Source organism: Atractosteus spatula, chromosome 10 (assembly GCF_055471065.1).
Source record: "Atractosteus spatula isolate fAtrSpa1 chromosome 10, fAtrSpa1.hap1, whole genome shotgun sequence".
NCBI classification, from domain to species: domain Eukaryota; kingdom Metazoa; phylum Chordata; class Actinopteri; order Semionotiformes; family Lepisosteidae; genus Atractosteus; species Atractosteus spatula.
Window position 1 is genome coordinate 26,346,661 of NC_142715.1, and position 72,089 is coordinate 26,418,749.

The 72,089-nt window shown below is 44.2% G+C and overlaps 5 non-coding genes and 3 pseudogenes across 5 annotated transcripts; 4 read left to right on the top strand and 4 right to left on the bottom strand.

The window, feature by feature from the left end:
• Positions 1-20,422: 20,422 nt before the first annotated feature.
• LOC148826751 (U7 small nuclear RNA) lies at positions 20,423-20,480 on the bottom strand. The gene has a single exon (XR_016093282.1). It is a non-coding gene; the product is annotated as a U7 small nuclear RNA (small nuclear RNA).
• A 7,583-nt stretch (positions 20,481-28,063) lies between these two features.
• Positions 28,064-28,227, top strand: LOC148826752 (U1 spliceosomal RNA). Its single transcript, XR_016092296.1, has one exon. It is a non-coding gene; the product is annotated as a U1 spliceosomal RNA (small nuclear RNA).
• Positions 28,228-30,299: 2,072 nt separating this feature from the next.
• Positions 30,300-30,418, top strand: LOC148826753 (5S ribosomal RNA; annotated as a pseudogene).
• A 622-nt stretch (positions 30,419-31,040) lies between these two features.
• LOC148826754 (U1 spliceosomal RNA) lies at positions 31,041-31,204 on the bottom strand. Its single transcript, XR_016093327.1, has one exon. It is a non-coding gene; the product is annotated as a U1 spliceosomal RNA (small nuclear RNA).
• Positions 31,205-33,078: 1,874 nt separating this feature from the next.
• On the bottom strand, positions 33,079-33,247 carry LOC148826755 (U1 spliceosomal RNA). The gene has a single exon (XR_016092793.1). It is a non-coding gene; the product is annotated as a U1 spliceosomal RNA (small nuclear RNA).
• A 6,973-nt stretch (positions 33,248-40,220) lies between these two features.
• LOC148826756 (5S ribosomal RNA) lies at positions 40,221-40,339 on the top strand (annotated as a pseudogene).
• Positions 40,340-40,961: 622 nt separating this feature from the next.
• On the bottom strand, positions 40,962-41,125 carry LOC148826757 (U1 spliceosomal RNA). Its single transcript, XR_016093547.1, has one exon. It is a non-coding gene; the product is annotated as a U1 spliceosomal RNA (small nuclear RNA).
• A 25,132-nt stretch (positions 41,126-66,257) lies between these two features.
• Positions 66,258-66,376, top strand: LOC148826758 (5S ribosomal RNA; annotated as a pseudogene).
• Positions 66,377-72,089: the final 5,713 nt, after the last annotated feature.

Below are 72,089 nucleotides of genomic sequence, written 5' to 3' on the forward strand. Positions count from 1 at the left end.
ACTGTTGCACGTTTTAGACCGTACCGTACGCTCTGTAATTTCCGGCAATTCCTGTCATCAGTTTTATTTTTGGGATTTTAACAGAGATTTTCTACTGTTTACATTTATATAATCTAATTTGATTAAAAGAACAAAATGACTGCGATGAAAATGTTGTTAAATTTAAAAGGGTGAGTAAAAAAGGTCACACTACACAGGTATTTCCCGTGTATCATTGCCTAGTTAAATTTAGAACAATAACATTATTTCAGAAATCACACGGAAAGGAGTATAACACGTGATTATTTTTTTCCATAAAAACATATCGTTATTCCTTAAAGTTGTCTTGCTGGGGCAATTCTAATTTCTAAGAATATCCATATATTTTTAGGAGAATCAGAGAAAATTATCATCACATACTTTACAAATCCATGGGGTACTATAAAATTAAGGGTTGTTTAGCATTGACGTTGTTAATGGTACATGTTACATACTTATTTTCAATGACCCGTTGATCGTGCTGTTTTTTCACATGCTCATAAAAGAGATTGATTTAGGAACATAAACATATTACCATATGCAAACTGTACTGTATACAGTATGTATATGTATATTTAATGTCTTAACTGTGCCCGTTTAAGTATTGAATATTTATATGGAATTTTACCACTGAAGGGAAATCTTAGTGCCTGAGCATAAAAAGAATAGGAGCATACTGCAACGCGTGTGAAGGCCATAAACTATATTAATTTTGGAACATAAACATACAGTATATGGCTGGTCTCGGTACTTTAAAGAAAACATACACGAAACATGGTTTCATTATGACCAGAATCGGTCTTGAGATATTTTTAACTTGATTTACAGTATTTGAGAGGTATGTCTTGACACCGATACTACGTAAATACTGCTCACGTACTGTATATGTTTCTAGGTTTATATTATGCATTTCATACAGTCAAATTACTTTTGAGCAACTGATAAGAAGCGCGAATCGGTATGCCCAGGGCGTTCTAGTTTTCGTTTTGTTTTAATGCAGTGCAGTGGATTGATTAGAGATATCAAGTACGTACAAGTCATTTTTTAAATGTTGTAGTTCGTCTTGTAAAAATGTTACGAGTACATCATCTGTCAACAATTACACAGGTTCTGTTTCCATATTGCGGATTTTGGTTATGTAATATTATTTTCTAATTTCACGTTGTGAATATATGATTTGGGCAAACAGAGCCGCAAAGAAGTACATTATGGGTTGTTGTTTTTTTTTGCAGTTTTATCTAGAACAAGCGATGCTTAAACCTTTGTCTGATTCTTGTGAAACTATCCACACAACAGTTTCAGTACCTAGGAGTTGACTTCAGTGATGTCACTGATTGGATGTTTCTAAAAATCCATCCTCTGTGAAACGTCTTCTCTAGTTGTCCTGCATATGTATTCGCTAATGAAGCTGTGTGTTCTGAGCCTGGTTCTCTACATTTCTGTATGAACCAGCTTTGAGGGCTAAAGACAGCTTGTGTTTAAATTGAGTGTAAGGTAGTTTATGCTTCTAAAGTCATGGTCAGAATTTATTATTGTACTGTGCTGTAAACTTGTTCTGTGCCTAATTACATTATTTTATAGCTTTATCAAATCTGTACATTGTCTGTCGATAATGTTTCTGTAGTGCTTTTTCAGCCCTCAGCATGTGACCACGCTGGTGGTGCTGTGGGTTAGTTTCCTGGCTCCTATGTCACATGGTCTGTGATTGAATCCCATGGAACTATGACTTTATTTTTTAACAAACATTTCTTTGAAAAAATGAAACATTTCCCTTGGTCAGAGATTAAATAAAACCTCACTCGCACCAAACAAATTTATATTTCTAAATATCACAACATGATCGAATTTAAGTTTTTTTAATAACAATGAATAGTCACCTATGCGTTACAAAATAAACATTTATATTGATTTGAATCACGTTTTGATTTAAATCGTAAACGCGTGTTTAAATATGTGTTTAAAGGCGATATACTGTATAAAAGCGCTGATTCTTATGGAATGTGTTCCGCCGGGGATTCAAAAAATTTGAAACAGTGGCATGTTACATTATAATTTGGGTGTCTCCTCTTGCCAGAAAGCTCTAAATTGCATTTTGAGTGCGGTTTTTGACTTTTTCTAAATTGCAACCCATAAATAAAGCTGATACAGTTTAGACTTACTGTATTCTAAACTGTATTACAACAGCACATTGGACAATGCAACGTAAATTGCAAAAATGCACTTGGAATCTGTCCAAGTCCTACTACGAAAATTATTTAAACTGCGACACTTATCATTCATCTTTAAATAAACTTTATTTTATATAGCGTTTTAAGCGAATAGGTAATTAGATTGCTCATAAACCTAATCGCTTTTTCTACATAAACACAGCGTGATTGCTCTCTGAAAATGCTTTTCCTTTATATTTAGGCTCAGATTTCAACTATAGATCATATTATTATAAACTTTCTTGGAAAAATGTCTTTTATGTAAACCATGTTTGCTATTAATTCATTTAGGGCTAAAATACGTTCATTGTCTTCCAATTGAGTCGAGTTGACATTGGAAGCTTGCCACGCCCGGACTGTTACACCAACGCATTAGCATGTTAAAGCGATTTCAATGAGGAGCCTAGCTACTAGTTAACACTGTACTTCCTACTTTGAAAATACCTGTGAAACCGGTTTAATTCGTCACAGCCAGCACTCCGGCAGAGAGGGGGGTTGTACTCGTTAATGTCCGATGACATACAAGTGGAAAGATTACAGATTTTAATCGTCTTTTTTCTGAACCAGGGGAAATCTGATCATGTTTCTCTATAACAATAATAAAAAACTTTATTTTACATTATTTTACATATCCCGCTTACACATGGCACGACTTTAATAAATCTATTCTTTATTAATACTAAATAAATAATACTAAAGATACTACAGCAAAGAGGTCACTTGATTTTTGGAATAATTCCAAATAGCACAATGATTCACTGGCATCCCTGAAGTCTGTTTAGTCCATAATCTTCCAAATACAATCAAAAAGCAATTATAAGAATTATACCATCCTATTTCTTTGTGATGTCCTGTAAAAACTAAACCTATTTTTATAAGGCTTTTACTCAAAAGATTTCCAACACACAAAGCATTTGTGAAGTACTATAGTATTACTAAAGGTTACTGGTACAACATCAATCATTAAAGCTTAACAATAAAGTTTAGATTGCCGACTATGGACTAACTACATTAACTAACTGCAATGCAACAGTAGACATTTTACAAGTAAGAATATTTGGTTGAATTCTTGCATTTGTAGCCAATTTAATGTGAGAGATTTTAAGTTTTAACAGAAGAAAACTACGAATATGAAAACAGCCATAGCAACAAAAAATACTGTGCAAATATCAAAAGGCTACTTCAGTAATGAAATAATGATCACAGTAGATACCAGACACTGTTACATATTGTTAAGAAAGACTCAAGACAGAAATGTTCATGTACAGCTGGAAAAAACAACTTCTTAAACAACAGTGAAAGCTGCAACATTACGCCCATGCTTTTCCACACTTGTAAGGATAACCTTAAAACTTAGGCTATTGAGTCCAATCAATTAAAGCTGGAGTTCTGCAGGTTGTACAGGCTTAAAAGGTAGATCGGTAGTTTATCTGCAATATAGTCCAGTACTTTAGGTGTTTCTTGGTTTAATTTTCCTGCTTATTAATGCTTACTTTCCTACATTTCCAATGCAGTTCACTATCATTATACACAAAAGCCAAACCATAAACTTTGAAGCTAGCAGACTTCAAGAAAACACCTGTTGGTGTTAAATGGTGAGGTTTTATTATAATCTAAGGTATGAAAACAAACTAGCTACATTTTTAACACACTTTATAATACACCACTTTTTTGTTGTATCCCAAGTGATTTGAAGCATTTCTGTTTTAATTGAACTTCTAGAGTTATTTCTCCAATGTTTAGGAGGATATCGCCATAATAAGGGCATGCTTGTCATATGCTAAAAGAATAGCTTATAACAGGAAAGGCAAAGTCTGTTTTTTTTACAAAGCTCCTTTAAAGCCTGTGCTCCAGAAGGTCCATTTATGTTGAGCTGTGAAAGTGCTTTACAGTAAAAACCTTGTGTAAATGGTTAAAAGCAATGATCCAGGGACCAAAGGTGATTCAGGAGCCTAGAACCAATATTTGTGTGCTCGGTGCAGTCGGATGTTGAAATTTGTTCCCCGTTTTTGAAAAAGTCCCACTGTATGCTGTTCCTTTTATTTACAATAAGAATCTAGGAACCTCTAGGAGACATCAACTGCAAAGTGACATGACTGAGAGCCTCTTGAGTCCTGCAGATACAGGGTACCTCATAATTTTAATGAAATCAAATGTGTACTGTACGTGTAAAACTGAAGCTGACCTAACAACCATCCCCTTTTCTGCAGAGCGTGTTTAATTGTACTGTTTCAGCACATCAGTTTTTTTTAAAAATTTTTAAATAAACCCTTTAGACAATTAGGAGGTACTGGTATTCACAAGGTAAAAGGTGGTGTTTTCAGAGGCCTAAAGGGAAACTGTTATACCCAATGATTAAATACTTGATGAGACATTTTTTACTGCATTGTTTATGTATGATCTGTGTATCTCAGCTGAAAAGCTGAGATAAAATAAGATGTATGCATCTAAATAACTGGACCTCAAATAGCAGACCTTATGAGCAATACTGTGTGTATTTATTTAAAATATTTATAGCTCCTCTGGAAAGTTGTTGGGGGAAAAAACCTCACTCGCACCAAACAAATTTATATTTCTAAATATTACAACATGTTCTAATTTAAGTCATTTTAATAACAATGAATAGTCACCTAGGCGTAACAGTATAAACATTTATATTGATTTAAATCGCGTTTAAATCGCCTTTATTTAAAACCCATAAACAAAGCTGATACTGTTTAGACTTTTAATTATTTAAAACTGTATTACAGCAGCACAATGCACAATGCAACGTAAATCGCTTTCTTTGTCTTCTGTGTAATAATGTTCACCTCTCTGTCCAGCAAATTAACCATAGTAATAATAATGAACTTTATCGTATATGGCGCCTTTAAAGGTGGCTCCTCAAAGCACTTTACAGGTTAAAAACAATAACAACAATACTGTTAGGCTGGGCAAATGATTTTTTTTTTAAGAAATACAAAATGAGATATAATTATGTGTTCCGGCTTAGACATTAAGGAAGAGCATAACACGTGGGCGGCGTAGAGGTCGGCTCTGGCTTTCCCATCTACTGTATACACTGCAAGTACAACCCCCCTCTCTGCAGGAGTGCTGGCTGTGACGAATTAAACTGGTTTCACAGCGAAAGACACCTCCCCCCCCTCAAAAACCCAGTAAGTACAGTACTAGTTAAGAAAGGCTAGGCTCCTCAATGAAATCGCTTTAACATGCTAATACGTTGGTGTAACAGTCCGGGCGTGGCAAGCTTCTGATTTCAACCTGACCACGGCGAAAGGAACCCTTCTTTCATTTGAAGACAATGAACATATTTTAGCCATGAATGAATTAATAGCAAACATGGTTTACATAAAAGACATTTTTCCAAGAAAGTTTAGCCTTTGTCACTAATGAAACTACTAAATTAAGACATAAATATAAAAATCTTAAGATTTTTAAAATACATGACTTTGCTAAAATTTATTTGAAAATAAAAACGATCACAACCGCCAGGGAGGGAGAGAACAGGGGAGGGATGTTGGTTTTGCATAAGGGGCGGGGCTATGGAAATGAGGTCTGTTTGGGAATGTGGAGTTACATGTTCTGGCTGTTTGTGAATTATCGTTGTTGAGTATGGAGTGTTGAGGTATTAATTTTGTGTAATGCTTTATGTTGAAAATTGAGGTGGATTTTGTTTATCATAAAGAGGATAAACTGGGATGGGGGGAGGGTTTGGTTTTGCATAAGGGGCGGGATTATGGTAATTGGAGGAATTTGCGAGAGTATAATGGTTTGATATATTTGATTTTGTATTGTGGTTTTTTATCTATGTTTTTGGTTGGTATTATGTTTATATGGTTGTTTTTGTTGGTTGGCTGTTATTATGGTTATTAATAATACGATCTATAGTTGAAATCTGAGCCTAAATAAAAAGAAAAAGCAAGTGATTAGGTTTATGAGCAATCTAATTACTTATTCGTTTAAAACGCTATATAAAATAAAGTTTATTATTAATTTGCTGGACAGAGCGGTGAACATTATTATGCATAAGACAAAGATAACGATCCTGATCAGTTTAGAAATCTGTGTACGCTGTAAGGTTTTTACTTCTTAAACTTTTAAAATACACGTTTCGAATAGAAAGAAATCCTCTTCCTGGTACAGTCGCATGAAGAGAGAGGCGAAACAGCCCTACACAGCCCTGTCGCAGTACACAAATATAATCATATCGTTATTAAATTCTTTAGATACGCGATTCCATATTATATTAGCAGAAAAGCTTAAACTACCACTTTTTCACACGCTATCTCACGTTAGTTAAATTAAATTTATTTATATATTATATATTTATATCTCTGACCAAGGGAAACGTCTAATTTTTTCAAAGAAATGTTTGTTCACAACGGCGACTGTCAGAAGATAGGACACAGCGGCTCAGGCACCCACTGAATGGAAAAGGGGCACTTTAATGTTCTGTATGGCTAAAACTAAATCCAATACTAATATTCAATACTTTAATATCCTTTTCTGTATGTTTAACAATAGTGGGTACTGGCCTAATTCGTCCCTGCTCCCGTTGTTAGGTGTTAATGTGTTGTTAAGTGTGAATTTGTACCTGTTTCCCTGAGGTCTGGCTTTTTTTCTGGAAAACCATAACTCTGGTCTTGTCCAGCTCCAGCAGTGCCAGGTTCTGGCACAGCCTCTGTTCTGTGGGCGACAGTGGGACCAGGTTGTCTGCACAGAGCAGGAACTCGATTTCCATAATTAATGCAGATCAGTAAGGTCCAGCACAAGCTGGATTTGAACACACAACCTGTGCGTTGTTAGTCACGCATGTAGACCAGTAGGCTACAAGACAACTCGCATGAACAGGGAGGCGAAACAGCCCTACACAGCTCTGTCGCAGTACACGAATATAATCATACCGTTATTAAATTCTTTAGATATGTGATTCCATATTATATTCCCTATTAATCAAATTATAAAAGTATGCTTGTTAACTCCGGTATCACGTTAGTTAAAGACTTCAATGCTTAAAATGTTTAGGGAGAAATGGAATACTGGTGTGTATTTTTTCTTTAAAGTACCAAGACCAGCCATATACTGTATGTTTATGTTCCAAAATTAATATCGTTTATGGCCTTCACACGCGTTACAGTATGCTCCTATTCTTTTTATGCTCAGCTACTAAGATTTCCCTTCAGTGGTAAAATTCAATATCTACAACGGGCACAGCAAAGACGTTTACTGTAAGTCTTTCTACGACAGACCAACGGACCACGAGTGCCCATGTCGATCAACCAATCACGTACCGTGGTACCGCGCGTCATCTTGCGTCACAATGCGCGACGCTGTAGCCAATTACCTCCGGTACGTGTCTGTAACGCGCACTTTGAATGGCTGCATCTGTATATTTGACGAATCACTGCCCACTGGGAATGTTCAATTATGCGGCTGTTTACGCCAATTTAAAACATGTCATAAATGTTAATCGACCGTCTAAAATAAAAATGAAATCGAACCATTTCGACGTCTGTGTGGTTATTATTTAAAAAGAACACAAAACATGAATTAAAATCAACACAATATTTTTATTATACATTCGCTGTTATAGCGCTCAAGCTTTTTATAATACATGTTACATTCAAGCCATTTTATTACAAACATTTTTAACTACATTGCTCACGCTTTTTAATATACATTTCAAGTCATTTATCACAAACACACATACCCACAGAAAAAATGTTACAAAGTCAACCATGTGGGTCTAGGTATTAATGATCATCTCCTTTCTGCGGTTATCTTAGAGACCGGGTCGGCCGTCGACATCTCTACCAGTTGTTTTAAAGTTTTGACCGATGCTGCACAACCCAACTGGGTAGCCTTGAGTTTTCAAGTAGCTCTCGGTTACCAGCGTTGGCTAGCAAGGTGCCCGGCATGTTGATTTCTGCCATAGCCTCCATGAACACATCCCAACCTTTTGGCTTCTTACCGACCACAACTGCTTGCTGCTGCGTGACAGCCCTGACAAGACCAATCATGTGAGAGCCCTCAACGGGTGCCCCCTTGTACACAAATTCCCCCTTTTCATTCCAGGCTATTAATGGTTCATTGCGGGCCATAGTCTTTAACAATATCTCGGCATTTCTCCGGAACCGCTGAGACACGCTGTCCAAAATATACCCAAAGTCAGCGTCGCTCGATGACGGCGGTTGTGCTAACTTGCGTGATAGCTCGGCGGGTGCATTTTCCGGTAGTACAACAGTTAAAGTCCCCTTTTTGGAAGTCCCCTGGCGTACTAATGTCAAATACGGTTGTAACACCTCACTGTACAATTTCACTTTTTCATATTCGGCCAGATGTGAGTTCTGAAGAATGTCTCTCATTTCATCATCCAACTGACGGGTTGTTCTTTTTCTTACATCGCCCTCAAGCCCAGACTGCTCTCGGAGTCGATCGAGCTGTTTCTGAGGTACCAGGTACATTTTTCAGCGTGCTCCATTATTGACGTTGTACAAGCCCCGTAATCAATGGTACTGCAAAACTCAACAGGGTCCCGATAAAACCACCAGACTGGTTCACCAAGAGTCTCTTCCTTTTAAGAGAAAGACCCTTTTGACTCAAAGTCTTTATAAGCTTACGCTTTCTCTTCAGGGTCCCAAACTGCTTAGCAGATAACGGTATGTTCCCTTTCAATTCAAGGCAATTTCAGCTATGGCCTGTACAAGATCATTTGTAGCCCCGCAGAGAATAGCTTTCCGCTGACTGGGGCTGGCTTTCACCAGAAAATGTAAGAGTCAGGTTTCTCCGAACAACATGACAATGCCCTGAACGTGTTTTTTCGACTGAGTCTGTGGTTGCAAGATCACCGACTTTTAGATTTTTTAAATACATAAGCCGTGGGTACATCTGGGGGGAAAAGACCTCTTCGCAAGCGATAGTCATCTGGGGTGTCGGCATTTAAATCCACCAACAAGTAACCGAAAGGTTTTTTTAGTAGCGTCATCGAACGCTTCAAAAAAAAATGTGGCTTAACCGGGGTACATCTGCCGGGACAGGGTTGTAATCTGTAGTTTATCTCTAGGGTTTTTAAACAGCACCATGTACTTTGTATCTAACGCAATGGTTCTACTTTTCCAGCCTTGACAAAACACATTTTGGACGATATACATGATGCTGAGGTTTCGGTGGTGTACGTATTTGGTAAAAGCTTTTTCTATCTCATTATTTTCACACGCAGACTCCATCAAATCATCAACTATTATCAAATTTACTCTACCCGGCGGCAGTAGCTGGTCGCCGGAAAACGACGTCGGTAGTCCTTCTATAAACTGAATGTATGGAAATTTCACAAGCAACTCAGCGTATAGAGGTTGCCAGCAGCTGTAACACCAGACTATGTTTTCGGGTTTACGAGTCATAACGGTATCACCGTTCTCCAAGAGCTGTTTTATAAAATAACTTTTACCGCAATTCGAGGGTCCGGACAAAATGCATGAAAAAGGGTGTTTTAACCTGACATCCATCGTGTTAATATCCGTAGATATTAACAACAATGTCAAATTTTCTTGCAGCACCCGCTTGTCGTACACCACCTTCTGGGTTTTCTTTAAGGTCCAGGTCTCAATGCGCCAATCCTTTTTAACACGCACGATCATCGGCTGTTGAATAGAAATGTGTTTAAATTCCGGCACTCTGCATAAGGGTTAACGCCATAGTCAAAAACCAAGTCCCGCAGACTCTCAATGTTAACTTTTTCACAGATGTTCACATTGAGCGTAATGCCTTTTACCTTTAAACAGGCTTTCCCTCCAGACAGTTTGTACCTGTACGACTTGGGTCCTGTTGATACAAACTCGGTGATGTGTTGTCCAGCAGCGATTTCGCTGGTCAGCTCACCCAAGTAGTCACCCAGCCCCGGATTCCACTCACCCTCCCGGCTCACAAAGATAACGGAATCTGTGTCGTGGTACAGACAGCAGCCTTGCAAAGCATTTAGCAGATTGTATAACTCCAAGCGGGCATAGGCGGTTTTAAAGCTAGCGATGAAAATGTTAGTGTTTGAATGGCCTGTATAGTGGTGTTTAGTGTGTTTCCACGTAACACAGGCTGTGTTTTCATCGATAAACTCACAGGCTGACACCTCATGATATGGCGTAAATAAGTACCTGAATAATTCATCGGGCTTTCTCACAATGGTGGTCTGTGGTAAATTGTCTCTTTGCCCATACTTGCCCCACAAACTGTTCAAGGCAATTTTTGAAAGCTGTCTTTTGGCCGGATTCTTTTTAATGTTGCCGGGGTCCAGCCAGACACCCTCTTTTTCATAATATTCGCTGATATATCTTTGTTGTTTCCCGACATCTGTACACCACTCTGAAAACCCCGAAGCTTCCTGTTTCCCTTTCAGATGCAGTTTGTTGTAGTTGGAAAAAAGATCGTGGGAGGCCTTTTCGAAATGTCAAATTTAGTAAATTTTACACGCTCTATACCCCAGATCTAAGGCCATCTGTAATTCCGGGGTGCACCAGACACCAGTCAAGACGCGATCTTCATCACTGTGCTCGCAGGGGGTGGTCTGTTTTGTTTCAGCACACGTACGACACAGTGTGAAAAACAGTTTTTTGTCAATTTTGGTTGGAAGAACTGGAAAGTACAAACGTCTGGGTGGGTAAACTTTCACCTTCGCTAAACCGAAATACCGTTTTAAATCTCCAACCCTGAGTAGGGTTGAACCACCAGCTCTCTGTTTAATAGCTGCACAGGGACACATTTTCTCCATTCATATGTTTGTAGTTAAAGAAAATAAAATACTGGCATTTTCCTGCCAGCCGGCAGTATTTCTTCTGCACTGACGAAGATTAATAAAGAACTTTATTTCATCTTTCGCAGGCTGTAATTTCCAGAAAAGGAAGTGAATACTTGTATTAAGCTAAATCAAGCCGACGGAGATGCACTGCCATTGTTTTTCTTCACTTTTAAGTGGAGAAAGTGGATAAGCAAGATTTGTATTTTATCTTTCGGAAGTTGTATGAATTTCTTGAAGTTCAGAAATAGCTTGTTCCAGAAAGGAAATGAACACTTGCTTCAAAGTAAATCAAGATGTACTGTATGTCTCTCTCGCTCTGTCTGCTCTTATCTGTTCACCTCTCTCCTCTTCTCTCTGGCAGTCTGTGTAGAGTATCTGAAGGGAATGTAACACCACTTGGCAAAGAAGAAAAATTCTCAGAGGCAGAATAAAAAATCAATATTCTCCTGGTTCTCCTCTGTGAACTGGGCTCAGGGCTCACTGATCTGGCAGCTGTGGGCTCTGTTCCAGGTCAGAAGCAAGAAGTTTCTATTAACCCTTTCCAGGACCTCCATCCCTTCAGTATTACTGTCTTTACTGTATGTCAGCCTCCAAACATGTTTTATAAATATTTTATAACACAAGTGAGTGTGGAATTATCTTAGTATTTATGTAATAAACACCAGCAGTGACACTGTGATCAGTATATTGATTATCAGTAGCCAATGGTCTAAAGGTCATGTCTACAATAGTGACCAGTTGACCAGTCTGTAGCTCTGAGCAGTGGGACTCAGATCACACAGAAGACCTGTCTGTGTGTGATTCCACACCAGCCCTGGGATTCAGCTGCTCTCAGAAGTGTCTCACAGACAGTCTTATAAATTTACAATTAGATTAAGGCTTGTAACAGTTATACAGTTAATTTAAATCATCAGACCACCTATAGAAGTGAGAGCTGGGTGGAAATAAAACCAGTATACACATTTTAACCTCCAGAATCAGGAGTCTGATCTTCCTGGCTCTTATACTCTGAAGATTCGTGTAAAACCCTTAAAAGCGCTCATTTCAGGGACTCGTGCTTGTTCTCTGCTGCTCCACACGGGAACGCTTTGTAACGCATTAATCTGCGAGGTAAATTATTTTTTTCCTTTTTAATGAATTTCATTCCTTGTTTTGTCGCTCTCCTCCTTCTCCAACTGTTATGATTCGCTTCTCTTCACAGCCCGGTGTGTTTTCATTTAGAGATGTTATATCTGTAAGAAAAGCCACCCCAGGCCCCAGACAGGAGTCTCCTCCAGCGGAGACGCGCTCTGCTCTGTCAGAAAGAGCGCTGTGACGTCACAGACACCAGCCAGAGCGCCGGTATCAGAGAGCGAGACCGCGGGAGGTGCGCTGAGCGCACAGAGGAGTGTTATTGATCACTTATCTATCGACAACCAATTAATTCAACTGAAGAACCGTAGAATGATTAACTTCACCGATTGGTGAGTACTGATTCTTTTCCGGTTCTTGACCCTGTTTTAAATATCTAGAAAACAGTCAATAAAGACTGTATCGATCAATTACCATAGTGCGTTTAATGTTAATAATGTTCAATCTGAAATTAAACAATGATTATTCATATTATTATTTAGGTAACTGTATCCTAGAGCTTAGAAAATTATATTCCAAGTTGATAAATGTATGTAAGTAACAGTTTAAATGCATTTTTTCTAGTGTTTATAAATCATAAGTATGGTAACCACGGCGATAGGCGCCACGTCACTGTGCGCGTCTAGGTGTCTCGCCTTCGTCACAAAGAGCGATGTGACGTCATGGGTAGCAACTAATTCTAATACTAGTGTATTCATGTTAATATTAGAGAGTACAACTGGTAGTTTTCATGTTAGTGTTCATGTGAGTATTAATGATGATAGCGATACTGATAGTTTTAGTTTTAATGTTCATATTCATGTTAATATTAATTATAATTATAGTGTTACTGTTAGAGTATTAACAGTAGTAGTAGTGTTTGTTTTAATGATAGCTTAACTGTTATTATAAGTAGTTTGTGTCAATGTTATTGATATTGTTATATGTATGTCTTAGTGATAGTGTTACTGTTGTAATATGAGGAGTTATTTGTGTTAATGTTAGTTATCGTGTATCTGTAGATACCTGTGTATGTGGTGTCTGTGCATGTGTGTCTGTAAGTGTGTGGTGTTTGTTAGTGTGTAAGCATGTGGGGTCTCTGAGTGTGTGGTGTCTATAAGTGTGTCTGTGAGTATTTGTAGCGTTTCTTTATTTCTTTGAATGCATGTCTGTGAACGTGTTTGTATGGTGTTTGTCTGTGAGTGTGTGGTGTCTGTCAGTGTGTAGTTGTATATTTGTAAGTGTATGTGTGGGTATGTAATAATAAGAAATTATTAAGAAAGTCTTTGTCTTTTAACTTAAGCGTTCAGGATCCAAGCCCGTGTGCGGACGGTTGTGTTTCTTGAATCTCTTGTAATCATCAAAAGTCGTTGTTTAGTCCTTCAGTTTTTTCTCGAGTTGTCCAATGGATATTTTATACAATCCATACTTTTCATGCTCTTTTGAATTTTCCTTCACTTATGGAAAAAGTTCAAGGTGTTCTTGTCGCTGTGCTCCACATCTAGACGAGAGCACTTGCAACAGTACAGGACACGCAGTGAGGAGTTCGTGCAGCTTTCAGCTCAGTGTGGAGTGCAGAAGGAGGACTCGCTCGCTGAATGATCTCTCAAGAAATCCCTGGTGAGATTCAACAGGTGGCTTCTTCTACAGCCACGACAAGTCTGAAGACTTTCTCTGAATTTCCTGAATATAACGTTAAATTAGTTCAAATAATTTGGTAGTTAACACAACTAAATGCTTTGGAGGTATATTTAAAACAGCAGAGCAAGGCTTCAGGCACTTCGAGTAGGCATGAAATTAATTGTGTAAACCTGGATCTGTATAATCAAGAGTTCTCTTGTTCATAATATCTTTTTATACTTGTTAATTGAATATATCAATTGAGTATATCTGTTATATTTTTGAATGGGATGGGACTGTACACTGGTGGTTCCCAGGGGAAAAAGTGGGTATTGAGCCATTGGACATTCAGAGATTATATGTTGTGTGGGCGAATGTAACCGTGTGCGAAAGTAAAAAAATCCTCTTAGATGATCAAAGAATAAGTTGGGTGGGTGAATGTAACTGTGCTCTAACAATCCTCTTAGATGAAGTGCTACAGATGCAGCCGCAGAAAGTGTATTCGACTTACCTGTATAGTACTGCTGACACAAATGCTGCACGCTTGGGTTCGTAACACAAGAACCAACATAAATTCAACAGGGAGCTTCTGTAGCTGAAAACACAGATGAAACTGCTTGGTAGAACATCAGACTTTTAATCTGAGGGTCCAGCGTTCAAGTCCCTGTTCGGGCGGTTGTGCTTTCCTTAAATCTATTGTGAATGTCATTATAAATCGTCTTGTATCTTTCACTCTTCTAGCTGTACTGTGGTTATTTTAAATGTTCATCACTTGCATTTTCTTTAGTGTTTCCTTTCACAAACCGAAAATGTTCAAGACGATCTTGTCACTGCACTCCACGGAGATAATCTAAATGAAATCACAGTAGAGTACAAGACACGCAGTGAGGAGCTCACGCAGTGAATACTCTTGAATACGACAAGAGGAAAGGCACACTACACATCTACAGAACATCACGTCCGAGTTTATATTGACATCAGAGATTGGACGCAAAGCAGTTTTTTTTTTAACAAAGGTTCATGGGAACCTGAATATCTTTGCTAGAAGTATTTCAGAATCACAATCAAATCGAGTACGACTTGCACAGATCTACAGTCTGCAATTAAAATACGGTTTGTGCCTTTTAAAAAATACGCTATTCAAAATGTTTCTAAAACTGGAGAGATATGTTTCGGAATGCGTCTTCCTGTAAAAATAAAATATCTGCATGTATCTACGCTATACGCAAAGTCTGAAGCCTGCTCCACAGAAGAACTATATTCAGAGGGCAAAAGAATTGAATATTTCACCAAGTGAGAGGAAGCATCTTAGAAAAAGGAGGTGCAGTCACTTCTACACATCATAACACCACATAGTCAGACTAAAACTGCTGAAAAACTACTCTCAAGGGTAACCCGGCCGAGCGCTATAAGGAGCTGGATTAAAGCTCCAGTCTCTTCGGGGGCGTGAGTTGGAATCCCACTGCTGCCCAGTATCTCCTTGTTAAGAATAACGGTTTTGTTGTTGTTGCTTCCATGTGATTTAATCAGTTTCAGTAGAATTAATTTGAACAATCATATAATAATCATATTTGTTTAACTCCTCCTATATTGCAATTTGTGCACAAAGATTTAATTTATTTATTTTAAAAACGTGTTAGCCTTGATGGGAAAAACAAGTGACATGGGAGGTGCGGTGGCCATGTGGTAAGGTGTTGGTCTTGTAAACAAAAGATCACGCGTTTGAATCCCCTCCGTTCCTGTTTTGTTTACCAAGACTTTCCTTTATCTAAATCGTCAATTGTCTTGCAATGTAGAAATCTCTGTAATAACAAGAAAAGAACTGTCAGTAGTAGTTAATAATCCTTCGACAAAACAACGGGCACATTCAACACCCCAGCCTCCACTGCTTGTCAGGATGGCCGAGTGGTCTTAGGTGGCAGACTCAAGGACTCAATCATGTGTAGTGACAGTTTTATATTATTCACAACACAGATTTCCCTTCATGTTCATTAAGATGTGTAATTTGTATGTTGGTTGTATAAGAACAGTTTCTTCAAAAGTCCTGTCAATTAACAGTGGAGAGCTAGCCGACGTACGTCTTCATGAAAACTCTCTTACAAGTGTCTTGAGCAAATCTGCAAAATTTTAAAAATAGTTTAGCTCAAGATGCAACGGGAGTATAAACGAATTCTCCCGCCCTCCATTCCAAGATAAAACTCCATGTGTGATTCTTATTTTCCTTGAAGTTAATGATGTTGGTCATTATTGGAAATTGCCCGGTGATATCAACTCAGGTACTCGGTTGTTACGTGCTATAATTCGATACATGCAAAGTATTTGTATTCCCACCAAGTCTCAAGAAGGTCAATCCCAGTGGGCAAAAGATGTAGAATAAACGTCTATTAAACACATACCTTAGACGTATAAATGTGGTCCGTAATTAGTCTAGAATGAAATTCTAATATACGTATATTGTTATACACCAATTATAAATCTATGATTATATGTCCATTATACATAAATTGTTGGAGTTCTATTATACGGATAACTTTAGAGGACTATAATACATATATGGTTAAAGGTCTATTATACATCAAAGATAGGTTTTATAGGCATCGAAATTAGTAAATCAAGCCAATAATTTGGTTTCCAAATTTATTCTGAAAATATACAATCATTCACTCCTGAAAAATATTGAGTTCAAATTATACATTATATACAATATTGTAATCAACATATGGCTAATCATCAAAAATAAAAAAAACACAACTAGTAAACTTCAGCTACAAATTCTTGTAACATGGCAATATATTTACAAACACAAACTAACTACGTGAACATGCTAATATTTAACTCAAAACCACATTTTGATTCAAATATAAGTTTCAAAATTTACAACTTGTATATCTCCAAGAAAATCTTATTACAATGTGAAGTTAAGACGATTTTTACTGTTCACCATTTGCAAAGCCCTGTCCAATTGTCCTAACAGTTAGGACCAGCAACTTATCATTTTCAGTGTCCAGACTTCCAGGCCCACTGCCTTGCATACGCATTCTTCAAATAACGCATTGTGTGCTCCTTTATTTATTTTTCTGTTGCTGTTGGGTGGGGTTTCAGCACCACAGCTAGGAAAAATGTTATAATATTAGTACTCAGATAAATGATGATTAATCTCTTCTTGAACATAATCTAAAAAAAGAACCATTAAGGTTTACTAAGCTCAAAGCTTAATCAATGTATTAAGTTTAGCTTGCATCATAGTAATTGAGCAATAAAGTCTGTCCTAATTAAAGAGTACCCAAAGTTTGAAAGTACAACATAGAATAAGAGTACCTTTAATTGCTCTAAAAAGATTTGTGTCTCCCAGGCACCTCTTTTGTCTTTGATCTTTCTGGTTTGTGCCAGCAAAGTTGAATTCCACCATCAGTTCATTTGTATTAAGTCTGAAAACCAAATTATGACTGAGCTTAGACATTTCTCAAGCGAGTTTTCACTCATTGTTTATTTACTCAAATATTTAGTATCAAATGTACTACTGTAATCCTTATATTTTAAGAGACAATTTAGCAGTTTTACACCTTGCAAATTCAGTGGTTAACAAGGTATCTTTAAGCTAAATTTTGTTTATATTTTAACTTGATCAAAGTAAAAATGTAATGTAAAAACATTTAAAAAATCTATAAGCAATACCTTGACAACACTGTGAACACACTCTCTCTGACATCACTGTTGCCTACTCTCCAAAGTTGGTTTATCTGGAAATAATATTATATTAGAAATAATATTAGAAGTTATTTTTACTACTGGATCTTCACTAATCAACTAATCAGACATACCCATTACACATTTTCACATTTTAACTCCACTTTTCTGCAGTATTTGCTTAGTCCTAGAATACAAAGTGGCCATATTTCAAAGTTCAAAAGTTGTAGTAATTTTTTAGAACATGAAGCTTTTTATAAAACACTTTGTTTTGGCATTAAAAGATTAGCAAGATTATACATTATAAACTAAAAATAAGAATGTATGCCAGAGATGGATCCTATTAATCAGATGTAAGCTGATATAATATAATAATGACCTATCTGTAACCTAGAATACTAGTAGTGAATATTTTCTACACCACAGAGATAATATAATATCATACCAGTAGGTTTTGATTGTCCATGTTGTCAAGGACTCACTTGTGTGTACAGGACTCTTCCATTGTGCTCAGCCTCTTGAAGTAGAATTGTGAGTTCACCAGTTCTGTACACTTTCCCGCATGCCTCAGTTCATCTCTGATCTCTATCAGGAGACCCAATACCCGAAACTCTGAAATCATTCACATTTTGTATCAGCATTTGTAAGGAATTAGGTCAGGAGTTTTTAACACTATTGTTATATTAGCATTACTGTAGTGTTGCTAATGTGCTACATGCAATTTATAATCTTAAAAATGTAAAATTCCCACATTTGTAGTTGATTTTGTGTGATCTTCACCTTCACACTATTTTATATGCCATTTATTTCTTATTAACGTACTATTTTTAATCAAAATAATATTAAGACCTGTATGTATTCAAATAGTATTATCATTATTTATACTTACGCATCAAAAGACGATTGCTGAGAAAAACATGACAGTATTTAACCTAAATGGCAAACAACAAATATCAGCAATGCATTGTGGTATATAATCAGAAAAGATGCTGTGTTAGATATGTTTTCAATTTCAATTATATATGCATTTATTAATGTTGTCAATATTATTACGGTTGCAATTTAACCATGGTGAGAATCCCTGCCTGTCATACAGGAGAGTAGGGTTTGATTCCTGACAGGGAGCTAAGGAGCTTTTTCTATGACCTGTTTACAATTTAAACTTTAGTGTGAGACACCTTTCTTCTACAGAAATCTATTTTTTTAAAAAGGAGATGAATTAGTTATAACAACACAAAACATCAAAGTGAAGTTGCTTTTCAGCAACTCCTTGGTTACATAGGAATTTAGTTTTTTTGACAGCACGGTCATTTGCAAAATTAAACAAGGAATTGATTCACTCCTGTGGAATACTGTATAAAATGGAAGATGGGTTTGATATGGAAACAACTACACACATTTTAGTTTTTTTTTTTCCAATTGTACTCCCATCAAAGTGACATAAGAAAAGTCGTTGTCAGAAGTGGGATATGAAAACAAGCCACCAGGGGAGACCGATGTAATAACTTCACCAGAAATATATTGAAAACAAATGGGCTGTCACTAAGGAAATTCATAGAGAAATACAGGTCCCACCATAAAACACCATAAGGAGTGCAAAACATGTTAAGTTATTTCTGTACTTCATCAGTGTTGGTAAAAGAGGGACTCAAGGACACAAAGATTCTAGTTTGGGAATCAGGCTGATGAAGGGAAGTGTGACTTTGGACACAGGGCATTGCAGAGAGGAACAAATGGCGCAACGAAACAAAACACCAAAACCCCAGATTGAACCAGAAACCTTTAGAGCATCAGTCTAAGGCTTTCTCAGCTGAGCTATTTCAACCTCTGTGTATGATCCAACCTCTGCTGTCTGCAGTAGCCTCCCAAAGTTCCAGCATGAGTGCACGAAGAGGAGTGGTAGAGTGTTACTGCAACGTCATTCAGAAGGAAAGTGATCCAGCTCAGCTCTCTGATGTTTGGTAGATACATCTTCTTCATGAGTAATGTAGGATCAACTTCTTCAGGCTCGAGGAAGGGCTTGCATTTCGGCAGCAGTAACTGACTGAGTAGTGACTTCTAGGACCTGGTCTTATCAGGTTGCTTTGCCAAGTTTGTCAGTTCTGCTGAAATGACCTGTCTCTAGGAAATTTAGGAAGCAGAAGAATGACTATCTGAAAGGTGACATGATCTGCTGGCTGTTTGACTTGATCATGAATGACACAGGAAATGCGAATTCTTGCAATAAGACAAAACAAGATCCATAAAACACTGGCAGAAGTGCAAAATGTGAGAGGATAAAAAGACACCTGTTTCTGCCCGATTTCAAACAGGGGATCTTGTGCATGTGTGATGAACATGATAATCACAATATTGCAGAAATGACAGCAGCACTGAACGTGGCGAGACGTAAAAGATTGTTATTCCCTTCAAATACTCACAGTGTGTTTATTCTGCTGTATTAATTTACTGTGCTCATCAGGCAGTAACAAACCTGTTATCTACACACTGCTCCCAGAGCTGGATAGGTGACTCCACATTCTACAGCTCTCTAGCAAAAGAGGAAGTCAGACTACAGAAATGGAGAAAATCTCCTCTTCAGAATGTGGAAATATATTCCTGAGAGACGTCCTTTCTCGAAGTTCAACACTCTCTGCAAGTTACCCATTCCCACCTTGCGCAGGGTAGTGGTTATCACATTCTCTTAACACACCAAAGGGTTTCAGTTTGAAAGCAGGCGAAAACAAGTGATCACTTTTCGCACATTTGTCACTGCTGACGTTGCTTTATGAATCTATTTTCTATACTGTGCTGATCAATTGGAAACCAAAAGGCGAAAAAGACACGTTCCCTCACCTAAGGTTGAATATTAGGAATCAAAACTGCTCGAGTGTATGGAAGCACACAGCTTTATCAAGATTTCCAAGTGCAAGATCTTTTTATTAATAGAAGACCCTATTTATGTTGTATGAGAAATATTAATATTAATACAGAATCTTTTTTCACCAAATAAATGGGCTTCCTGACTTCAGAAAGCCTTCTAGACAAATACTAAAAGAGCAAAAATTCCATTTGGTAAATGAAATGAAAACACATACCCTACCAAACCTCGAGTACAGGCCATTCAGGGTGATAATACAAAACCATTTATAATTCAACAAATAAAACCTGTCAACTGGTAATCACCACTTATCATAAAAAAATAAGTAGCAATACACAGTAGGTGACTCTTGGGTGCAAGTTAAATCCATGCAAGAAGGGGTTTAGTGTTATATTTCCAAATCAGATATGCAAATGAGAGATCTGGCCCAGCCAATCTCAAAGCTCCCTTGGTCTGGAATGGAGCTGCTCCCCTCTTCTAGTTATTCACACTGGAGTTAGGTTACATATTAGCACATTTCATCTAACAGTTGCTCCAGAAACAAAAAACGTAAAGAAATGACCTGGAATGTGACCACACCTATTAGAATGTAGTTCAACAGATAACTTGAAAACCTTGTCATAAGATTTTTTTTGTTCTACAAAATATACTTTATTCCGCAAAAAAAAAACATCTCAAAAGGAACATCTCACACATATTAACACTCCATGTAATAAAAAACAACGGCGTAACGGAGATTGATTGTCCGTTATCAATCTTTGCAAGTGGGGGCGAATTTGAGCATTTAACAGAGTTCCTCCAAACCTAGCACTTGCTATTTTCCTTTAATCCCTGTATAGGGCCCAAAGTCCTTTCCAGCGCTCCCTCGCCGTGGGGAAACCCCATTTGGCGACTAGGCGCTTCGTCCTCCTCCTGAGGTCCGATGGGCTCCTGCAGCGCCCGACAGAGGTTGCAGTAGAAGATGCAGTCGAGTTTCATGGGGAAATGTGGGACATCTCGACCCCCTTCCTCGACCGGCTGACACATCCGTGATGTACTCGTACTTGCCGCCCCAGACGAAGCCGAAGATCATCCCTTGCAGCGCTCGTCTGAGTCTGGCCGGCAGCGGGTACACCACCGCCAGGTAAACCAAAACCGGCAGGATGTCTGCTTTCAACACCATCACTTTCCCTGTGTAGGACAGCGACCGCGTTTTCCACAGACCCAGCTTCGCGTTCACCTTGGCGATCCTCTTGGTCTAGTTGTTGGTCTCGTTGTCCTGGCTCTGGAAGGAAACCCCCAGTATTTTGAGGGGCTCTGTGCAGAGCTCGAGACCCTCCGGCGCCGTCGTCCTGTGCTTCCAGGGCCTGAAGAACTTCAGTTTGCTCTTTCGGCGGTTGAGTTTCGACCCCGAGGCTCTGGAGTTTTGCTCCATGACCTGCAGGGCCCTTCTCAACCCCCTGTCTGACCTCAGGAACAGCTTCGTGTCGTCGGCGTACTGGGAGATCTTCAGGGTTTCTCCCGCGCCTCCCGGTATCTCCAGGGTCCCGTCTCACCGTCTCTGCTAAGGGCTCTGGCACCTTGCCTTTCTCCATGGACAAGAGCGCCGCCTTTAGCTCCTCGGCCGCGATCGGACCCTCCAAGTCCTCCCTCACCTCCTCCGGTACTCGTGCCTTCGCCTGCCTCCACCTCCGTCTGCTTTTCTGAAAAGAGCTCCGTGTAGAAAGCGGTGGCCACTTCTACCTTGTCGCTCTCGTCCAGCACTTCCTCTCCATCTCCCCGTCTCAGGCCGTGGATCACCCTCTTTTTCTGGGCTCCTCGGACCTGATTGAGTTTGCGGAGCCTCTCCTTCAGGTCCCGTGCCCGGGCTGAATTGAAGGCTCCTCCCCCATTAGCCGAGCTGTACTCCTCCTCTAGTTGTCTCTGGAGTCGTGCAGCTTCCTTCCTCTCCCTGGCCGCCTTCCATCTGCAGTACGTCTGTGCCAGGGTTCGGGTCCTGTCTTTCACCGACTCCCACCATTCCACCATGGAGCTGTAGCCGTCTCTCAGATCAACCCAGCTCGCGTAGTCTTTACGAAACAGTGCCTTGAAGTTGTCTTTCTCCAGTATTTCCTGGTTCAGCTTCCAGTACCCACGACTGAATGCTGGCAGGTTGGTGTTAGCCACCACCGTCAAGCGCTCGTGGTTGGAATACCACTCCGGGGACACCGTCGCCAACTCCAGGGAGCAGGTTGTGTGCAGAAAGATGTAGTCCAGGTGGCTGCACACTCCCCGGGAGTTTTTCCATGTCGTTCAGGTGTCGTTAGGGCGGCACCGTCTGAAACTGTCTACCAGGGAGAACTTCTTGAGTAGCGACTCCAGCTCTGCCGAGCTAGCGTCGCTCCCCTTCTCCCGGTCAACGTTGAAGTCCCCGCCAAGCACCACCTGTCTGTTGGTGGTGCAGCAGCTGGCCAGGTCAGCAAACACTTCCTTCAGGATAGAGGGTTCTGTTGGAGCATAGACGTTAATTGCTCTCAACTTCTGCCCCCTCCAGTCGATGTCTGCGACCAGGATCCGGCCCTGCACCACCGAGAAGGAGGAAACCAGCGTCATCTCTGGATTTCCGAGGAGGATTCCCACTCCGGAAGAGTGGACCCCTCCTACGCTCCAGCATGATTCTCCCTTTGTCCATTCCCTGGTGAATGTCAGCTTGTCGCTTTCATCCTTCAGGTGGACCTCCTGTAAGAAACAAACTGAGAAAGACTTTGAGGCCAGATCATGAAAGACTCCTCGTCTTTTCAACGGGTCTATCAGCCCTCTCACGTTAGTTGTTAGAAAGGTAAGTTTCACAATCATGATTAAACAAGTGAAAGTTGAACCTCCTCTCTTTGTGCTTACAGTGGAAAACTTGGGAGTCTACATCTGGGCACTGTTTAGCCTAGATGTAACTCCTCTTGTTCGGGCCCTGGGGGGAATATGCTGGGCTCCCTCCAGGTCTCGCTGGGGACTGAAAGGTAAACATGCTGGACAGGTCCAGTCCTACCATCAGTCCCGGCTCCAGGGCGGCTTCAAAGTAATCCTCGTTTTCCTTGAGGGTACTCTCCACCACCGTTTCGGGAAGGCTTTTTTCTTCCCTTTCTCTAGGAGTTTCGGGGACCTCTAGTTGCTCCTGGGCCTTGGGGGAGGGGGGCTCCACTTCCTGGGCTGCCTCTTCGTGTTGTTCATGGGCCTCGGGGGAGGGGGTTCCGACTTCCTGGGCTGCCTCTTCCTGTTGTCCCTGGGCCTCGGGGGAGGGGGTTACCTCTTCCTGGGCTGCCTCCTCCTGTTGTCCGGGGGACTCGGGGGAGGGGGGTTCTGTTTCCTGGGCTGTCACTTCCTGTCGTCTTTGGGCCTCAGGGGGGAGGGTTTCCATTTCCTGGGCTGCCTCCTCCGGTTGTTCCTGGGCCTCAGGGGAAGAAAGTTCCGTTTCCTCTAGGATAAGGAAACGGTTCTCCCTTACCACTCTTTTCTTTTGTCCTTCCGAAGGTGGATCCACCCTGCATCTCTTCTCCCGCTTTCTCTTTCCCTTCTTGCTGGGAGTTATTAGGGCCCTTTCTCTGGTCAGCCATTTTGTCTGTCGTCCTGGCAGCCATCTTGTGGCACTGGTGCGGCTGGGGGTGTGGCCTCGGCAGTTTCGGTTCTCTGCGGGGGAGGTGCGGGTTCTTTGTTCTCACCTCTCTCCCTTTGTCTTGAGACCGGTTTCTGCCGGCCGGCTTCCACCACCTGCGCAAACGAAGGTTTGCTTACCTTGCATTGGTGAAGGGGGTGCTTACCTTTTTCTCTGATCATTTTCATTGCCTTTTCATATGAGGCGTCCGTGGCCATGTAGGCCTCCATGTATCTCTCTGCCTTGTTGTCTTGCAGGCAGTAGAGATCTCCGGCCACCAACTGCAGGATCCCTCTCAGGAAGGTAATGAAAAAGGATTTCGCAGTTGTCATCGTCTCTGTTTTCTTGGTCCAGTGGAACCGGATCAGTGTCTTCTTGTCTGCCATCTGGAAAGGAGAACAAAGAAAAAAGGAAAGAAAGAGAGAGAGCAAGGTCCTGTGGAGAGGAGGGTTTAGCTGCTAAAGGAGCAGCAAGGGAGCCCTGGCCTTTGTCCTTGTGTGCAAAGCCCAGCTAGGTGCAGGCGCAGGAGGAGAGAGAGAGAGGGAGCGGATAGTCCTTCCGAGTCGCAAGGAAGAAAGTAAGAACTGCGGGCAGGTCACGAGTACCTACTCCCCGCCTAGAGGCCAAGAAGGCAGAGAGAGAGAGAGAGAGAGGGAGCAGATAGCGCTTCCGAGTGTCGAGGAAGAAAGCAAGCACTGCGGGCAGGCCACGAGTACCTACTCCCAGCCAAGAGGCCAAGGAGGCGGAGCAAGAGAAAGGGGGAGGGGAGAGGATAGAGGAGAGAGAGAGAACGTTGCTGCCGGATCCCACCCAGCTCAGCTGCTCCTTGGCCTTAACCCCCTAGGCTCAACCTAGGGCGATACCAGCTCAAGCATTCTTCAGGATCTTCGATCGCCTTCTAGAACTTTGGAAAGACAGGAACTGCGGGCATGCCACTTGAACTTGATCTTAGCCAAAAGGCCGATAAAATTGGATTCCAGCTCACTGGCCCTGCAAAACTTAGTTCAAGACTTTAAACTCTCAGACACATATAGATGTATATATCCCACAACAGCAGGATATACATGGTCAGGGAGGAATAGCAGCTCCAGAATTGACTATTGCTTTGTCTAAGCGAGAGTGAAAGTTGTTGGGGTCACTCATCAGCCTGTCTTCTTCTCATATCACCAAGCTTTAGGGTGTAGAGAGGAACTCCAGGGCGGGACTGTCTTTGGCCCAGGCCTCTGGAAACTCAACACAAAGCTGCTAGAGAACGACGGGGTAGTATCCCGCTACAAGGAGAAACTATCACAGTGGCTGTCCTTGCAGTGTCTGTATGGGTCAGTAGGAGAGTGGTGGGAGGAGGTGAAGGTGAGGACAAGGGCTTCTTTCATGGCTGAGGGAAGGAAGGCTGCCAGACGGAGAGGAGTGTTAGCCAGGAAACAGAGGCAGCTGCAGCGTCTCTACATGATGCTGCACAGTGGCTTCAATGTGCTCGAGGATATCACCCTTTTAAAAAAGGACATCCGGAGCATAGCGGAAGAAAGTAGTCGAGGAGTGCTGTTAAGAAGCTGAGTGCAGTTCTTGGAAGAAAATGAGAAGTGTACTCGCTTCTTTTTCAGGAAAGTGGTAGGCTCCAAGTCTGTCATGGAAAGTGTAGTTGATGAGGAGGGAAGAGAGAGAACAGAGCCGAGTGCTATCCTCTCCTGCATCGAGGCCTTCTACTTAAGACTGTACAGAGGTAAAGGATGAAGAAATTCATTTTTTTACCTCAAAGCTAGAAAACGTTTTGAGTGAAGAAGACAGGGAAGTACTTGAGAGGGATTTGACAGTAGAAGAGCTGAGACAGGCTATGGAGAGCTTACAGAAGGGGAAAACTCCGGGTGCTGACGGGCTCCCTAAGGAATTTTATTGCACCTTTTGGGATCTGCTTCAGGATCCGCTAAAGCTCCTTTACAAGGAAAGCTATAAGACAGAATTGCTGCCTGACTCCTTAAGAGAAGGCACTATCTCTCTCTTGTTTAAGAAAGGAGCAAAGAATGACATAAAGAACTGGAGACCCCTCAGCCTGTTAGGCGTGGACACTAAGATCCTGTCCAAAGCCCTTTTCCTGTACCTACAAAATGTAGTGACCTCACTGGTAGGGAAAGAACAGACTTGTGGGATAGCAGGACGCCTGATGAGCGACAACCTGGCCTTGTTGAGGGATGTCTGTCTGTACTCAGAGGACCGCTCCCTCCCTCTGTGCATTTTAGGTGTAGACCTAGAAAAGGCCTTTGACCGACTAAACTGGCAGTACTTAACATCAGTACTTGAGCACAGGAAGTTTGGCCCCATCATGAGAAAGTGGATTAACCTGCTGTACACAGGTAGCAACAGCAGAGTAATGGTTAATGGCAATAGATCATGCCCCTTTGAAGTCTGTTCAGGGGTGAGGCAGGGCTGCCCATTATCCCCCTTGTTATTCGTTTTGGCTATGGAGCCCTTAGCCTGTGCCTTGCGCCAGGATCAGGCCATTAATGGGATACCAGTGCCTGGAAGTGGGGGGGGAGAGGTAAAGACATCTCTATAAATGGATGACATCACCCTGCTCCTCTCTGACAATGTCTCAATTAGCAGAGCTCTGCAGTGCTGTGATCGTTTCTCTTTGGCTTCCTCTGCAAAAATTAACAAATCTAAGAGTGAGATTTTTTATCAGAACTGGAGGGAGCCAAAAGAAGGACATGATCTCAGGCTGCAAGAGAAGAGAATTAAGGTCCTGGGGGTGTATTTTGGAGAAGAGATGGGAACAGTAAATTGGCAGATCAAATTACCAATCTTAAACAAAAAACTGATGCAATGGAAGGACCGAAACCTCACCATGACAGGGAAGGTGCTGGTCATAAAAGCCCAGCTCTTGCCTGTCTTGAATTTTCTGGCTTCTATCTTCCCAATCCCACACCGTGTTGCAGCGGTGCTGAGGTGATGGATGTTTCATTTTCTATGGGGTGGGAAGCAGGAAAGACTCGGAAGGGAAATAATGTACAGGCCGCTACTCTCAGGGGGGAAGTCTGTCCCAGATATTGCCATGAAGCTGCTGTGCATTTTCCTGGCCTTTGTGCTGAGAGGCTTTGCACCAGCACCTGAAGCGCGTACCTGGACTTTTTTTGCCAGGCCCTGGGTAGGTAGCGAGGTGTTTAGAGTGTGGGGTGTCAGACCCAAGCTGGATGTCCCACTCTCTGACACATGCCCTGCAATTTATGGGACAGTTAAAAGTTTTCTAAGATCTCACCCAATTGGCCATATTCCCCTCCGAGATGTCAGCATCCAAAAACTGGAAGATTTCGTTGCACCGCAGAAGAATAGGCAGACCCCTGTGGGCATTTTAACATCAGCCCAAACAAGGAAGGTGTGGAAACACACATCCTCTAACGTCCAAAAACTGGAAGATTTCATTGCACCGCAGAAGAATAGGCAGACCCCTGTGGGCATTTTAACATCAGCCCAAACAAGGAAGGTGTGGAAACACACATCCTCTAAGTTTCTGTGCAATATTCACAGAGATTTAGCCTGGAGTGTCGCCCACCAGTGCTTACCAGTCCGAACTTTCTTGTACCGTAGGGGCCTCACACCCAGCCCTCGCTGGGTTAGGGTGGGCTGCGGCGAGGAGGAGACTGTGACCCATCTCCTGTGGTCCTGCTTTTTTGCTAAGGCCTTCTGGGCACAGTTTGAAGATTGGTTGCAAGCTCTCTCGCTCCAATCTACCCTGACCGCTGCTTTCGTCATATACGGCATCTCTCCTGTCAAACTTCCTCCTGACGTGTTTGACAGGATCTGGGCCGTGGTGAACAGTGGGAAAGACGCCCTGTGGAGAAAGAGGAACATGGGGCTCTTTAAAGGCATCGAGGTCCCAGTCAAGGCAGCAGGTAGCCTGGCCCTGTTCATCACCCGAGAGAACTATTACTTCAGAGATCTGTGGAGAGAAGGGAGGGAGGAAGCAGAAAATCTGTGGGAAATAGAGAGCATAGGTCAATATCTCAAGAAACTGTGAAAAACATTATCAAGTTTAAGTAAAGTATGTGATTTGCACAAGAAAAAAAGAAAATTGTTGCTATGTAACTGGTACCATGTCAAAATGTAATGAGATGTGATCATATATACTGTTTTAAGTATGTATATTAATGTAAACCTTTCTAATTTGTGATGTCCTGAATTTTTTTATGAAAAGAAAATAAAGTTCTTAAAAAATCGGTTCACCCAGGGGGAGGCTCGGCCATTGCACTCCGGCTGTGCTGACCCCTGCGAATTCCCCAAATGTGGGAATCTCGACTGCATAATTTCTGGTAGTGGGGGACTGCGTTCACGCTCTCCCCTGATGTGCTTGGTCCAATATCGGATAAGGGAAAGTTACGACACCACGAGCTGCGATAGGATCCCAGTTCGAAAGGAGTCGATGCCACTGCTGGTTCCCGGTTTCTTTTAGTTAGAGGTCCAGGGAAGCATTTCAAGCTGGTTCCACTACTCCTTCCAGACATTAATTCCCTTTTCAAAGTCAGTCGTCTTGCTGTAGTCTGCATTATTTAGGCTGATTATCGAGGTTAGCCTTTATTTGGCCATGGGGGCATCGGTACTGTATGCTAATTCTCAAGACAGTTTCACCCGTTTTCTGATTGCTAGGTTCTGTACCAGTGCAGACATGTCAAACAGTGAATGGCTGTACCTCTATTGTATCCGTGCTCAATTTGGGTGGGCAAAACGAGAAAACAAGCGTGCCGTTTCCTACACATCTGCAGTCGCCAATGTGCATTCGCAGTATGTCCCGGGACGCAATTCGGGCTCATTTGCATAACACCAGACCGGCAGATCACTACGCAAGCTCGCGTCGTGCGCCTGCCACACACCGAACAAACACCGGAGCCTTTTCAGCAATTTCCAAAAAACGGGCCTGCTCGCCTGCCCAGAAGGTTTGTCTCTTACCCGCTCTCCAGAGCCTGCTGCCTTCTGTGCTGTTCTCTCGGCACCGCTGCAGCGCACACAACTCCTGCAGCGCGGGGAGAAAGTTTCCACGCTCTGCCGCAGGGAAGGCTCGCTCCGTGCGCACACGTCCTTTCAATGCCAGTTCAACAAGTGCTCCGCATTAGCAGCGTCGGGGCTCCGGCGTGTCGCACCTCACCTCACCTCGCACAGTCCCCTCCTTGAATGTCTGGCGCTGGGCATGCCCCGCCCTCCTCCACCTTATCTTATCGCGTGTGACCACCGACAATGGCCACAATGCCGGGGAATGGCACCTGTAAAGTGTTAATTGGGGCACAGGAACAGCCCGTCTCGTCTCGGGGGCCGGCTTCAAAGACAATACAGCAAACACAGCGGGGCGGGGGTAGTAGACGACACAACACATGCAGGTACATTCAGCTCCGGCGGGAACGAGTCATTTGTTAGCCTTTTCAAGTGCTGGGAGCCGAGTAATCCTTCGCTTGTATCGTTTCTCCCCGGTGACTAGATCTCACCCTGCGACTCTCGACTGGGCTCACCCACGGCAGCCCAGCAGGTGTGAGCCTAGCCGGCACCCGGATGGGAGATTCCCCCCGGAAAAGCTCAGGTTGCTGCTGCTCCTGCAAGACGTGTGACTGGGACCAGTAGGGAGCGCTCACCCTGCGGTCTGTGTGGCTTTCTTATGCCCCAGCATCCTGATGGCGACACTCTGCTGCACAAACAGGCGCCGTCCTTCGGGGGAGGCGTAAAACCGAGGTCCCGACCCTCCTTGGCCATTAAGAAATTCCAGGGCGTCTCTCAAAATGAGACGCCGCGGGTGTCACTCTGGTGTTAGTGTTCCCCTTTACCAATCAGTCGGGGTCTCCTCCTAATCCCCCTCTCATAGGTAACAATCAATGACGAGGCCCCCCTGTCCCGCGATATTGCACTTGTCTCCTGGCCGCTGGCTGGCGCCGTGAGATTTAGCACTCGCGCAAGAGATCGGGGGCAGAGCGCGAACGCGGTCTCCCGCCCCCCACAAGGTGTGCGCTCCAGGTTCCCTCTCAGGGCTCTGCAACACAGCGGAAAGGCAGCGAGAAGGAGCCTCTTGCTCTGACGCCGCAAGGCCACAAGAGGGCGGAGGTGCCGCGCGCCCGGCCGACGTGTTGGACTGGTGCGCTTTATGTGCTGAAATAAACACGCGACAGCCCAGAAATGTTTTGAGTGCTGTGCATTGGAGGTTTTTGTCTTGTGAAGACTTGCCTTGTGCTCCTCCGAGCAGTTTGTTTGTTCTCCTCCAGTGCGGGACAAGTCAACACAAGGGAGCACATTCGCCAACATCCAGGTACACAATGCGATTTGGAAAGAAGCTCCTTTCCAAAGAGCTGCACACGAACGATCCTACAGTCCCGCTCAGGGGGCGCGGAGCCCCAGCCACACACAGCTTCAAGTAGCGAGTCAGGCGCCATGGCTTTCGCTTGTGGCCACACCACCCTGAATGTTCCCGATCTCGTCTGATCTTGGAAGCTAAGTAGGGTTGGGTCTGGTTAGTATTTGGACGGGAGACTGCCTGGGAATACCAGGTGCTGCAAGCTTTTGCTCTCTCGGCCAGCAGGGGTCGCCGTTGGTACCGTAGGTTTTGGGAGGAAAACCTGGAGGATGGAAAGGTGATCTATAGCCTCATCTCTAGAGATGTTTTGTTGCTATGGCATGTGTGTGACCCATATAAAAAAAAAACATTTGTAAAACGAATATCGAAGCTGCCTCTAAATCTGCAAATGAAGATGAGTCGATAAACCACTTGTTTTTCGTATAACTATACATATATTCATTTATTACTGATTTCATTCATTGAGCACGGATACAATAGAGGTACAGCCATTCACTGTTTGACATGTCTGCACTGGTACAGAACTTAGCAATCAGAAAACGGGTGAAACTGTCTTGAGAATTAGCATACAGTACCGAGGCTCCCATGACCAAATAAAGGCTAACCTCGATAACCAGCCTAAATAATGCAGACTACAGCAAAATGACTGACTTTGAAAAGGGAACGAATGTCCGGAAGGAGTAACGTAACCAGCTTGAAATGCTTCTCCGGACCTCTAACTAAAAGAAACCGGGAACCAGCAGTGGCATCGACTCCTTTCGAACTGGGATCCTATCGCAGCTCGTGGTATCATAACTCTTCCGTATCTGATATTGGACCAAGCACATCAAGGGAGAGCGCGAACGCAGTCCCCCACTACCAGAAATTATGCAGTCGAGATTCCCACATTTGGGGAATTCGCAGGGGTCAGCACAACCGGAGTGCAATGGCCGAGCCTCGCTCTGGGTGAACCTCCTTCTTGATCAAGGTATCTCCCCTGCCAGGTAAGTATGAGCTGTACAAGCCCCTGCAAGCGGCCCGCACCCACAGCACAAAGCGCGCAGCCTAGGCTAGCTCCTCGCCCCGCACACCACCGCCTCCTGCTGGGCCCACTCTTTCGCACACTCACACGCCACACTAACACTCAAAAGGGTCGGCAAAACGAGAAAACGAGCGCGCCGTTTCCTACACATCTGCAGTCGCCAATGCGCATTCGCAGCATGTCCCGGGACGCAATTCGGCCTCATTTGCATAACACCAGACCGGCAGATCGCTACGCAAGCTCGCGTTGTGCGCCTGCCACACACCGAACAAACACCGGAGCCTTTTCAGCAATTTCCAAAAAACGGGCCTGCTCGCCTGCCCACAAGGTTTGTCTCTTACCCGCTCTCCAGAGCCTGCTGCCTTCTGTGCTGTTCTCTCGGCACCGCTGCAGCGCACACAACTCCTGCAGCGCGGGGAGAAAGTTTCCACGCTCCGCCGCAGGGAAGGCTCGCTCCGTGCGCACACGTCCTTTCAATGCCAGTTCAACAAGTGCTCCGCATTAGCAGCGTCAGGGCTCCGGCGTGTCGCACCTCACCTCACCTCGCACAGCCCCCTCCTTGAATGTCTGGCGCTGGGCATGCCCCGCCCTCCTCCACCTTATCTTATTGCGTGTGACCACCGACAATGGCCACAATGCCGGGGAATGGCACCTGTAAAGTGTTAATTGGGGCACAGGAACAGCCCGTCTCGTTTCGGGGGCCGGCTTCAAAGACAATACAGCAAACACAGCGGGGCGGGGGAAGTAGACGACACGACACATGCAGGTACATTCAGCTCCGGCGGGAACGAGTCATTTGTCGGCCTTTTCAAGTGCTGGGAGCCGAGTAATCCTTCGCTTGTATTGTTTCTCCCCGGTGACTAGATCTCACCCTGCGACTCTCGACTGGGCTCACCCACGGCAGCCCAGCAGGTGTGAGCCTAGCCGGCACCCGGATGGGAGATTCCTCCCGGAAAAGCTCAGGTTGCTGCTGCTCCTGCAAGACGTGTGACTGGGACCAGTAGGGAGCGCTCACCCTGCGGTCTGTGTGGCTTTCTTATGTCCCAGCATCCTGATGGCGACACTCTGCTGCACAAACAGGCGCCGTCCTTCGGGGGAGGCGTAAAACCGAGGTCCCGACCCTCCTTGGCCATTAAGAAATCCCAGGGCGTCTCTCAAAATGAGACGCCGCGGGTGTCACTCTGGTGTTAGTGTTCCCCTTTACCAATCAGTCGGGGTCTCCTCCTAATCCCTGTCTCATATGTAACAATCAATGACGAGGCCCCCCTGTCCCGCGATATTGCACTTGTCTCCTGGCCGCTGGCTGGCGCCGTGAGATTTAGCACTCGCGCAAGAGATCGGGGGCAGAGCGCGAACGCGGTCTCCCGCCCCCCACAAAGTGTGCGCTCCAGGTTCCCTCTCAGGGCTCTGCAACACAGCGGAAAGGCAGCGAGAAGGAGCCTCTTGCTCTGACGCCGCAAGGCCACAAGAGGGCGGAGGTGCCGCGCGCCCGGCCGACGTGTTGGACTGGTGCGCTTTATGTGCTGAAATAAACACGCGACAGCCCAGAAATGTTTTGAGTGCTGTGCATTGGAGGTTTTTGTCTTGTGAAGACTTGCCTTGTGCTCCTCCGAGCAGTTTGTTTGTTCTCCTCCAGTGCGGGACAAGTCAACACAAGGGAGCACATTCACCAACATCCAGGTACACAATGCGATTTGGAAAGAAGCTCCTTTCCAAAGAGCTGCACACGAACGATCCTTCAGTCCCGCTCGGGGGGCGCGGAGCCCCAGCCACACACAGCTTCAAGTAGCGAGTCAGCTCGTGGTGTCATAACTCTTTCGTATCTGATATTGGACCAAGCACATCAGGGGAGAGCGCGAACGCAGTCCCCCACTACCAGAAATTATGCAGTCGAGATTCCCACATTTGGGGAATTCGCAGGGGTCAGCACTGCCGGAGTGCAATGGCCGAGCCTCGCTCTGGGTGAACCGATTCGATTTTTAAGAACTTTATTTTCTTTTCACAAAAAAGTACAGGACATCACAATTTAGAAAGCTTTACATTAATATACATATTTAAAACAGTATAAATGATCACATCTCATTACATTTTGACACGGTACCAGTTACATAGCAACAATTTCTTTTTTTCTGGTGCAAATCACATTCTTTACTTAAACATGATAATGTTTTTCACAGTTTCTTGAGATATTTACCTATGCTCTCTATTTCCCACAGATTTTCTGCTTCCTCCCTCCCTTCTCTCCACAGATCTCTGAGGTAATAGTTCTCTCGGGTGATGAACAGGGCCAGGCTACCTGCTGCCTTGACTGGGACCTCGATGCCTTTGAACAGCCCCATGTTCCTCACTCTCCACAGGGCGTCTTTCCCACTGTTCACCACGGCCCAGATCCTGTCAAACTTCCTCCTGACGTGTTTGACAGGAGAGATGCCGTATATGACGAAAGCAGCGGTCAGGGTAAATTGGGGCGAGAGAGCTTGCAACCAATCTTCAAACTGTGCCCAGAAGGCCTTAGCAAAAAAGCAGGACCACAGGAGATGGGTCACAGTCTCCTCCTCGCCGCAGCCCACCCTAACGCAGCGAGGGCTGGGGGTGAGGCCCCTACGGTACAAGAAAGTTCGTACCGGTAAGCACTGGTGGACGACACTCCAGGCTAAATCTCTGTGAATGTTGCACAGAAACTTAGAGGATGTGTGTTTCCACACCTTCCTTGTTTGGGCTGATGTTAAAATGCCCACAGGGGTCTGCCTATTGTTCCTGGGTGCAACGAAATCTTCCAGTTTTTGGACGCTGACATCTCGGAGGGGAATATGGCCAATTGGGTGAGATCTTAGAAAACTTTTAACTGTCCCATAAATTGCAGGGCATGTGTCAGAGAGTGGGACATCCAGCTCGGGTCTGACACCCCACACTCTGAACACCTCCCTACCTATCCAGAGCCTGGAAAAATAAGTCCAGGTACGCGCTGCAGGTGCTGTTGCAAAGCCTCTCAGCACAGAGGCCAGGAAAATGCACAGCAGCTTCGTAGCAATATCTGGGACAGACTTCCCCCCTGAGGGTAGCGGCCTGTACATTATTTCCCTTCTGAGTCTTTCCTGCTTCCCACCCCATAGAAATTGAAACATCAATCTCCTCAGCACCGCCGCAACACGGTGTGGGATTGGGAAGGTAGAAGCCAGAAAATTCAAGACAGGCAAGAGCTCAGCTTTGATGACCAGCACCTTCCCTGTCATGGTGAGGTCTCGGTCCTTCCATTGCATCAGTTTTTTGTTTAAGATTGGCAATTTGTTCTGCCAATTTACTGTTCCCATCTCTTCTCCAAAATACACCCACAGGACCTTAATTCTCTTCTCTTGCAGCCTGAGATCATGTCCTTCTTTTGGCTCCCTCCAGTTCTGATAAAAAATCTCACTCTTAGATTTGTTAATTTTTGCAGAGGAAGCCAAAGAGAAACGATCACAGCACTGCAGAGCTCTGCTAATTGAGGCATTGTCAGAGAGGAGCAGGGTGACGTCATCCATGTATAGAGATGTCTTTACCTCTCCTCCCCCACTTCCAGGCACTGGTATCCCATTAATGGCCTGATCCTGGCACAAGGCACAGGCTAAGGGCTCCATAGCCAAAACGAATAACAAGGGGGATAATGGGCAGCCCTGCCTCACCCCTGAACAGACTTCAAAGGGGCGTGATCTATTGCCATTAACCATTACTCTGCTGTTGCTACCTGTGTACAGCAGGTTAATCCACTTTCTCATGATGGGGCCAAACTTCATGTGCTCAAGTATCGATGTTAAGTACTGCTGGTTTAGGCGGTCAAAGGCCTTTTCTAGGTCTACACCTAAAATGCACAGAGGGAGGGAGCGATCCTCCGAGTACAGACAGACATCCCTCAACAAGGCCAGGTTGTCGCTCATCAGGCGTCCTGCTATCCCACAAGTCTGTTCTTTCCCTACCAGTGAGGCCACTACATTTTGTAGGCGCAGGAAAAGGGCTTTGGGCAGGATCTTAGTGTCCACGCCTAACAGGCTGAGGGGTCTCCAGTTCTTTATGTCATTCTTTGCTCCTTTCTTAAACAAGAGAGAGATAGTGCCTTCTCTTAAGGAGTCAGGCAGCAATTCTGTCTTATAGCTTTCCTCGAATAGGAGCAGTAGCGGATCCTGAAGCAGATCCCAAAAGGTGCAATAAAATTCTTTAGGGAGCCTGTCAGCACCCGGAGTTTTCCCCTTCTGTAAGCTCTCCATAGCCTGTCTCAGCTCTTCTACTGTCAAATCCCTCTCTAGTACTTCCCTGTCTTCTTCACTCAAAACGTTTTCTAGCTTTGAGGTGAAAAAATGAATTTCTTCATCCTTTACCTCTGTAGAGCTGTACAGTCTTGAGTAGAAGGCCTCGGTGCAGGAGAGGATAGCACTCGGCTCTGTTCTCTCTCGTCCCTCCTCATCAACTACACTTTCCATGACAGACTTGGAGCCTACCACTTTCCTGAAAAAGAAGCGAGTACACTTCTCATTTTCTTCTAAGAACTGCACTCTGCTTCTTAACAGCACTCCTCGACTACTTTCTTCGGCTATGCTCCGGATGTCCTTTTTTAAAAGGGTGAAATCCTCGAGCACATCGAGGACACTGTGCAGCATCGTGTAGAGACGCTGCAGCTGCCTCTGTTTCCTGGCTAGCACTCCTCTCCGTCTGGCAGCAGCCTTCCTTCCCTCAGCCATGAAAAAGGCCTTTGTCCTCACCTTCACCTCCTCCCACCACTCTCCTACTGACCCGTACAGACACTGCAAGGACAGCCACTGTGATAGTTTCTCCTTGTAGCGGGATACTACCCCCTCGTTCTCTAACAGCTTTGTGTTGAGTTTCCAGAGGCCTGGGCCAAAGACAGTCCCGCCCTGGAGTTCCACTCTACACCCTAAAGCCTGATGATCTGAGAAGAAGACAGGCTGAAGAGTGACCCCAACAACTTTCACTCTCGCTGAGACAAAGCAATAGTCAATTCTGGAGCTGCTATTCCTCCCTGACCATGTATATCCTGCTGTTGTGGGATATATACATCTATATGTGTCTGAGAGTTTAAAGTCTTGAACTAAGTTTTGCAGGGCCAGTAAGCTGGAATCCAATTTTATCGGAGAGCTAGACTGCCTGTCTGTGTGCTCTAAGATACAATTAAAATCCCCTCCCACTATCACGTCTGTGCTACATAACAATAGGGGAGAGAGTGCCTTGAGTAGCTCCACCCTTCCTCCCACGTCAGTAGGACAATACACATTGATTAGCCGCAGGTTAATGGTCCCCCATTCCACATCCACACACAGCAACCTGCCATCTATGACCCTCTGAATACTTTTCAATTTGAAAGCCCATCCTTTGAAAAGAATGGCCACGCCAGAGGCTCTGTTGTTATTGTCCCCTGACCAAACAGAAGGCCCTTTATCCCACCTATCTTCAAAGCTTTTATACCTCTCTTGATAGGCTAAAGCACACTCCTGCAACATCAACACATCTCCCTCTCTCTGCTGGAGGTAATCAAAGACAGACTGACATTTAACTCTGTCATTGATACCTCTGGTGTTAAGAGAAATTATGTTTAGAGCCATATTACATAAGAAAGTGGAACCAGTCTTTACAAAACACATTTCTCTTCTGTCTCACCTGTTACCTTCTTCTTTTTCTTTTTTTCTTACCAATTTCCTGCCAGCCATCCTCTGAATGAGCCTTCATCAGGGTGGCAGCAGTAAAAGCGTTCACGGAGTCCCTTTCAAGGAAGGGGGTAGAGGGAGGGGTGGAGGGGTTCCAGCTGTCCCCATCGCCATGCTCTCCTTCCTCCTCGCTCGGGGAGAAAACAGAGTCATTTTTCCTTTTCCTCACGTCCAGCTCCTGGGAGCACTGAGGGGAAAGGGGTGCAGCAGATGCACCAGTCTCCTCTTCCCCCTCACCCACCAGCTGCTGCAGATCCTCCGTGATGGACTGGATGGAGGAGAGGAGGGCATCTGTAGCACTTGCAGAGTCTGGGAAAAGCAGCTCCGCTGAATCCTGGGTATCCTCGCTGGACCCGCTCCACCGGGGGGCCCCACACTGGCCCTCGTTCTGAGGAGCAGGAGTGGGGAAGGGGTCCTCGCTGTTCTCGGGGGTTTTCAAACCCTCGTGCTTGTCTGGTGCAGTCTGCGGTTGTGGGGGCGTAGTGGATCTTTCTTCCACCGGCCCCGGAGCCACAGCAGGACTGATCCTGGCTGGAGGCTGAGAGTCTTTGTCCAACAAGGGTTCTTTGTTTGACTTGTTGTTTGCTTTGGCTTTTCGGGCCGGTTTGGCTGAAACAAGCACTGCCTCATCCTTTCTCATTTTGAGTTTATTGGCGTAGGCGTGAGGGCAGTTCTTAAAAACGTGTCCTTCCGAGCCACATAAATTGCACTTTGGCAGCATTGAACAGTCAGAGGCTAAATGTCCCTGTTTGCCACAGGTCTTGCAGCATTTCACAGTGCAGGACGATGCCAGGTGTCCCACAGCACCACAGCGCCGACACACCTTTGGTTGTCCCACATAAAAAACATAGCCATTGCAGGCGCCCAGCCGGATTGTAGAGGGCAGGTGCCTTAAGCCTCCATTTACATTGTCCGGTAGCAAGCGAACCTCGAATTTCCTTGCTCCTGTTTTTATACCGTCAACATCTCTAACCTCAGTTCCATGGTGGACGGTGCAGTACTGGTTAAGCCAGGTGTGAATGTCCTCCGTCTTTGCCAGTTCCGAGAACATAACAACATGCACAGTTTTCCTCTCTCTCTGTGTCAAAGGCTGCAAGTTGATCTTCTCAAGAGCAGGAACTTTCCCTCTTTTTGCCTCAAACACATCCACACATTGTTCAAACAGAGGATAGGAAGCAAATACAACCTCAAACGCTTTTTGACCTGGGAGAGCGAAGATGAAATCCAAGTGCCGAGGTTCAAAGCCAAGTTCCTTCTGCAACACTTTTCTGCTGAACTGCATACGACCCATGAAGAGGTCATCCAAAAGCTCAAAACGCACAGCATTCTTGCGGGATCCAAAAGTTGCCATTTCGTAAACTGCAAAACAAACACTGCTTCCACAAAACAAGAAAACAATCCAACAACTCCACCTACAAGCTGATCAAGGTATCTCCCCTGCCAGGTAAGTATGAGCTGTACAAGCCCCTGCAAGCGGCCCGCACCCACAGCACAAAGCGCGCAGCCTAGGCCAGCTCCTCGCCCCGCACACCACCGCCTCCTGCTGGGCCCACTCTTTCGCACACTCACACGCCACACTAACACTCAAAAGGGTGGGCAAAACGAGAAAACGAGCGCGCCGTTTCCTACACATCTGCAGTCGCCAATGCGCATTCGCAGCATGTCCCGGGACGCAATTCGGCCTCATTTGCATAACACCAGACCGGCAGATCGCTACGCATGCTCGCGTCGTGCGCCTGCCACACACCGAACAAACACCGGAGCCTTTTCAGCAATTTCCAAAAAACGGGCCTGCTCGCCTGCCCACAAGGTTTGTCTCTTACCCGCTCTCCAGAGCCTGCTGCCTTCTGTGCCGTTCTCTCGGCACCGCTGCAGCGCACACAACTCCTGCAGCGCGGGGAGAAAGTTTCCACGCTCCGCCGCAGGGAAGGCTCGCTCCGTGTGCACACGTCCTTTCAATGCCAGTTCAACAAGTGCTCCACATTAGCAGCGTAGGGGCTCCGGCGTGTCGCACCTCACCTCACCTCGCACAGCCCCCTCCTTGAATGTCTGGCGCTGGGTATGCCCCGCCCTCCTCCACCTTATCTTATCGCGTGTGACCACCGACAATGGCCACAATGCCGGGGAATGGCACCTGTAAAGTGTTAATTGGGGCACAGGAACAGCCTGTCTCGTCTCGGGGGCCGGCTTCAAAGACAATACAGCAAACACAGCGGGGCGGGGGAAGTAGACGACACGACACATGCAGGTACATTCAGCTCCGGCGGGAACGAGTCATTTGTCGGCCTTTTCAAGTGCTGGGAGCCGAGTAATCCTTCGCTTGTATCGTTTCTCCCCGGTGACTAGATCTCACCCTGCGACTCTCGACTGGGCTCACCCACGGCAGCCCAGCAGGTGTGAGCCTAGCCGGCACCCGGATGGGAGATTCCCCCCGGAAAAGCTCAGGTTGCTGCTGCTCCTGCAAGACGTGTGACTGGGACCAGTAGGGAGCGCTCACCCTGCGGTTTGTGTGGATTTCTTATGCCCCAGCATCCTGATGGCGACACTCTGCTGCACAAACAGGCGCCGTCCTTCGGGGGAGGCGTAAAACCGAGGTCCCGACCCTCCTTGGCCATTAAGAAATCCCAGGGCGTCTCTCAAAATGAGACGCCACGGGTGTCACTCTGGTGTTAGTGTTCCCCTTTACCAATCAGTCGGGGTCTCCTCCTAATCCCCGTCTCATATGTAACAATCAATGACGAGGCCCCCCTGTCCCGCGATAATGCACTTGTCTCCTGGCCGCTGGCTGGCGCCGTGAGATTTAGCACTCGCGCAAGAGATCGGGGGCAGAGCGCGAACGCGGTCTCCCGCCCCCCACAAAGTGTGCGCTCCAGGTTCCCTCTCAGGGCTCTGCAACACAGCGGAAAGGCAGCGAGAAGGAGCCTCTTGCTCTGACGCCGCAAGGCCACAAGAGGGCGGAGGTGCCGCGCGCCCGACGACGTGTTGGACTGGTGCGCTTTATGTGCTGAAATAAACACGCGACAGCCCAGAAATGTTTTGAGTGCTGTGCATTGGAGGTTTTTGTCTTGTGAAGACTTGCCTTGTGCTCCTCCGAGCAGTTTGTTTGTTCTCCTCCAGTACGGGACAAGTCAACACAAGGGAGCACATTCGCCAACATCCAGGTACACAATGCGATTTGGAAAGAAGCTCCGTTCCAAAGAGCTGCACACGAACGATCCTTCAGTCCCGATCGGGGGGGCGCGGAGCCCCAGCCACACACAGCTTCAAGTAGCGAGTCAGGCGCCATGGCTTTCGCTTGCGGCCACACCACCTGGAATGTTCCCGATCTCATCTGATCTTGGAAGCTAAGCAGTGTTGGGCCTGGTTAGTACTTGGATGGGAGACTGCCTCGGAATACCAGGTGCTGCAAGCTTTTGCTCTCTCGGCCAGCAGGGGTCGCCGTTGGTACCGTAGGTTTTGGGAGGAAAACCTGGAGGATGGAAAGGTGATCTATAGCCTCATCTCTGAGATGTTTTGTTGCTATGGCATGTGTGTGACCCATATAAAAAAAAACCCATTTGTAAAACGAATATCGAAGCTGCCTCTAAATTTGCAATTGAAGATGAGTCGATAAACCACTTGTTTTTCGTATAACTATACATATATTCATTTATTACTGATTTCATTCATTGAGCACGGATACAATAGAGGTACAGCCATTCACTGTTTGACATGTCTGCACTGGTACAGAACCTAGCAATCAGAAAACGGGTGAAACTGTCTTGAGAATTAGCATACAGTACCGAGGCTCCCATGACCAAATAAAGGCTAACCTCGATAATCAGCCTAAATAATGCAGACTACAGCAAAATGACTGACTTTGAAAAGGGAATGAATATCCGGAAGGAGTAGCGTAACCAGCTTGAAATGCTTCTCCGGACCTCTAACTAAAAGAAACCGGGAACCAGCAGTGGCATCGACTCCTTTCGAACTGGGATCCTATCGCAGCTCGTGGTGTTACAACTTTTCCGTATCTGATATTGGACCAAGCACATCAGGGGAGAGCGCGAACGCAGTCCCCCACTACCAGAAATTATGCAGTTGAGATTCCCACATTTAGGGAATTCGCAGGGGTCAGCACAGCCGGAGTGCAATGGCCGAGCCTCGCTCTGGGTGAACCTCCTTCTTGATCAAGGTATCTCCCCTGCCAGGTAAGTACAGATGCAGCCATTCAAAATGGGTGCGTTATTTTGCGGCATACCCCGGTGGGCGTCGCGGTATCACGCAGTGTCACGCGGTTAATCGCGCGTCATTTGACGCTCTGCCGGAAACTATCCGGCGTCACCTTGTAAAACCGCCAGGGGGAGCTTAACCTCTCATGTACAGCATTTGAGCCTTTAATTTTGAACAGTGTATTACAGCATGTTAATCTTCAGTCATTAAAATGTTGGTATATTTTATGAAAGCAAGATTGCTCAGTTGGACAAAAGTACACAACCTACCTTTATCAGAAATATTTATGCATCAAAGCCTTTACCGAAGATATTACTAATAGTATTAATAATGGATGACTTTGGACAAGCTGTATACTCAAAGTATAATTTCTTTAGCACATTTGTACAAGCACTTGGAATCTGTCCAAGCCATACTTTGTCAGGCATTTTGTTTTACTTCAACGGGCATAAAAACTTCCTTGCTTTTAACAGGGCGTTTCATAATTTCTAACTACGAAAATGATTTAAAATGCGACACCTATCATTCAACTAGAGCTTAAAATATCACAAGGAAAAATACACACCGGTATTCCATTTCTCACGTTATACCGGAGTCAACAAGCATACTTTTAGAATTTGATTAAAAGGGAATATAATATGGAATCGCGTGTCTCAAGAATTTAATAACGGTATGATTATATCCGTGTACTGCGGCAGGGCTGTGTAGGGCTGTTTCGCCTGCCTGCTCATGCGAGCTGTCTTGTAGCCGACTGGTCTAGGTGCGTGCCTGCCAACGGGCAGGTTGTGTGCTCGAATCCAGGTGGAAGGTGCTGGACCTTCCAGTTTTATTTATTTATTTTTTAATCGCGTAACATATTACCGTATGCAAACTGTACTGTATACAGTATGTATATGTATATTTAATGTCTTAACTGTGCCCGTTTAAGTATTGAATATTCATATCTAATTTTACCACTGAAAGGAAATCTTAACATAAACATACAGTATATGGCTGGTCTCGGTACTTTAAAGAAAACATACACACCAGTATTCCATTTCTCCCTAAACATTGTAAGCTTCGAAGTCTTTAACTAACGTGATACTGGAGTCAACAAGCATACTTTTAGAATTTGATTAAAAGGGAATATAATATGGAATCGCGTATCTCAAGAAATTAATAACGATATAATTATATTCATGTTGCAAAAGAACTGCAACGGACATAAAAACTCCCTTGCTTTTAACAGAGCGTTCCATAATTTCTAACTACGAAAATGCCAGGTGAAAGGATTTGTAAACATATTTTGTTAAAGCAAGTCAGTTTTTTCTGCAACACATAAAATACATTTTTCCAAGAAAGTTTAGCCTTTGTCACTAATGAAACCACTAAATAAAGACATACATATAGAAATCTTAAGATTTGTTTTATTTAATGTTGGTAGCAGGATGAACTGTCAGAGTGTATATTTTGCTCGCAAAGTTGCTGCAAGATGTTAACAGTGAAAAAGGTATTTAGAAATGAGTTATTTCAAGATGAAAAAGAAAACATACACGAAACATGGTTTCATTACGACCAGAATCGGTCTTGAGATATTTTTAACTTGATTTACAGTATTTGAGAGGTATGTCTTAACACCGATACTACAGTGCTTAAGTACTGCTCACGTATATGTTTCTAGGTTTATATTATGCATTTCATACGGTCAAATTACTTTTGAGCAACTAATAAGAAGCGCGAAACGGTATGCATTTTACTTTCGTTTTGTGCTGGGACCCGTGGATTGATTAGAGATATCAAGTACATACAAGTCATTTTTTAAATGTTGTAGTTCGTCTTGAAAAAATGTTACGAGTACATCTATCAACAATCACACAGGTTCTGTTTCCATATTGCGGATTTTGGTTAGGTATTATCAAATCCAGTGGCGCTGTTAGTTTACTGAGTCCCATGTCACATGGTCTGTGATTGAAGCCAGTTAGACCGGTTTAATTCGTCACAGCCAGCACTCTTCAGGTGTGAGGGTCTTCTGCTCAGAATGAACTGCTAAAATGTTTGTGTATATTCTAATGGTAGTGGGGGCAGGGTGTGTGGGAACAGGTTTGGTTGAAATTGCATTAGAGATCTATGTTCTTCACACCTGAAACATTTTCTCTGAAAGCATTTTCTTCGCAGTTTAACCGATCTTGTTACAGCATGTTACAGTTTACTTTTATTAACCATATTAATTTTAAGTGCTTAATGTAAAATCTTGTAAAAATATATTTTCATTTCATTGTTCAAATATACATTAAGTCTGACTATCATATAATAAGTTAAATACAAAACTAAAGAAAAAATAGGTTTAAATATAATTCAAAATATTTTGCTAACAATGTTAACTGTTTATGAATAATAAAATGTATTAACTAAGGAGTAGGATGGCACAGTTGTTAGTATGTTTTTTGTTTTGTTTCTTTTTCATAAATACAACAGTAGTACCTGATGTCTCAGTGGCTTTCAAAATTAAATTATGCAATAAATAACCACATGTAAGACTCTGATGCTTAAAATGTTTAGGGAGAAAGTGAAATACTGGTGTGTATTTTTTCTTTAAACTACCAATACCAGCCATATACAGTCTGTAACGTAGGGATTTCTATACGTCTTTATTTAGTGTTTACATTAGTGACAAAGGCTAAACTTTTAGCTTCAGTAACGTGTACATATCTCCCCTTTTTATAAAACGACATGGTTGAAAACTGTTCCAGAGCCACTGTTGTTTCATCAGTGAAAAGTACATCATGAAATGCCTCTCCCTGTTCAATCCACTGGAAAAAAGAAAAGGAGCATAAAGCTTCTGATGGTCATAAACGATATTCATTTAGGAGCAGCATCAGAGGTATGTTTTTAACTGCACTGCATTGGAGAGAATACCATAGTGTGTTTTTTTTTTACTCCCTGGCGGAAACTGGCTTCCAGAAGAATCAGTATGGCTCAGAGATTAAATAAAACTTCACTCGCACCAAACAAATGTATATTTCTAAATATCACAACATGATCGAATTTAAGTCATTTTAATAACAATGAATAGTCACCTATGCGTTACAATATAAACATTTATATTGATTTAAATCGCGTTTAAATCACCTTTATTTAAAACCCATAAATAAAGCTGATACTGTTTAGACTTCCAATTATTTAAAACTGTATTAAAGCAGCACGATACACAATGCAACGTAAATCGCTATCTTTGTCTTCTGTGTAATAATGTTCACCTCTCTGTCCAGCAAATTTACAGGTTAAAAACAATACTGTTAGGCTGGGAAAACAATTTTTTTTAAGAAATACAAAATGAGATATAATGATATGTTCCGGCTTAGACATTAACGAAGAGCATAACGCGTGTACTGCATACACTGCAAGTACAACCCCCCTCTCTGCAGGAGTGCTGGCTGCGACGAATTGAACCGTCTCACGGGTATTTTCAAAGTAGGAGGCGAGATTTCCAGCGAAAGACACTCCCCCCCCCCTCAAAAACCCAGTAAGTACAGTACTTACTAGTTAAAGGCTAGGCTCCCGACTACGGCGAAAGGAACCCTTCTTTCATTAGAATACAATGAACATATTTTAGCCCTGAATGAATAAATAGCAAACATGGTTTACATAAAAGACATTTTTCCAAGAAAGTTTAGCCTTTGTCACTAATGAAACCACTAAATAAAGACATAAATATAAAAATCTTAAGATTTTTAAAATGCATGACTTTGCTAAAATTTATTTGAAAATAAAAACAATTACAACCGCCAGGGGAGAGAGAGAACAGGGGAGGGATGTTGGTTTTGCATAAGGGGCGGGGCTATGGAAATTAGGTCTGTTTGGGAATGTGTAGTTACATGTTCTGGCTGTTTGTGAATTATCGTTGTTGAGTATGGAGTGTTGAGGTATTGATTTTGTGTAATGCTTTATGTTGAAAATTGAGGTGGATTTTGTTTATGATAAACAGGATAAACTGGGATGGGAGGAAGGTTTGGTTTTGCATAAGGGGCGGGATTATGATAATTGGAGGACTTTGCGAGAGTAAAATGGTTTGATATATTTGATTTTGTATTGTGGTTGTTATCTATGTTTTTGGTTGGTATTATGTTTATATGGTTGTTTTTGTTGGTTGGTTGTTATTATGGTTATTAATAATACGATCTATAGTTGAAATCTGAGCCTAAATAAAAAGAAAAAGCAAGTGATTAGGTTTATGAGCAATCTAATTACTTATTCGTTTAAAACGCTATATAAAATAAAGTTTATTATTAATTTGCTGCACAGAGCGGTGAATATTATTATGCATAAGACAAAGATAACGATCCTGATCAGTTTAGAAATCTGTGTACGCTGTAAGGTTTTTACTTCTTAAACTTTTAAAATACACGTTTTGAATAAAAAGAAATCCTCTTCCTGTTACAGTATGTATAGCAAACCAGCACGTCTTTTTTCTCCAATCAGAGGGGTGTCAGATGGTGTCAGCCAATCACCATTCTGCGTTGGGTAGCAACGGGTGACTGTTCTCAGGCGGAAGATGTAAACAGCTTAATGTTCGTGTTAAATAATTTTTTTAAATTCAATTAAACAGGCACAGTTAAGACATTAAATATACATATACATACTGTATACAGTACAGTTTGCATACGGTAATATGTTTATGATGTTACGCGATTAAAAAATAAATAAATAAAACTGGAAGGTCCAGCTGGATACGAGCACACACCCTGCCCGTTGGCAGACATGCACCTAGACCAGTCGGCTACAAGACAGCTCGCATGAGCAGGCAGGCAGGCGAAACAGCCCTACATAGCCCTGCCGCAGTACACGGATATAATCATACCGTTATTAAATTCTTGAGATACGCGATTCCATATTATATTCCCTTTTAATCAAATTCTAAAAGTATGCTTGTTGACTCCGGTATCACGTTAGTTAAAGACTTCGAAGCTTACAATGTTTAGGGAGAAATGGAATACCGGTGTGTATTTTTTTCTTTAAAGTACCAAGACCAGCTATATACTGTATGTTTATGTTCCAAAATTAATATCGTTTATGGCTTTCACACGCGTTACAGTATGCTCCTATTCTTTTTATGCTCAGCTACTAAGATTTCCCTTCAGTGGTAAAATTCAATATCTACAACGGGCACAGCAAAGACGTTTTTACTGTAAGTCTTTCTACGACAGACCAACGGACCACGAGTGCCCCTGTCGGTCAACCAATCACTTACTGTGGTGCCACGCGTCATACTGAGCGACGTCACCTGCGGTACGTGTCTGTGACGCGCACTTTGAATGGCTGCATCTGTATGAGCTGTACCAGACCGGCAGATCGCTACGCAAGCTCGCGTTGTGCGCCTGCCACACACCGAACAAACACCGGAGCCTTTTCAGCAATTTCCAAAAAACGGGCCTGCTCGCCTGCCCACAAGGTTTGTCTCTTACCCGCTCTCCAGAGCCTGCTGCCTTCTGTGCTGTTCTCTCGGCACCGCTGCAGCGCACACAACTCCTGCAGCGCGGGGAGAAAGTTTCCACGCTCCGCCGCAGGGAAGGCTCGCTCCGTGCGCACACGTCCTTTCAATGCCAGTTCAACAAGTGCTCCGCATTAGCAGCGTCGGGGCTCCAGCGTGTCGCACCTCACCTCACCTCGCACAGCCCCCTCCTTGAATGTCTGGCGCTGGGCATGCCCCGCTCTCCTCCACCTTATCTTATCGCATGTGACCACCGACAATGGCCACAATGCCGGGGAATGGCACCTGTAAAGTGTTAATTGGGGCACAGGAACAGCCTGTCTCATCTCGGGGGCCGGCTTCAAAGACAATACAGCAAACACAGCGGGGCGGGGGAAGTAGACGACACGACACATGTTGGTACATTCAGCTCCGGCGGGAACGAGTCATTTGTCGGCCTTTTCAAGTGCAGGTGTGAGCCTAGCCGGCACCCGGATGGGAGATTCCCCCCGGAAAAGCTCAGGTTGCTGCTGCTCCTACAAGAGGTGTTACTGGGACCAGTACGGAGCACTCACCCTGCGGTCCATGTGGCTTTCTTATGCCCCAGCATCCTGATGGTGACACTCTACTGCGCAAACAGGCGCCGTCCTTCGGGGGAGGCGGAAAACTGAGGTCCCGACCCTCCTTGTGTCAGTGTCTCAGGGAGAGGATGTGCACTGTGAGACTGACAGGGCTGTCTGGGAGAAGCTCCTCCTACAGGTCTAGGCACAGAAGAGCTTCACCAACAGAGTCACACAGCGAATGTGATAACTGCTACACTACGGAAACATGCAGGGGCTGCTGCTGGTGTCTTGCTTGCGTTTTGGGCTGAGAAAGAGAACGATGGGAACTCGTGCCCAGTGGCCAAGCGCTGAGCTTCGCCAAAGCTATTCAGCTGCTTCCAGTATTTATGTTGGAGTGCACTGATTGACCGCGCTCTCACACCAGAGCCCAGCATGCCTGTCATGGACGGAGCAGGAAAGGCGGCCCCACATTCTACAGCCCTCTCCACACAATCGACAAAATCGGGCTACTGAACTGGAGAAAATCTCCACTCCAGAAAGTGCAAATATCATCTTAGAGAGTATAAATCCTATTGCCGAAGGTCAACACTGTCTACCAGAGTCACCCCTCCCACCTCCTGCAGGTTTCCGAGCTGCAGCGATGATCAGTTCGGCTCACACGCGAGAGGTCCTCGGTTGAAAACATGCGCCCCCTCTTCTCGTACGTTTTGCACATGATCGAGTGGTTTAAATACGGCTCCTTCGTACACGGTGCTGATCTTTTGGAAAGCAGGAGGCAAAACTGACACGTTCTCATACAAGGAGCTGAAACCAGGCCACCTGGGTGAAGATCAGGTATCGTAACCGCTAGACCATATGGGAGCATACAGCCATGTTGTGAGTGCGTCATGCAAGCAAACTGTAATTGCTGCCTTCATGACCTGCTTGGTGGAGAAAACACACAAGAGAGTTGGCACTCAGAGTGTCGAAGGGTCGATGTATACTAGGGCTCAGTTGAAATGCAACGTCAGGACTTTTCCAACTAGTGTCACACGAAGAGAGTACATCCTTTCCCACCCCCCTGTTTCTGTCTCGGTAACTCGCTGTGATCATATAGTGGCCAGTATTTTGTGTTGTGGCCGCAACAACCCCGGTTTGATTCCGGGTCCTGGCAGAATAGGAGGAGTACTGCCTGACTGGATGGTTGATGAATGACAGAGGCCACTCCGACCTCTTCTCGGGTTTCTTCAATGACTTACTAAGGATCTTCTTCACATTCGCCCATGCAGGGGAAGCCAGTTACACCAAAGCAAATGCAGGAAAGTGCATTTCAAGCAGAGACCAGGAGGGACTTGTTTACACCGAGAGTGGTCGGAGAATGGAACAATGCGCCCAGCCCTGTTGCTGGAGCCGATTCTTGATGAGACTTTTGGCTCACTAAGAGGCCCCCGCTGGATGCTAATCTTTCTGTTGTTCTCGCAGGTGCTGCGCTGCTTTTGAGCCGACAGAGCTCTTCCTGGTCTGTCGGCACAGCCCAATTGCAAATGATCGGCTCCGCGTACAGAAGTACGTGCGTTTGGTACAAGAGTGCATGAAGGCACCGGAAATACATTGGGAACAAATGACCGGTGGCTCAAGTCCTCTGTGAAGTACGGGAGCGTGCAAAAAGAGGCTGTTTTTTTCCACCTGGTCTCCCAACTGAGCTATTTCAGCGGTGCACACAGCCCACAGCCACCTGCTCCAGCCTTCCTGTGTTGCGGCATGAGCACACCAAGAGGAGTGGGAGAGTGTTGCAGGAACGTCACTCAGAAGGAAAGCCACCCAGCTGCGCCCTCTGAGCTCTGTCCAGCGCATCTTGCTCATGTGGACTCCTGCCTGCGACAGGCAGGAAACAATTAGCAAGAACAGAACAACACCCCACGGGTGTCTCATGACCACACCTTAGGTTGTGACACGTGCAGGTGTGAGGGGTTGCCAGGCCAGATTGGACCAGAACTTGGGCGGAGGGGGGGTGGGAAAGCAGACAAAGAGGTGACACTTCAAAGTCTGCACGATCACAGCTCTCCGACGCCCCAGGCTTCCGCTCGATAAGCTACTGGATACACCTGCCCCTCCTCACACAGACCGTGGAAAACCTTCGAGTGGCAGGGCACTCTCTTCCTCCCAGGAGCCCTTGGACACGACGCACAGACAGAGCGACGGGAGCCACCGCCTGCCACACGGCTCCAGGTAGGACTCCACTCCGCAGGAGCCGCAGAGCAGAGCAGAGCAGAGCGGAGCAGGGGAGATGGGGGCTGCTTAGACTCGAGCTGTTGTTGCTGCGGACGCTCTCTTTTCTTTTCTCGGGGTAAGAGTGAATGTTGAGTAGCCCTTAGAAATGAAGCAGAACAGTTCAACGGTACTGGTGTGTGTGTGCGCGCGCCCTGGTGATTCTGGGAGACAGATCGAACCTGGGCTTAAAGAGAGGGGGCTTAGCCGTCTTACATTTGCTAGTTCTGCTTCTACCTCCTTAGAGGATCGGACTGCCTTTCACTTCTCTGTGTCTTCTTTCACAGGATTGTGCACCTTTTCATTGCTCTCGCTTTCAGAGCCTCTGCACGGCACACGACTCGACATAAGGACACGCGTTGAAGTAAAAGCAGGAAGCACTCACAAGTACACTATAAATAACACTAATACAAATACCACTAATATTGCAACAGTAACACTATCACTAAGACTTACACTATCATCCTCTCTAACACTGACACAAAATACTACTACACTAATAATACTAATAATAACAGTAATGCTATTACTAAAACTAACATGACTACTAGTGTAAATAATCTAACCTTATCTCTGTAATTATCACTAATATTAACAGGAATACTAGCATTAAAACAATCAATAGCACTATCATCATGAATACTCACATGAAAACTATCATTAATATTAAAACTACCTATTGTACTCACACTAATTTTAACATGAAGACACTAATATTAGTATTAGTTGCAGTCCGTGATGTCACACCGCTCTTTGTGACGAAGGCGAGACACCTAGCCGCGGCCAGTGACGTGGCGCCTGTTGCTGTGGTTACCATACTGATGATTTGTAAACAGTGGGAAAATGCATTTAAACTGTTACCTACACAAATTTATCAACTTGGAACATAATTTGTAAGTTCTAGCATACAATTCCTAAACAATCATTTGAATAATAGTTCTTTCATTTCGGATTGAACATTGTTAACACTAAAGGCACTATGGTAATTGATCGTCACAGGTTGTATTGACTGTTTTCTAGATATTAAAAACAGGGTCAAAACGGGAAAAGAATTAGTACTCACCAATCCGTGAAGTTAATCGATTATTCTATGGTTCTTCAGTTGAATTAATTAATTGTCGATAGATAAGTGATCAATAACTCTCCTCCGTGCGCTCCGCTCGCCTCCCGCAGTCTCGCTCTCTGATCCTGGTGCTCTAGTTGGTGTCCATGACGTCACAGCGCTCTTTCTGACGGAGCAGACATGTCTCTGCTGGAAGAGACTCCTGTCCGGAGCCCAGGGGGCTTTTCTTACAGATATAACATCTCCAATAATAAAGGCGATTCGTAACAGCTGGCAATGGAGAGCAACAAACCAAGTATAAAATTCATTAAACCAAAAAAATAGTTTACTTCACAGACTAAAATAATTGTATAGCATACTCCCGGAGAGCAGAAGAGAAAGGGCACAAGTCCCTGTAATGAGCTCTTTTAAGCATTTTAAACGAATCTCCACAGAACAGAAGCCAGGAGGATCAGACACCTGATCCTGAAGGTTGAAGAGTATCTCCTGGTTTTATTTCCACCCGAGCTCTCAGCTCCTCAGCCGGTTTGATGATTTAATTAACTGTATAACTGTTATCAGACTCTGTTTAACTGTATATTTATAAGACAGTCTGCGAGAGATGTGTGGGAGACGCTGTATCCCAGGGCTGGTGTGGAATCACACACAGACAGGTCTTCTGTGTGATCTGAGTCCCACTGCTCAGAGCTACAGACTGGTCAACTGGTCACTCTTGTAGACACAACCATTGGTCTGCTGCTGCTGAGAATCATAATACCACTGGTAAGAGTGGCAATACTCACAACCAATTAATTCAACTGAAGAACCATAGAATCATCGATTAACTTCACTGATTGGTGAGAATGAATTATTTTCCCATTTTGACCCTGTTTTTAATATCTAGAATACAATTCAACTGAAGAACTCAGATTGTCAGGATAAAGAGAAGGATGGAGATGAGCTTCTGTCTGTCCAGGAGGTAGGAGTTTTGGTAAAGTACTGAGGGATCCAATGCTCTGTGTGTGAGTCTGAGCTGTGAATCTGACTGAGAGGAGATACATTTTTTTTATTCTGCCTGTGAGAAGTCTTTTCCTTTGCCAATCAATGTTACATCCCATTCAGATACTCTGCACAGACTGTCAGAGTGAGAGAAAAGGAGAGAGAGATGGACAGATAAGAGCACACACAGCGAGAGAGACAGGAAGTGGGAGAGAGAGGAGAAGGAGCAGGAAGACAGTGCGGGTGTTCAACCACACTGTGACCACAGGAGACAGGAGGCTTTTCTCAGCTGCTGAGGAGCTCAGGGCTCATGGCCACTCAGGCTCAGAGGCTCTGGCAGCAGTCAGGTCTGGGAGCTTCTCCTCATACTGACTCTGGAGCTCTAAGAGTCAGCCTCCATTCTGAAAGGAATAGCCCCTCCTGTTCAGCGCTGAGAGACACACTGAGAGAGCTGTTAGAGCCCTGAGACAGCTGTGTGGGTAGAAGACCTGTCACCCTGTAGAGCTCTGAACACTGGGCTCCCCTGTGTGCCTCACTGTACAGGAACAGAGCTCTGACTGGACTCCCCGTGTGTCTCTGTACAGCACTAGAGCTCTGAGCACTGGACTCCACTGTGTGTCTCACTGTACAGCAATAGAGCTCTGACTGGACTCCCTGTGTGTCTCTGTACAGCGCTGTATTCCTGTATACCTCATCACACTGCACTGCACAAACCACAAACTCACTGCACAGTCTGACCTGCAGTTCCAGTAAAGCTCTGTCGAAACAGGCCCATTTCCTAAAGACAGGGGAGTGAAGAGATAGTGCAGTTTTACTGAAGATAATATGTCCCTCTCTAAAAATATGCTGTCATATCATTATATGACATTTTTTCATGCTAGCCCAGCAGGAATTGTGGCCTTAAATCACAGATGTTCAGCTGTATTAACAAGAACTGATAGTTTCTAGTTAATAATTTTGTTGTTTTTTAATACTTTGAAACAGACTCCTGCTCTTCTGCTCCTGTAGTTATTATGGTGAAGCTGCAACAAATACTACTGCTGCTATTACTACCACTAATACTGCTACTACAACTATGACAGCTACTACTACTGCTGCCACTGATACAACAGCAACTAGTGATATTTTACTACTACTACTAAAGCTACTAGTACTACTGTTTCTTTTTGTTGTTTGACTCCTGCTCTTCTGCTCCTGCTGCTGCAATTATTAAAGTGAGGCTCCAACACAGCTCTACTATATTGTTGAACTAAAGATTTTAAATACAGCATAACTACTACTACTATTGTTACTATTGCTCATGGTTCTAGTGTTACTACTGCTACTACAGCTACTCCTACTGCTACTACTAATGTTTCTAAAGCTACTAGTAGTACTGTTACTGCTACTAATACTGCTGCCACTGAAACAACTGCTACTACCACTACTACCATTACTACTACGACCATGACTTCAGATTCTAATACTAATTCTGATACTAATACTCCTGCTACTATTACTGCTGTCATTACTACTAATAGTGATAAAAACAGAGCACTCACAGCTCTGTAGACATTGGTCTGGACTCTAGAAAGTGATTCCATTTGCAAGCAGCTCTGGACCTCAACACCTGCTGATGGGTCACTTCTATCAGACACAACATTGGAGCCCAAGCCCACCTACACACATTTACACACACTGACAGATATACCTACACACTCACACACATTCACACACACAGACACTACACATACTGACTAACACCATACACATTTATACACACAATCAGACACATACATGCACAAATACAAACTAGCACACGTTCACAGACACACACATACTGTAGACACTACACTCAGAGATACACACTCACACACTGATACGCACACATTTACAGAATCACACAGACAGTACACATACTCACAGACACAAACTCACACAATGACGGACACCACTCTTACCTACAGTTACACTATAACAAACACTAACAAAAATACCAGTAACACTATCACTATGACTAACACTATCATTATTACTAACAATAACACAAAGTTACTACTACACTACTAATACTTATAATAACAGTAATGCTACCACTAAAACTAACATGACTACTAGTGCAAATAGTCTAACAGTAAATCTATAATAAGCACTAATATTACATGAATACTAGCATTACAACTATCAGTAGCGCTATCATTATTAATACTCACATGAACACTAGCATTAATATTAAAACTACCAGTTGTACTCTCACTAATATTAACAGGAATACACTAGCATTAGTATTAGTAGCTGTCCATAACGTCACACTGCTCTTTGTGACGAAGGCGAGACGCCTAGCAGGGCACAGTGACGTGGCGCGTGGCGCGTGTCGCCATGGTTACCATTCTTATGATTTGTAAACAAACGGAAAATGCATTTCAACTGTTACTTAAACAAATTTATCAACTTGGAATATAATTCTCTAGCTCTAGGATAAAAGTCCTAAATAATAATTTGAATAACCATTTTTTAATTTCGGATTGAACATTATTAACACTAAACGCACTATGGTACTGTAATTGATCGATCCAGGCGGTATTGACCTTTCTCTAGATATTTAAAACAGGGTCAAGAACGGGAAAAGAATCAGTACTCACCAATCAGTGAAGTTAATCGTTAATTCTATGGTTCTTCAGTTGAATTAATAGGTTGTCGCTAGATAAGTGATCAATAACTCTCCGCAGTGCGGTCCGCGCGCCTCCCGCGGTCTCGCTCTCTGATCCCGGCGCTCTGGCTGGTGTCTCTGACGTCACAGTGCTCTTTCTAAAATATATAACATCTCCAAAAAAAACACACCGGGCTTTGAAGAGAGGCGATTCATAACAGCTGGAGAAGGTGTAATATTTGTGTGCGTCAGCAGTGAAACTGCATGTTGATTGATGGAGGGCTGAGCGGGGAATAACGGTTGCTCAGGGTCACAGGTCATAGTGAATTTAGGAGCTAACTGGTTCAGAGTTACAGGTGAAATAATAAAGAGTTTCTTCGAGTGTCAAATCTTCGTCCTGGGTTCTTCATTTTTACACTATACGTGTACGAGAAACAAGACAGTTTGTGTGTGTGCCCTGGTGATTCTGGGAGACAGATCGAACCTGGGCTAAAAGAGAGGGGACTTAGCTCTCTTCCATTTGCTAGTTCAAAGTTGTACAACCCATTTGTATCTGCTAGATGGCACAGTCGTCGTGCACAAAGAACGCTTTGAAAAGCGTCAAAAGCAAGTCATTCCGAGTTGGTCGTTTCTGTTTTCGAAATGCTGAATTGCTGCGAAATGCTGAAATGATCTCACGGCTCCTCGGTTGTCATTTCTGCTCCGTAAAGGAATCACAGCACGCGTCACCTTCCAGCACGATGGGTCGGGACATGATGCCGGGGGTCGGAGTGTGCGATGTCTTCCTTGTTAGTATAGTGGCAAGTATCCCCACCTGTCACGCGGGAGACCGGGGTTCAATTCCCTGACGGGGAGTAGCTTTTCTTTCACCTCCTTAAAGAAAGGACTGCCTTTCACTTCTCTGTTTTCTTTCACAGCGTCGTGCACCTTTTCATTGCTCTCGCTTTCAGAGCCTCCGCACGGCACACGACTCGACATCAGGAAGCACATTGAATTGAAAGCAGGAAGCGCTGCGACATGCACTGTGCAGATCCCGCCAAACTAAGAGGTGAGTGGGTCTGTTCGATGCACAAAGAATGCTTTGATAAGCGTCAAAGGCAAGTCATTCCGAGTTGGTGGTTTGTGTTTTCTGTTCAGACGCGAAATGCTGAAATGATCTCTCGGCTCCTCGGTTGTCATTTCTGCTACGTAAAGGAATCACAGCACGCGTCGGCTTCCAGCACGGTGGGTCGGACACGATGCCGGGGGTCGGAGAGAGCGATGTCTTCATCGTTAGTATAGGACCTGTCACCTGTCCCCACCTGTCACGCGGGAGACCGGGGTACATCAGGACGCGCATTGAAGTGAAAGCAGGATGCCCTGCAACATGCACTGTGCAGATCCCGCCACACTAAGAGGTGAGTGGGTCTGTTTGATCACAGAGCTAGGTGAATCCCCAATCCCCTTTTGTGCGTGGCGACAAAAGATGTCCGTTTCCGCCCGGTTTCGAACCGGGGACCTTTCGCGTGTGAGGCGAACGTGAGAACCACTACACTACGGAAACGGTGGTAAGACGTGCCCAGCGGCCCAGCGCTGAGCTTCGCCAATGCGATTCAGCTGCTTCCAGTGCCTTTATTGGAGTGCGCTGATGGACCGTGCTCTCTCTCCAGAGACTAGCACGCCTGTCATGGACGGAGCAGGAAAGGCGGCGCCACATTCTACAGCCCTCTCCACGCAATCAACGAAATCGGGCTACTGAAGTGGAGAAAATCGCCTCTCCAGAAAGTGCAAATATCATCTTGGAGAGTATAAATCCTATTGCCGAAGGTCAGCCCTGTCTACCAGAGTAACCCTCCCACCTCCTGCAGCGATGATCAGCTCGTCTCACACGCAAGAAGTTTCGGCTGGAAACAAGCGCCCCCTCTTCTCGCACGTTTTGCACGTTCGAGCGGCTCCTTCGGACACGGTGCTGATCTTTTGGAAAGCAGGAGGCAAAACTGACACGTTCTCATACCGGGAGTCGAACCCGGGCCGCCTGGGTGAAAACCAGGAAGCCTAACCGCTAGACCATATGGCAGCAAACAACCACACTGTTCCCGGCATCATGCAAGCAAACTACATAAATATGAGAAAACACGCAAGAGAGTTGTCACTCAGAGTGTCGAAGGGTCGATGTATACTGGGACTCAGTTGAAATGCAACGTCAGGACTTTTCCGAATTATGTCACACGAAGAGAGCATAGCCTTTTCCGCCCTGCCACGTGTGTATCGGTAACTCGCTGTGATCGTATAGTGATCAGTACTTTGCGTTGTGGCCCCAGCAACCCCGGTTTGAATCCAGGTCACGGCAAAATAGTGGCGTCTGCTTTTACTACTTGCACGAATGAAGGCAAAAAAAAGCCAATCGATGTGAACGAACGGCGCTTTACAGAGGAGTACTGCCTGACTGGATCGTTGATGAACGACAGAGGCCACTCCGACCTCTTCTCGGTTTTCTTCAATGACTTACTAAGGATCTTCTTCACATTCGCCCATGCAGGGGAAGCCAGTTACACCAAAGCAAACGCAGGAAAGTGCATTTCAAGCAGAGACCAGCAGGGACTTGTTTACACCGAGAGTGGTCGGAGAATGGAACAATCACAGCTCTCCGCCGCCCCAGGCTTCCGCTCGATAAGCTGCTGGACACACCCGCCCCCCTCACACAGACCGTGGAAAAGCCCCCGAGTGGGAGGGCTCTCTCTTCCTCCCAGGAGCTCTTGGGCACGACACACAGACAGGGCACGGGGAGCCGCCGCCTGCAAACACTAAACCTCCTGTCCCAGCCTGAGGAACAGACAGTGAGCCTGTCTCTCAATAATAATAATCCAGTGTGTGATCTCCTGTCTTAGCCTGAGGAACAGACAGGGAGCCTGTCTCTCAATAATAATAACCTAGTGTGGAATGTCCTGTCCCAGCCTGAGGAACAGACAGTGAGCATGTCTCTCAATAATAATAGAACAGTATGTGATCTCCAGTCCCAGCAAGAGGAACAGACAGTGTATTATTAGTATTGAGATACAGACTCACTGTGTGATCTCCTGTCCCAGCCTGGGGAGCACTGAGGCTGTCTCTCAATACTAATAATACAGTGTGTGATATCCTGCTCCAGCCTGAGAAACAGACAGTGAGCCTTTCTCTCAATAATAATAATACAGTGTGTGATTTCCTGTCCCAGCCTGGGGAACAGTGAGCCAGATACTCAATAATAATAATACAGTGTGTGATCTCCTGTCCCAGCCTGGGAAATAGTGAGTCAGACTCTCAATAATTATAATACAGTGTGATCTACTGTCCCAGCCTGAGGAACAGTGAGTTTATCTGGCAATAATAATACAGTGTGTGATCTCCTTTCCCAGCATGAGGAACAGATAGTGAACCTGTCTCTAAATAATAATAATAATAATACAGTGTGTGATCTCCTGTCCCAGCCTGAGGAACAGTGAGTTTATCTGTCAATAATAATAATACAGTGTGATCTCCTGTCCCAGCATGAGGAACAGTGAGCTTGTCTCTCAATAATAATAATACAGTATGATCTCCTGTCCCAGCCTGAGAAACAGTGAGCCTGTCTCTCAATAATAATACAGTATGTGATGTCCTGTCTCAGCCTGAGGAACAGAGAGTAAGCCAAGTCTCTCAATAATAATAATTCAGTGTGGGATCTCCTGTCCCAGTCTGATGAACAGACAGTGAGCCTCTCTCTCAATACAGCCTGGGGAACAGTGTGCCAGACTCTCAATAATATTAATAATAATAATACAGTGTGATCTACTGTCCCAGCCTGAGGAACAGACAGTGAGCCTGTCTCTAAATAACAATAATACAGTGTGGGATCTCCTGTCCCAGCCTGGGGAACAGTGAGCCAGACTCTTAATCATAATAATAATACAGTGTGATCTACTGTCCCAGCCTGAGGAACAGACAGTAAGTTTGTCTCTCAATAATAATATAGTGTTATCTCCTCTCCCAGCCTGGGGAACAGACAGTGAGCCTGTCTCTCAATAATAATAATACAGTGTATGATCTCCTGTCCCAGCCTGAGGAACAGACAGTGAGACTTTCTCATAATAATAATAATACTATGTGAGCTCCTGACCCAGCCTGGGGAACATACAGTGAGCCTGTCTCTCTATAATAATAATTCAGTGTGGGATCTCCTGTCCAGCTCTGAGGAACAGACAGTGAGCCTGTCTCTAAATAATAATAATAATACAGTGTGTGATCCTCTGTCCCAGCCTGAGGAACAGACAGTGAGCCTGTCTCTCAATAATAATAATACAGTGTGTGATCTCCAGTCCTAGCTTGAGGAACAGTGAGCCTGTCAATCAATAATAATACAGTATGGGATGTCCTGTCTCAGCTTGAGGAACAGAGAGTAAGCCTGTCTCTCAATAATAATAATACAGTGTGGGATCTCCTGTCCCAGCCTGGGGAACAGTGAGCCAGACTCTAAATAATATTAATAATAATAATACAGTGTGGGATCTCCTGTCCCAGCCTGAGGTACAGACAGTGAGCCTGTCTCTCAATTATAATATAGTGTGTGACCACCTGTCCCAGACTGAGGAAAAGACAGTGAGTCTGTCTCTAAATAATAATAATACAGTGTGGGATCTTCTGTCCCAGCCTCGGGAACAGTGAGCCAGACTCTCAATAATAATAATACAGTGTGATCTACTGTCCCAGCCTGAGGAACAGACAGTGAGTTTGTCTCTAAATAATAATACAGTGCGTTATCTCTTGTCCCAGCCTGGGGAGCAGACAGTGAGCCTGTCTCTCATTAATAATAATACAGTGTGTGATCTCCTGTCCCAGCCTGAGGAACAGACAGTGAGCCTGTCTCTCAGTAATAATAATACAGTGTGTGATCTACTGTCCCAGCCCAACCGAAGACACAGTGAGCCTGTCTCTCAATAATAATAATACAGTGTGTGATCTCCTGTTCCAGTTTGGGAAACAGAAAGTAAGCCTGTCTCTTAGTAATAATAATATAGTGTGTGATCCACTGTCCCAGCTTGAGGAACAGACAGTGAGCCTGTCTCTAAATAACAATAATACAGTGTGGGATCTCCTGTCCCAGCCTGAGGAACAGAGAGTAGTCCTAATAGTTACCGCTTTCCTGATTTATCTCAGCAGCTTTTATTTCGCCTGAAGCGCAAGCAACTTGTGAGAACAGGTTGGGTTTGCTGTGCTCAACTGGCTCGGCGTCTTCGTGTCGTAGCGCCGCAACGGTGTGTTTTCCTTCCTTCTCTTTTCAGCCCGGAAGAAACATTTTACTTGTTCCTTTTGTAGCCCACGCATGCCGACGCCTGTGTTGTGTTGTGGATTTTCTCCTTCTTGAATTTGTACTCCTCCTCCCTCTCTCTCCCTACCTCTACCTCTCCCTCTCTCTACCTCTCCCTTTTTCCCTCCCTACCTCTCTCCCTACCTCTACCTCTCCCTCTCTCTACCTCTCCCTCTCTCCCTAACCCCCTCTCTCTCCACCTCTCTCCCTCCCCCTCGCCCTCCACCTCTCTCCCTCTCTCTACCTCTCTAACGCTCTACCTCTCTCTACCTCTCCCTACCCCTCTCTGCTCTCTCTCTCACTCTGGAGTTTATTTTCAGACAGAAATCCAGCTCTGTCCCTCCTGTGGAAGATTGGTGATGCAGGATGAGAGCCCCTAACCGAGAGCACTGCAGCGGCAGGTTCTGTGGTCTGTTTCAAAACCGCCCACGATGAGACACCGAGGAGAAATGAAGAGCCCCAGTCGCGCTAGAAAATCACCCGGGAAAGAGACTTTCAATGTAGGAAAAAAAAGTCGTTAGTTACAGACATAATATGTTTGTTTTGTTTTTTTAATCGCTGCGATGTGTGACTAAGCTCATATGACTAAGAGTTGCCCCCTTTGTCTAGATCTGGTAACCTGCTCGTCGCTGGTGGGCCAGATCATGTCCCCCGTCACTATACTGGGGCATTAGGACCCACACAGACCGCAGGGTGAGCGCCCCCTGCTTGCCCACAGAGAGGGAGAGGTAGAGGTAGGGAGAGAGGTAGGGAGGGGAAAAGGGAGAGGTAGGGAGAGAGGTAGAGAGAGGGAGAGGCAGAGGTAGGGAGAGAGAGGAGTACAAATTCAAGCAGAGGCCTGAGTGGAGCACTGTCGTATGGCCCTGACATCAATCCCTCAACCCTCTGCATAAAGCAGTGTCTTATGGCCTTGACATCCCACCCCCACCACTCTTAGTGGAAAGCACTGTCGTATAACCATGACATCCCACCTCCTCCGCTCTCTGCGAAAAGCAGTATCTTCAGGCCCTGACATCCCAACCCCGCCACTCTCTGTGTAAAGCAGTGTCATATGGCCCTGACATCCCACCCCCACCACTCTCTACGTAAAGAAGTGTCGTATGGCCCTGACACCCACCCCTCCACACTCTGCATAAAGTAGTGTTGTCAAGCCCTGACATCCCACCCCCGCCACTCTCTGCGTAAAGCAGTGTCGTCAAGCCCTGACATCCCACCCCCGCCACTCTCTGCGTAAAGAAGTATCGTCAGGCCCTGACATCCCACCCCCGCCACTCGCTGTGTAAAGCAATGTCATATGGCTCTGACATCCCACCCCTGTGTAGTGTGCTCTCTGAAGGCACCAGTTCTGTAGGGTTTGGGCATTTACTGGGACAATTATTAATTGTAGCAGTAAATCACAAAATGATTCTTTTGATGGCCTTAGAATCCAACCATGCGATATAACTCAAACAACGCACACACACAGGTACTAATACACGAGGATACATTTATTAATACATAGAATATGCATGTAAACCTAACAGATCTTATCGAGAGGGTTATCAGAATACAAAAGGTATATATTCAGTCAGTTACAAAGAGTTACATATATCAAGAGGACATACGTTCAGTATATCATTCATTTAGACCTTTTCGTAAATGAACTTGGTTATAACTTCTACATTAGATACTCAAAACAAGTACATAACTCTTAGGAATTAAATTGGTATCAACTGGTTGGGATAACAATTGAATTCTCGAGCAGTAATACATTGAAGTTGAATACTCATCCAATCTCTGGGGATTCAGATCTCCTGCGGACTCAAAGAAACAGTTGCAGGCTGTTGCTGTCCAATCTGCGCTCTCTGGCTCGGTGCCAGGCTGTGCTGTGCGGCTTGCGACGGTGCACTGCTGATGCTCTGCGCTGCTCTCTGAAGACCAGCTAGTTAGTTTTGGCTTTAACTAGCAAAGCTTGCGCACAGGAGAAAAGATGACTGTGGGTCCCAGCAAGTCAGGAAGAGGACCAGTTCGTTCCTGGTGAAGCTAGTTCTGAATAGTGATTCAGCTGTCCACAGTTCCGACCTGTTCACGAGGCCTTCTGCTGGTGCTAACCTCGGGTGGATCCTCTGGTTACTCTCTGGCAACCTCCGCTCTAGACTCTTAGAACAAAGGAAAGTTCTGGCACTCGGACACACTGGCCGTTCCGTGGTTGTCCGGGCTGAGTCTCAGGATGGTCAGGAGGCGCGCTGCGAGAATGTCCTGCCCTTGGGAGCCTTCTGCTCTTGGGCTGTCCTGCCCTGGAATTCTCCTTTGACTTCCCTTTAGAAAAGTCCACAGAATAGTCTCTCAGGCCCTCTGTGTTGCCTGTTTTTACCTGGAGGAACTTCAGCTCGTTCATTGGCTGAAAGTTCCATGGGCATCAGAGTCCCACGTGGGTTACTGGTAGGGCCCTACCAGTCCCTGATTGGTTGATCAAGGTGAGATATGAGTCACTTACTCCTGACACCTAGGAATGCAGTCCAGATGTCCATCTGGCACTCCCTAGACAGATAGGCGCCAATGGATGACCATTGATCATGATAGCCAGGCTTAGCTAAGTGCATCCCCCTTTGGGAGCTGTCCTAGGACCTTAAATCACCCTAATGGTCTCTCTGTGGCTGCACCACAGAGATGAACAGAGAAATGGGGCCTCATTTGGGAAGCTCAGAAACACTTAATTCTGTCTTATTAACAAGCATTGCCACTACATATCCCCCCTTTTTGAAGGTCAAGAGGTCCTGAGGCGTTGTTGCCTTCAAAACAAAACAGAGTTAAGTGATGTCCCTTGTCATTAGAACATTAATATTAAATGTCCACATTACTCCTCGAGAATTCATACTGGAACCAGCATTGGGAACAAACATGATGAATAACATCAGGAGTATGTATAAACACGGCAGGAGACATTATCTCAGTCTAGGAATTACACATCAGGAAGTTCACTGTCAATATCTGATACCTCTGTAGGCAGATATTTGGGAAGAAGTAACTTCCTTTCTTTTGACATGCTACCTTTGACTCATTCGTGCTACCCGGAGTACATCTTGATGTGAGAGTACAGCATTCAGAGTACACTGTCAGTCATGATCCAGCTACCCGGCAGCAGTGTTACAATAACACCAGTTTCTGTTCCCAGCCCCTCGATAAACCACGACACCTGTGTTGGGTATCTGCTAGGGTGGTTTGGAGGTTTGTTCCATTAAAGCAAACTAACTACCTGTACCTCTTCAGGGCTTAGTGTTTCTTGGATTTCTATCCAATTCAATAGTGTGGCACCTGAAGGCATCCATGACCTCAAGTTTGGTCTTATATTGTCTGGTTCTAGACAGTACAGTGTTAAGTCACCAAGCTGTACTATGGCCTCCTCGGGAACTTGCAGGAACTGTTTTATTAGTTAGCTGTATCATGCCTGTCACAAGTCATGGTGACAGTTAAATGTGGTGTGTTGACCAGCCATTTACTTCCCACCTGCTCTTCATGGGGTTCATTAACCTCCCTCTGCTCGTTAGTAGCTTTACACCCTTCATTGGTGAATCATTTAGACACAGCCAATGGATAGCTTTGGTACCCATACCCATCTCAAGATTTGGAACCAAATTCAATCTTGGATTGCCTTCTGGGTGAGCTATGAGCGATGGGGTTAATGTCACATACTCCTCTACTGAGAAGAGTGGAATCAAGTGGGTTGGGAATTGTGCCGTGGTTAGACTGGCTACAGTGGCACTAAACTCTCTTAACAGGTCTTGTGTCAACATTCTGGCCTGTTGCACACAAGCATAAACCCACTGTATAACACTGGCAATCATGTCCACTGGTTGGGGGATAAGGTTTAACCCTGTTGCATAGAAAGTTGCCTGTAGGGTTTTCCCTAAGCTTTCCAGCCTTTGCTGCTGTCGATACAGTCTGTCACTACCCTCTGGCATCTCTGACACCTGCCTTCTTGGGGCAGTCAGGGTGAGAGTGCCAGTAGCACACAAACCTACCAGAAAAAGCAAAAGTGCAACAGTGGCGGCAGCAATCAGTCCTCCCAACAGTCTTTTCGGGTGGCTGATCCCAGTCATCTCCTTCTGAGTGACTGTTGCCTTTCTAAGCTGGCGCAGCGTGTACATGGTGTCTTTCTCAGTATGCCTTGTGGCATCTTGGGCACCAACATCCTGGAAATCTGGGGAGATCTGACGCAGCTGCTGATGCTGCTCCTCCTTTTCCAGGGTATCTGCTTTTTCGATTTGTTCATGCCTGTGCTCTAGGAACCCTGCAGGGGGTGGTGCAGCGGTGGAGCATGCCTGACCCTCGGCTGAGTGGTCATCTGGAGCACCTGAGTGATCTGGGATTGTTACCCCATTCTCACTGTTCAGGTCCACCCTGCACCCTTCCTGATTGAGGAATCCCTCTATCGGCATGTTTACAATCGTTAGCTGGGCGTGGGTGTAGGACACCTGCTCGCTCCCCCCTTCCCTCGCTAGGGGTTCAGGGAGCTGCCCCAGCACTGGGATAGCAAGTTCACTGTCTTTGAACTTACTATCACCCACCAGGCCCATGTCAGTGCAGGCAGGGATTCTGACACCCCTCTTTGCGATGTCCTGCACTGGCAGGCGGGTGGCTTGACCATCCAGCTCCAGTCTGGCTGAACCACTGTTGGTCAGACTCAGACTGACAGACTGGGCTGGTGGCTGTAAGAAAACCGGCTCGGCTTTCATTCCCTGTCCCTTCCTGGGGACTGGGTGTGTTGGCAACCCTGCCGTTGAGGCAGGAACAATCAGGTCAGTCTCACTCACTACCCGGTAGTTGTGAGAAATAATGTTACCTGACTGCAGGTTCCCTGGGTCACAGCAGAGGGAATTGGCATCTGGGATCAGGTGTGTCCACAGCGCAGTAGTCTCAGCGTCCAGCTGGACCTCCTGTCTAACCTGTGAATGTTGCACCAGGGGCACCTGGTGGTGGCCCTGTGACAGCTGCTCAAGCAGATCCTCACTGATAGAGGACCTCTCAGGGCTAAGGGTGAGGGCTACATCACCAACCTGCTCTCCTGCCATCTGGATCCCTTCCACCACTGCGGGGTGGTGGTCCTGACCCCTCTTGGGTGCCAAGGTGCACAGGGAAAGCTCCTTTTCATCACCAAGTGGGGAGATCTGCTCCCCTTTAGGGATGTAAAAGGGGTTTGCTTTACCTGGTGGATCAGGCGGCTGCTTGGAGCACCGCTCCTGTGGCATGGAGGCTGTTGTGACCTCAGCCGGGACACGACTTCCTTGTAGATCCGGGGAACAAGAAAATATTTTTATTTCTTGTCCAGAGGGAACAGAAGGAATCTCCACATAGGCTTCTGTGTTCGGTGGGCACTGTGTGAGCACAGTCTGCCTCTTGGCCCCCCTTTCCTTCTGTACAGAAGGCTTAGGAGTCTTGACCTGTTTCCACACCTTGCCTTTCTGGTGATCCACCAAAGGTTCCTCTCTGAGTCGCATGCCCTTTTCTTTTTCTACCCGTTTGAGCTTGCCGTGTGACATCAAACACCTTTCAACCTCAGTGTCAATCAGTGTCTCATTAGGTAAGACATCTCCCATGGCAGCCTTGAGGTAAAAGCTTCCTGCTTTTCCTCTGTGTTTTACTGTCTGCTCTGTGACTTTAGGGGTGGAGTCAGCACTCGCTTGGGAGTGACTGACCTCATCCAGGCAGGAACCCTTCTGCTCAATCAGATAGACTGATGGAGGGAGAGGGGGCGGGTCTCCGCCTCCTCCAGTGGAGAGTATCAGCTCATTCACGCTTCCGGCAGCCTTGGGGAGCGGTTGTCCCTGTCCTAATAAAGCTTGTTCAAGCCTGGCCAGGCGGGCGGCTACTGAATCTTTTTGTTCAGCTTTTTCTAGCCCTTTCCCTCCCCCGGTGTTCTCATGGCACTTAGGATGCTGGGTGCGGTCCTGCGTGCCTGCTTTGGAACGGGGATTAGCCAGCTCAGGAGCCTGTGCTCCTTTGAGCAGGGGGGAATTAACCCTGCTGGCTCTGACGGCGAATACAGTTGCTTTAGCAGCTTTTTGCTCAGAGCGACTTTGGACATCATACTCCCATTCGGGCTTTCTACACGAATCTCTTAATATCAGTCATTTTCATGGTCTGTGCATCTGTATGCATTAAGATCATCTTTCTGACTGACGGGTGGAGATTCGCGATGAATAAACCCTTGAAATGTGTGTTCTCCTCGCAACCCTCATCATTTCGTCCTGCAAAATAAGTTCATCTAAGTCTCTCGTAATATTCGCGGGGGGACTCTGCTCTCTCGTGCTTAATGTTAAGGGCGGCGGCTATCGCAGCTGTCGGGTCAATAAACGCACTGTATTCCTCGATAAGTGCATGACAAAGCTGTTCAAAGTCATTACAGACTTCTTTCATCTGCCTAGCCATCCACTCATGTACAGCTCTGCTGGTAGTTTTCCTGACCAGAAACACTTTCTCCTGTTCTGTGGCGTTTGGCAGGTACTGCAGGTTATACCTGAGGTCCTGAATATAACTCTCGATATTATTCTCTGACACTGCAGGGTCAAATCTCTCCATGTCCTTTGCTAGCTCTCTCACAGAATGGAGGTTTATTCTCCTAACTTCTCTGCTGATGGAGATATGGCGGAGATCGTGGTCAGACTTGTCGCTGCTAGAGAGAATGCTTACTAGCGACTCGAATTCAGACCTTTTAGTAACCATCGTTAAACTTAAAAGAGTATTACTTTTAAGTACGAAATCACAGTTTTACCACAGAAAACCACAAGATCAAGTATGCAATCAACCCGGTAGATCGCAAAAAATCACAAAACAATCAAAAAAAGCAGCGTCGTAAAAGAAGTGACGGAGCTGTCCTCTCTATAAGAAGGGTGCCAGTGAGCCCTATTCTCGCTTACGGCTACACCCCCTTGAGCATGCCTGATTTCGTTTGATCTCGGAAGCTAAGCAGGGAGGGGCCTGGTTAGTTCTTGGATGGGAGACTGGCTGGGAATACCAGGTGCTGTAAGCTCTTAAGCGCAGGAGGCGCCCTATCCCTGCTCGCTCGCTCATTCCCCTGTTCATGTGTGCAGTGCGGCTTTTCCGTCTGTTCATTTGTCAGCTTTGGCGAGACATGGGTGCTTGTGTATTAGCGTGAGCATTTTTTATTCTGATCATGAACAGTTTTACAAGTCCGCAAAGGATCGAGAAAAGATTTATCGCCAGCTGAAAAGAGACACAGCGCTTCGGCTGTGGAGACTTGTTCGGCTGGCGTTCTGGGAGTCGCGTTTTTCAGAATTGTATTGAGATCGTTTTCCACGGAGCTCAGGTGTCAAAGCACAGCAGCAGCTATCCACAGCGATCCTCTATAGCGCCCTTTCTCCCGCAGCTCCGTCCTTATTGGAAGGAAGCAAGAGTGAAAGACTGAAGTGAAACAGAGCGGAGGCGAAGGCAGTGAAGAGAGAGAACGTGGGAAGAAGAGAAAAACGCAAGGGAAAAAAAGCAGCATCGTAAAAGACGTGACGGAGCTGTCCTCTCTATTATACGGATAACTTTAGAGGTCTATTATACATATGTGGTTAGAGCTCTATTATACGGGTAACTTTAGAGGTCTATTATATGTATATGGTTAGAGTTCTATTATACGGATAACTTTAGAGGACTATTATACATACATGGTTAGAGGTCTATTATACGGATAACTTTAGAGGACTATTATACGTGTATGGTTAGAGGTCTGTTATACGGATAACTTTAGAGGACTATTATACATACATGGTTAGAGGTCTATTATACGGATAACTTTAGAGGTCTATTATATGTATATGGTTAGAGTTCTATTATACGGATAACTTTAGAGGACTATTATACATACATGGTTAGAGTTCTATTATACGGATAACTTTAGAGGACTATTATACATACATGGTTAGAGGTCTATTATACGGATAACTTTAGAGGTCTATTATACGTATATGGTTAGAGGTCTATTATACATCAGATAGGTTTTGTAGGTGTAGAAACAAGTAAACCAAGCCAATGATTTGGTTTAGAAATTTATTCTGAAAATACACATTCACACCTGAAAAATATGTATTTCAAATTATACATTGTATACAATCAATCAACAATCAACATATGGGCAATAATCATAAAAAACACAACTAGTCTTAAACTTCAGCTACAAATTCTGGTAACATGGCAATATACAGTATAGTAATGACAAACACAAACTAATTACATTAACACACTAACTCAAAACCACATTTTGATTCAAATATACATTTTAAAATGTACAACTTCTATATTTCCAAGGAAAAAAAATATTACAATTGAAGTTAAGACGATTTTTGTCCACCATTTGCAAACCCTGTCTTATTGTCCTAACAAGACCAGAAACCTATTATTTTCAGTGTCCAGATCTCCTGGCCCCCTGCCTTGCATATGCATTCTTCAAGTAACGCATTGCGTGCTCCTTTATTTCTTTTTCTGTCGATGTAGGGTGGGACTTCAGCACCGCAGCTAGGAGAAAATTATATAATATTACTACTCAAATAAATGATGATTAATATCTTCTTGAGTATAACCTCAAAAATGAACCAATAAGGTTTACTAAGCTCAAAGCTGAAATAAACGGATAAAATTTGGCTTGCATCATAGCGATTGAGCAATAAAGTCTGTCCTAATTAAAGAGTACCCTGTCCTAATTAAAGAGTAAGTTTGAAAGTACAACATAGAATAGAAGTACCTTTAATTACTCTATAAAGATTTGTGTCTCCCAGGCCCCTCTTTTGTTGTTTATCTTTTCGGTTTGTGCCAGCGAAGTTGAATTCTGTCATCAGTTCATTTGTCATAAGTCTGAAAACCAAATTCAGACATTTAGTTTAGACTTTTTTTCCACTCAACATTTATTTACTCAAATATTTAGGATCAAATGTAGTGCTGTAATCCTTTTTTTGCAATTTTGCAGTTTGCAGTTTTACACCTTGCACATTCAGTGGTTAACACATAGGTATCTATAAGCTCAATTCTGTGGATATGTTCACTTGATCAAAGTAAAAATGTAATGTAAAAACATTTTAAAAAAACAATAAGCAATACCTTGACAAGACTGTGAACACACTCTCTCTAACATCACTGCCGCCTACTCTCTGAAGTTGGTTTATCTGGAAATAATATTATATTACCAATAATATTAGAAGCTACTAGATCTTCATTAATCAACTAATCAGACATACCCATTACACATGACCATTCAATGAAACAAACACATTTTCACATATTAACTGCACTTTTTTGCAGTATTTTCTCAGTCTATAAATACAAAGTGACCATTTTTCAAAGTAAAAAAAATTGTAGTAACTTTTTAGAACATGAAAACACTTTATTTTGCCATTAAAGGATAAGCAAGATTATACATTATAAACTAAAAATATGAACGTATGCCAGAGATGGATCATATTAATCAGATGTAGGCTATAAAATTATGACCTATCTGAAATCTAAAACATTAGTAGTGAATATTTTCTACACCACAGTGAGAATATAATATCGTACCAGCAGGTTTTGATTGTCCATGCTGTCAAGTGCTTGCTCGTATGCACAGAACTCTCCCATTGTGGTCAGCCTCCTGATGTGGAATTGGGAGTCCACCGGTTCTGTGGACCTACCCAAACGCCTCAATTCATCCCTCAGGAGGCCCAATACCTGCTTCTGAAACTCTGAAATTATTTATATTTTATATCAGCATTTAAAAGGAATTAGGTTAGGAGTTTCTTACACTATTGTCACATTAGCATTACTGTAGTGTTGCTACATGCAATTAATAATCTTAAAATGTAAAAATTCCCACATCTGTAGTTTATTTTAACTGTACTTACTTCCTTTTGAAAGAGGATATCTCTCTCTCTTCTCTTCTGATCTGGACGTGGTCTTCTTCCTGGGAGACTCTGAAAAGAATTCAGTTATGGAAAACATTTACTTTATCACACAACTCAATATTTCAATTTAGTCATTTAGTTTGTCATTGAACTAGGATTCTATAAACAATGTCAATTAAACTCCATTGGTGTATTTATTTTAAAAAATAGCTTCAATTTTGAATATGTTTGTGTCGTTTGTAGCATTGTGGTAAAACACATCATATTTTTATATTGTGTATGAGCCTACACATAATTAAAATACATTCTGTGTAAAACTATAATATGGGTAGTTTTATTTATTACTTTATACAATAAAAAATACATACTTTTTGACAGTCTTCCAGGATCATTTCTGCCATCTGGCCAATCCTGGTTTGATACTAGAAACTAAAAAGTTAACAATAATCTCATACCTATCAAATGCAGAGGGATCATAAACTATTCTTAAATTTAATAATTTAATAAATATGATACAAGTAATGTACTATTGTCTACAAAGCCTTGTGTTAAAACATTTATAAAGCCATTATTTCCTCAGCTGATCGAGATGAGGGAGAAGGCGAGGGTGAGTGCGAAGCTGAGGAGGCATGGTGACTCTGGGGTTCAGTTGAAGACTTTGGTCTTATAACTTGCTTAGGGCTTCGAACTTTGCGTGGTGAGGTCACAATTTGGACTACCTGGGCTGTTAATATAATATTGCAGATTAACTTAATATTTAAGTATGGACGTAAAATTTTCACAAGTCCAATAATCTTTTAATATAATTCGCTTATGGTAGACAGTTCTCCAGACTTAGGAAAGTATAGTGACATAACCTCAGACGTAATAAAAAAATTAACTTGTGAATTTCATAGAGTAATTAGATGTAGGCAAAAAATGTAGTAATAACTTCAGGAATGTTGAAGCCAGAACTTAGCACCGTTTTTTTTCCTTGGGGAGGTTCTCACCTTTGATTGTTGGGCTTCAATAACATAAAGAATAGTGTTAACTTGTCTTTAAATATGATTGATGATGATTATCTTCTAAGGACATTAAGAAAACATTTTAACTTTGATTGCAATAACCTACCTTTAAGCGTACTTGAACAGCTGAGTGAGGTTTGGGAGACTCTTTTCCTAGGAGAGAACCTCAGTTTTGGGGGTGGCACTGGCAGCTTCAGTGGCTTCTTCTTTTCTAAACAGAAAAGATATGGCAGTAAAATATTTCATATCAAATTAAATTATTTAATCAACTTGATCTGTAACTTTTTACAATAAATTAATTTCCTTTATTTTGGGAACTTTGAAGGCAGAGAAATGGACGTACTTGGAGTACCAGGATCAGAATCAAAGTCTGTAATATAATAGAAAATTATAATATTTCAATATAATACTGAAAACTAGTTTAACATAGCTAACCAAAATTCTTAGCAATTTCCATGATCAACAAATCTGATAAGATTTTTAACATTTTCATACAGAACACCTTTCAAAATGACTTATTTTAAAGGGTTGTAAAAAAATCAATAACAAGGTACAAGCTAAATGAGGCATCAGTTGATATTAATAACTGGTTAAAAATATAGCTATTGAGATTGTTACTTTTACATACCATCAACGTAATCGGAGAACACCCGCTTCTTACTTTTGCGTTTTGGATTGGGTGTCTCATCCTCGTCTTCACCATCTGTAACAGAGGTGGTTAAATCAAAGTGATCACACTCTGATTTCTTGTCTACAAACAATTATATTTACATTATGTATGATCAAATATGAAAAAGGTATTGTTGCACTAATACATGTACATAGACAGTTACTGTAAATATTCAATCGGAATTTATAAGAATTAACAGGAATTTGCTCTTTTTTTCAAAGAAAGCTATACCTGATGTTTGTTTAACTTTAATGACCTTGAAGGTAACCCAAGTATCTTTATTAGGGTTGGCCTTCTCTTGTGGCCTGCTTTGGATCATTCGGCCACCACACAAACTCTCTTCGGGCATCCACCCAGTTTGAGGGCAGGACTCCCTCAACCTCCCCCTCCTGCTCTATCCAAACAGCGCGTGTCCACATCACCTGAAACAGACATACACATTTTAATTTTGAGTCTTAATTCAGATTGTGGTGCTGATTACTACACTTGTGTTCGCTTATAATGATTATACTCAATAAAAACACATAATTCAATAATAAACATTCTGCTTTATGTATATATTTGTAGTTAGATGGTATTCACTACATGCAATTCCTAACAAACTTTAAAATTTAAACTTAACCATGAGAAAAAAACAGACAGAAGCATCCTGTGTGAATAAATGTTGCAACTTCTTCATGGAACAGGATTATGTTCTATGCCATGTAGAAGAGGGAAAAGGACATAACCAGCACCATATGGGAGACACGCTACTTTTCTTTTCTTGGAAAAATGTCTTTTATGTAAACCATGTTTGCTATTAATTCATTTAGGGCTAAAATACGTTCATTGTCTTCCAATTGAGTCGAGTTGACATTGGAAGCTTGCCACGCCCGGACTGTTACACCAACGCATTAGCATGTTAAAGCGATTTCATTGAGGAGCCTAGCTACTAGTTAACACTGTACTTCCTACTTTGAAAATACCTGTGAAACCGGTTTAATTCGTCACAGCCAGCACTCCGGCAGAGAGGGGGGTTGTACTCGTTAATGTCCGATGACATACAAGTGGAAAGATTACAGATTTTAATCGTCTTTTTTCTGAACCAGGGGAAATCTGATCATGTTTCTCTATAACAATAATAAAAAACTTTATTTTACATTATTTTACATATCCCGCTTACACATGGCACGACTTTAATAAATCTATTCT